At 42.1% G+C, this 60,948-nt stretch overlaps 1 protein-coding gene across 1 annotated transcript; it reads left to right on the forward strand.

Moving 5' to 3' along the window:
- Positions 1-33,357: 33,357 nt before the first annotated feature.
- HDDC2 (HD domain containing 2) lies at positions 33,358-60,196 on the forward strand. The gene is made up of 6 exons (XM_082729998.1): positions 33,358-33,529; positions 36,181-36,302; positions 38,263-38,365; positions 43,216-43,284; positions 55,626-55,764; positions 59,841-60,196. Exons 1-6 carry the CDS (start codon positions 33,446-33,448, stop codon positions 59,936-59,938), a joined length of 615 nt encoding a protein of 204 aa, XP_082586124.1. The 5' UTR covers positions 33,358-33,445; the 3' UTR covers positions 59,939-60,196.
- The last annotated feature ends 752 nt before the right edge of the window (positions 60,197-60,948 follow it).

The following is a 60,948-nucleotide window of genomic DNA, read 5'->3' on the forward strand; positions in this document are numbered from 1 at the left end:
CGTTTTATACAAGTGATTGATGTTAGTTTCCTGCGGTTGTCATAACAAAACAGCACAAACTGGTGGCTTAAAACCACCGAAATTTATTGTCTCACACTTACAGAGGCCAGAAGCCTGAACTCGAGATGTTGGCAAGGCCACACTCCCTCCTACCACCACCCTACCCCCTCCAAAGGGTTCTTGTTTACTTCTCATAGCCGCAAGGGCTTGTGGCAGGATAACTGTAATCTCTGCCTTTATCAGCACCTGACCGTCTTCCCTTTGTGTCTGCTTGTCCCTGGGTCTTCACAGGACGTTTTCATCCCTGAGTCTCCTTCTCTTCCCTAATCCACTCATCTTAACTTATTACATTCACAAAGAGCCTATTTCCAAATAAGTTCACATTCATAGGTATCAGGAGCTAAGACTTCACTTTGTCTTTTAGGGAGCACAGCATTCAAACCATAGCACGAACTAGGTGAGCTAGGGAAAATGCGTGTACAAATGCACAAGTGAGGGCTGTGTGTGTGTGTGTGTGTGTGTGTGAGTATGCATGAACGCAGTAAAGAACTATAACCAAGTAACCAGTTCGTTGATCTCTATCCTGCTTCCGGGTTCTTGCTTTCACTGGTTCCTTGGATAGCTTTTATGCTGTCCCATGACTCCATTCACAATGAGTAATGGATTGTTTCCGGGCTCTCGCTCCCACTTTTAATGAATACCAACACTAATTAACTGACAGTAACATGTAGCTGCTCTTGGCTGCGTGTGTCTCTCACTGAGGTCATAACGACTGTTGGTAATGTAATTTATTACTCTGTAAGACACACTCTGGGACTCTCAATGTGAAGACCATTTTGGCAAGTGCCAGAGCAGTATAAGGCAGGCCTTTCTTGGTAAGGTAATATGTTCCATAGCTCCTGGGCCTTGGCGGAGTGACGCATCAAAGGCATAATGGTTCCACTGGAATGCTGTAAAGATTTCCAACCACAGTACCATCTGCCGGGAGGGACAGAGGACTACTGTTTGAACAAGGGCCACTGCTTATATGCTCATATCGGGATCAGCAACAGAACCCCCTAAATTATCAGAACACAGTATATTTTACTATTATTAGTATTGTTAGCCTAAGAGTTGTTCTGGGGATGAGTGACAAAATGGCATCTCAGGAAGAAACAACACTATACAAGCAATATCAAGGATTTCTGATTAGGAGAATGGCAGGCACCCAAGCCCTTGTGTGCCCTGCATCGAGGTCACCAGGGCTGCCTGCTGGGTGACCAAACTCTGTACTCCACATGAACTCCACCAAATTAGCTTTACATGAGGAAGCCGTCTTGCTTCTCTAGAGGACCAAAGTAGCTGGACCCAATCCCAGGGCTGTGCAGATAACCAGGTCACAGGATACGTTTGCACCCTGTTCTGCACCTAGTACACCATGCTGCAGATTCCTCTGTATTTCCCAGTTTATGTCCATAGAGGGAACTTGGGTTCACATGCTTCCTTCTATTATCTGCACTAATCTGGTAACCTGAGATCATTTATGTACCCTCCACTCTTGTTACAATGCTTCTGGAACTGTGTTACTTTTTTTTCTCCTGTATGGGGCTACTGTTCCCAATGAAGTACTTTTATCCTTCCTATAATAACCTTTGTAATAGTAACAGCACCTCCTTGTAACACTTAAAATGCTTGTCTCACAAGGGCAGCATGATAAGGGAAAATATGCCAATATGATTTTTTAAATGACATCTGAAAAGTGAAAAATCACAAGACTGTCTACCCAAAGTAATAAATGACAGTCGAAAAAGATGTATTAATATAATGAATAAAACTAATACAATGAACAAAGAATCGAAGAGAAGAATGTACGTTAGAATGAATTTTAGCTGTTCCATGGTGGGTGTATTGGTCACTGTGCCACACTTGGATGCATTCTCCTTTTTCTGCTGTTCAATTCACATATAGAAAGACCACTCTCTACATACCACCCTACATACAAATACATAAAAATGTGACTGTAAAGTTTTGGGACTGACTTTTTTAAAAAAATGCCAGAACTTAAATATCTAAATTATTATTTTCCTTAGTCCTGGAAGCATATTTTTGTTTGAACACTTCTGTATTTACCTAAAAGTCTTATGGAATTTTTTTTTTTTTTTTAGAAACACTTTTGAATTTAGTTTGTGAAAACTAAACAAGAAGTATATTCATAACGTTGTAGTTACATTTTAACTTTTTTATTGAGATATAGTTAATATACATTACATTCATTTCAGGTGTACAATGTAATGATTCAGCTTTTGTATACACTATGAAATGATCACCACAACAAATCTAGCCACCAACCATCATCTTAAAAATTTACAAGAGATGTTTTTCTTCTTGTGATGAAACTTTTCAAGATCCACTCTTTTGCAAACTTTGAATAGGCACTACGCTACCACTGACTATAGCCACAATGCTACACTTCACATCCCCCATTCATTTCACAACTGGAAGCTTGTACCTTTTTATCTGTTTCAACCACCAACCAACCTCCTCCCTCCCGGTGACCACTACTCTGTTATGCTACCCATGAGTGTTCTTTTGTTTTGTTTGTTTGTTTTTTAGATTCCGCATGTAAGTGAGATCATATCACCTTTCTCAGTCTAACTTATTTCACTTAGCATAATACCTTCAAAGTCTATTCATGTTGCTGCAAATGGCAAGATTTCATTCCTTTTTATGGCTGCGTAGAATCCCATTATATATAACACATCTTCTTTAACCATTCATCTGTCAATGAACATTTAGAACATTTTCATATTTTGTTATTGTAATTATGATGCAATGAACACAGGGGTGCTTATTCCTTTTCAAATTAGTGTTCTTGTTTTCATTGACTAAACACCATGAAGTAGAATTACAAGATCATATTGGAGTTCTACTTTTAATTTTTTGAAAAATCTCCATACTGTTTTCCATAGTAAGAAGGATACTCTCACCACTTTTATTCAACACGGTATTGAAAATACTAACTAGTGCTATTAGGTAAGAAAAAGAAATAAAACATCCAAACTGGAAAGGCAGAAGTAAAAGGGTCACTGTTTGCAGACAACATGATTTTATGTATAGAAAATCCTAAAGACTCCATCAAAAAGTTATTTGAACTAATAAACAAATTCAGTCAAGTTATAGAGTACAAAAGCAACCTATAAAAACCTGTTGCATTTCTATATATTAATAACAAATCATCAGACAGAAATTAAGAAAACAATCCCACTTATAACTACATAAAAAAGAACAAAACACCTAGGAATAAATTTAACCAAGAAGGTGAAAGACCTGTACACTGAAAACCATAAAATGTTGATGAAAGAAACCAAGGACACAAATAAGTGGAAGGATGCTCCTTTCTCATGACCGGAAGACTTACTATGGTTAGAATGTCCATATAATCCAAAGCAATCTGCAGATTCAATGCAATCCCTAATGCAAATCCCAATGGCATTTTTCACAGAAATAGAACAAATAATCCTAAATTTTGTATGGAACCACACAAGACCCTAAAAGCCAAAGCTTTCTTTTAAGAAAGAAAATAACTGGGGCACCTGGGTGGCTCAATGGGTTAAGCCTCTGCCTTCAGCTTGGGTCATGATCTCAGGATCCTGGGATCGAGCCCTGCATTGGGCTCTCTGCTCAGCTTCCCTCTCCCCCTCTCTCTCTCTCTCTCTCCCCCCGCCTGCCTCTCTGCCTACTTATGATCTCTGTCCGTCAAAATGTAAATAAATTTTTTAAAAAAAGAAAGAAAGAAAATAACTGGGTTTTCTTCTTCCTGATTTCAAACTGTATTACAAAGCTATAGTAATCAAAACAGTATGGTATTGACTTAAAAACAAATATATAAGCCAATGGAAGAGAATAGAGAACCCAGGAATAAACACACTCATGTATGGTCAATTAATTTATGACAAAGAAGCCAAGAATATACAATGGGGGTAGGAGGACTATCTCTTCAATAAATGGTGTTGGGAAAACGGAGGACCACTGGAAAAAGAATAAAACTAGACCACCACCTTGAACCACACACAAAAATTAACTCAAAATGGAGTAATGACTTGAATGTAAAACCTAAAACCATAAAACTCATAGGAGAAGACATAGGTAATAAGCTCCATGACATCAGTCTTGGGGATTTTTGAGGGGTCTGACTCCAAAAGAAAAAGTCATATACTAAAATTATCATCAAACTATTTAATCATCTTGAATACTCATTATATTCAGAGAATTAGTTCTAAAAATCTGTCTTTAAACCAGCCTCCTTGAATGAACATTTACTATCACATTTTGAACTTTATATTCTTTTTTTTTTAAAGATTTTATTTATTTATTTGACAGACAGAGATCACAAGTAGGTAGAGAGGCAGGCAGAGAGAGAGAGGAGGAAGCAGGCTCCCCGCGGAGCAGAGAGCCTGATGTGGGGCTTGATCCCAGGACCCTGGGATCATGACCTGAGCCAAAGGCAGAGGCTTTAACCCACTGAGCCACCCTGGTGCCCCTGAACTTTATATTCTTAACAACGAAAGTGATACATGCTCATTATAAGAAATCAAAAAGATATAAAATAAATAATAGTAATCCCCATTCTCTTCTCTCCTTTAATCTCATCTTCACGAGCTAATAATATATAGCACATCCATACTGTCGAATAACAAACAGCTGTATGCAGTAACTGAAGGGATGCCCAAGTTATATATTATTTAAAAAGAAAAAGAAGGATATATATAATTTGGCCCTATTGTTATTTTAATTTTGTCTATAAATGTATAGATCTATAGTGTGGATGTACCATATTTTGTACAAACATTGCCCTAAGGATGGACAGTCATGATGTTTGCAGTTTGCTATGACTACAAGCAATATTCCAAGAGACTTCCTTAACCACAAGCCATTATAGAGAGGCATCCTTATATTGGTAAAATAAGTTCCCTAAGATAGAATATCTGGGTCAAAATGTATGTATCACATTTTTCATTATTTCTGGGAGGAGGAAAATATTCATAGAATTGGTAAGTGTCATTGAAAATGCAAGAAAAATTAAAAGCCCAGTCTGTTTCCCTAGCTGGTGGCTAGATAAAAGTAGCCAGATCTGTTTGGATATTTGGTCGGAACATGGTCATACTGCACAACAAATCCATCACAGTCATAGGCAGCTATGTTTGTTAAAGTTGTCATATTTGAATTATTTCTCATTCTTCAAGTATTTAAAGCCAAGTTTCAAAATGAAAATGTTACAGACATAAACAAATACCATAGTTATACTATTAGATATATCCTAACAACAACAAAAAAATCTAGGAAAGTAGATGTGAATTTCATCATCCCATTTTATGACAGTTGGGAATACAATAATCCAAGACCAACATCTCATTAACCCATTGTAAACTCTGCCTAAAAACAAGCAACAATTTCACCATTTGTGACTTTTTCTGGAGTCATGCGATAGATACCTACCATAGCAATGTCTGTGTTTTCCTGCTGAGTCATCCTTCTAGCCCTATCACCTTCCTGATGTCATCACAGTGACTTGTCAGTACAGAAGATGCACGCTGATGAGAAACGCTGCATGCCAGGTTACAAAGAGTACCTTGTATGAAGACATTCACGTAATGTGTCCACCAAGAGTCACGAGACATTTTCTTTTGTCTGTATATTTTTATTATAATTTAGTGTCTTCACTGTTCATGACATTTTAGAGTTCAAGAAAGAGGGAATACTCTTCATAATGTGTAAAATAATGAGAATCATGGTCATGAATGAAAAGTTCTAGAGTGCTCCATAAAGTTTAAACTTTATTTCACTTGGCAAATATTTATCGAGTGCCTCCACTCTGCCAGAAATAGTCCTAGGCATAAGAGACTTAGAAATGGGCACAGACAAACCAGTAACCACATTTACATGGTGTGAGAGAGGCCGTGATGGAGATATAAGCAGCTTGCACTGGCAACCCAGATATCGGCCACATATCCTACATAAGATTCTCTTAGATACTTGTAGAATCACCCCATGTGACAAGGAAACACATACAGCTGAATATTAGGTTTGCTAAATAGTAGCAAAAGCTCAATAATTATTAAGTCAAGTGGAAAGAGAATTGGGCAATAAATTCTATAATAACTGAAAATCGACAGGGTTTATACTTAAGCTCTTCATTTTGAAAAACTCAAAGACAGACTCACATATATTTATAGTGGAACTTTAAGATAATGCTCATTGTGAACAGGAAGAAACAAACTTTCTAATTTACGAAATAAATTTATCCAAAAAACCCTCTTCTTTGGTCACCAGGGTATCCAAATCCATGTAAGAAAAAGCCATTACCCAATGAGGTTTGACTGTATTTATATAATCCTAATAAACAAAAGTCATTGAAAATAAAAATCTTATCTTTTGATTTAATGTTTGTTGACAGGGAACAGAGTTCTGTGTGACACAGCAATTACAGCCTAATTCAGCTTCAAAGATGCGCTATAAAACAAAAGAATACCAGGGAATCTATAAAACAAAAGAATCCCAGGAAAGTTTTTTAAATTGAAGATGTGTTAGCTTTAAGAACATCTGCATAATCCACTTAAAACGAAATAGTAAACTTCATAAAATATTTCCATCAATGCTTACTTTTAATCTAAAACCATGATAGTCTATAAAAGCACAGTTTTAAAACTTGAGGTTTTCTTTAAAAAAAAAATCTTGTTTTCATAGTTTTCCCCCACAACAGAGGAGTATTTGCTGATTTTGCATTTGTTTGTATAACGTAAGCATTCTTAAATGGTTGGCTTAAATGAAATACTGCTACCTTCATTTAGTGTTTGCCTACAAAGGAATAAAAAATAAGCTCTTAATTTTTTCCTTAAGGGCACTTTGCAAAGACTCCAGGTTATCACCACGCAGCACTCTTCTACATACCAGTGAAAACCAGTTCCTTCTCTCCTTCCTTCCTTCCTTTCATCCTTGGTCTCTCTTTTTCTTCAGCAGTATTGACCAATATAACTACAAGCTGATCGTGGCACTATCTACACAGATTCCAAAAGCAACTTTACAATTATGTTGCAACTATTCCATTAAAGGGTTTCATAAAACCGTGTAGTATTAAATTACAAATGTACATGTTAGGTTTAGAAAACTGAACACTTCGATTCAGCACTGTTCAGTAACTTCATCAGTAGGATCCTCTGATTGATTATTTGGATATAAGCCTGGGTATCAATTCCCTAGGGCCAAAACTGTTGTTTACTGCCTTTGAGAATATGTTCTGAATTCCAAGTGATCATGGTAAATTGGGAATGTGTTCAGATGGACACTGATTGAAATCATAGAGAAAAATTGCCTGCTAATTTAGAGGTAGAAAAAAATTATACAAATAAAATTATTGAGAATGACTTTTTATGTGAAAGAAGGTGGAAAAATATCACCCAGTCTTGGACTCAGAGTGAATGCAAAATGACTGTTCTAGCAGTGGGGGATGGTTACTTCTCAAAGTATGCATAATAAGCTCTAGGAAGTTAATTCTTGCTTGACACTCCATATTGCCAAAGTACACTACTCAGTTGGGATACACCCACTGAAGGAATCATTGACACTAATAGCAAAATTCACAGATATATCTGTATTTGTGATATTAAGATTGTTAAGTCTCCTAGAAAAGACTGACAAGTAGACCCTGAATCTATTCACAGCCTCACCCCAAACCACCGTCCTTCACTTCCAATGAGGATAGACTCAAGGACACATGGGTGAGGAAAGCAGATGAATGAAGGAAGAGCCAAGAAATGAAAGCTGCCTCTCTGGTTTGAGATCATATCAAAGTCTCATATTCTGGAAATATTGACAGTGTTGTCCTTCCTAGAAACAGTGAGGAGCAAAAACTTCTGTTTTTGAAGAGCTAACTAATAAGCAAGCATCCTCTCAGAAATTGTAAAAGGGGAACTACATTTCTTTTTCCTTGTCTTTTTTTTTTTTTTTTGAAGATTTTATTTATCCATTTGAGAGAGGCAGTGTGAAAGCATGAGAGGGAGAAGGTCAGAGGGAGAAGCCGATTCCCAGGGGAGCTGGGAGCCTGATGTGGGCTCATGACCTGATCATGACCTGAGCCAAAGGCAGTTGCCCAACCAACTGAGCCACCCAGGCACCCTATACTTCTTTTTTGACTAGAGTATATCTGTATTTATGAATTACTTACATGTAACATAGAAGCTAATAAAGTATACAAAGAACTTTACATGTTATTTATTCATTTGCTTCTTTTATAACCTGCCTCACATCAGAAAGGACTGTAAGTGGCTCACAGTGATTCTGGGAAGATGGCAGTTGGGGAGGCCTGGTACTTAAATATTCTTGAATACCCTCATAAAGAACCAGAAGAACAACTATGGGAAACCGATGTGTAACCTGTGCAGCAAGCTAGGTAATAAGAGAGCCCCCAGGGACCACAGACTAGGAGGAGCCAGAGCTCCCACAGCTTCAAGACCCACGTGGGAGCATCCTTGTTGCAGGAAGAAGCAAAGGAAAGTCAGCAAGACATCTGACCCACCCTGAGAATGAAAGAACCCCAAGAAGGTCTCGCTGAAGGCCCCACAGCAGGCTGAGAGAGCGGCTCAGTGGCTCTCATATTTAGAAGTGATAGAAATGAAATGAACAAAATGATAGAAGATAAAAGAATAACAAATTAGAATTAAGAAAAACTCAAAAATGAAATGACTAGAGAAAAGGAAAGTTTGAAAAGAAAGGTGACAGAAGTTGTAAAAGAACAAGACAAAATAAAAATGCTATAATTTAAGACTAAGCAAGCAGGAATGCAGGTGCAAGTAAACAGAACAGATAATATCTTTGACAAATCAGATAATTCAGCAAACTAGAAATAGAAGAAAACTTCCTCAACCTAATGAAGGGGATCTGAAAACTCACAGCTAAGATCATACTTAATGGTGAAATACTGAGTGGTTTTCCTCTAAAATGAGAAACAAGAGAAGGATTTCTGCTCTCACCACCTCTATTCAAGATTGTTTTTCAGGGTCCAGCCATGGCAAGTAGGTAAGAAAATGAACTAAATGGCATCTGGATAGGAAAGGTAGTAACACTACCTCTATTTGCAGATGGAATGAACTTATATACAGAAAAACCCAAAGAGATCCATTTAAAAACCATTAAAACTGAAAAAACAAGTTCACCAAAGTTGCATGATATAAATCAATACACAAAAATCAATAGTATTTCTACACATTTGCAAGAGACGATCTTAAAATGGAATTAAGAAAACAATTCGAATTACAATATTAAAAGAATTAAATACCTAAGAATAAATTTAACAAAAGAAGTCCAAATTCTATACTCTGAAAGCTACAAAACATTGATGAAAAAAATCAAGGAATACAGAAATCAAAATCAAAACCTGGCTTCTTTGCAGAAATTGACAAGCTGATTCTAAACTCAGAATGGAAACAAGAAAAACAAAACCAAAAACAAAAAAAACCAACAACAACAAAATAAAAACAAAATAAAAAACCTTGAAAAAGAACATATATGGAAGACGCATACTTTCTGATTCAAAACTTTTTAGAATGCTGGGGCGCCTGGGTGGCTCAGTGGGCTAAAGCCTCTGCCTTCGGCTCAGGTGGAGATCCCAGGATCCTGGGATCAAGCCCCGCATGGGGCTCTCTGCTCAGCGGGGAGCCTGCTTCCTCCTCTCTCTCTCTTTCTCTCTCTCTCTGCCTGCCTCTCTGCCTACTTGTGATCTCTATCTGTCAAAATAAATAAATAAAATCTTAAAAACAAATAAATAAATAAATAAAAAGCTTTCTAGAATGCTACAATAATTATAGCAGCATGAAAATGGCATAAGAATATATAGAGAATCATACTACAGAGCAATAGAACAGAATGAAGAGTTGAGAAATAAACCCTACCAAGCTGAATAAGTCAATCAGAGAAAGAAAATTATCATATGATCTCACTCACATGTGGAATTTAAGAAACAAAACAGAGGATCATAGAGGAAGAGAGGAAAAAAATAAAACAAGACGAAATCGGAGAGGGAGACAAACCATAAGAGTTTCTTAAACATAGGAAACAAACTGAGGGCGGCCGAAGGGGAGGGGTTGGGGGGATGGGGTAATTGGTAACGTAATGAGCATTGGGTATTATATAAGACTGATGAATCACTGACCTCTGCTTTGAAACTAATAATACATTATATGTTAATTAATTGAATTTAAATTTTAAAAAATTTTTTAAAAGAAATAAACCCTGCCATTCACAGTCAATTGATTTTCAATAGGTACCAAGACAGTTCAATGGTGGAAAGAACAGGTTTTGCAACAAGGGATATTGGGACAGCTAGATATCTATACTGTAAAAGAATAAAGTTGGACACCTTCGTCACCTAATATAAAAAATTAACTCAAAATTGATCAGAGATCTATGTAAGAGCCAATATTATAAAATTCTTAGAAGAAAACATAGGCATAAATCTCGAAGACCCTGGATTAGGCAATGGTTTCTTAGATATGATGTCAAAGACACAAACATCAAAAGAAAAACAGATAACTTCAACTTCCTTAAAATTAAAACCTTTTGTGCTTCAAAGGACATGACTGAGAAAGTGAAAAGACAACCCACAGAATAAAAGGTAATTTGCAAATCGTATATCTGATAAGGGACTTGTATGAAGAATATATAAAGAATTTTTCCAACTCAACACAAAAAGACAAACAATAAAAAATGAGCAAAGGATCTGAATATGCATTTTTCTAAAGAAGACATACAAATAACAACAACAACAATAAAAAAAAAACAGGAAAAGATGCTCAAAATCATGAGCAACCAGGGAAATGAAAATCAAAAGCACAATGACAATACAACTTTATAACCTACAAGGACTGTTATAATCACAAAGATAATAAAAGTGTAAATGTAGATGTAGGGAAATTGGAATCCTCATGCACTACAGGTGGGAATGTAAGTGGTGCAGTTACTTTGGAATACAGTTGGACAATCTCTCCAAAGGTTTTAGAAATTGACCATATGACCCAGCAATTCTATTCCTAGGTTTATATGCCAGAATAACAATACTACATGTCTATACAAAAACTACTACACAAAATGGAGTCAACACAAATGTTCATCAACCGATGAATGAATGGATCAATAAGAGGTGGTATGTCCATAGAATGGAATGTTGTTCAGCAATAAAAACAACTGAATAACTGATACACTTTACAACACAGAAGAACCTTGAAAATATTATGCTAAGTGAAAGAAGCAAATGTCAAAACACTATATATTTTATGATTCTGTTTACATGTTATGTCCATACTAAGCAAATCTATAGAAACAAGAGAGTAGACTAGTGGTTGCCTAGGAGCTGGGTGGGTTGGGGGGGCTTGAGGAAATTGGGGGGTGAATGCTAATGTGCATGGGGTTTCTTTTTGGGTGATGAAATATTCCAAAATTGATTGTGATGATGATGGCACAACTCCATAGATGTATTTTAAAACCATTGCATTTATACTTTAAACAGGTAAATTGTATGGTATAAGAACTATATGTCAATAAAACCATTATAAAATGTATCTTTAAGAGAATTAGATTTTAAAAAGTATTTTAAAATTCAAAAATAAGTGATGGGATAAAAAAGACTTGTGAAAATATAATAGATATGGAAGACAGGCAGATAGAAGCCCCCAAGGGCGGGGGGAAGCTCAAGTAATGGGATAGGACAAATGCTGAAATTTATAATTGATGATGGGCTTCCTAAGAAAAACAAACTTGAATCTTTATATTTAATCATCAGTATTGATAATTACTATTATTTAAAGAAAAAAATATCCAAATGGAGATTATGGATGGGGATGGTGTTGAAAATGGATGAGATTCAGGAGGAACGTCAAGGGCCTCCCTGAAAGTGAGTAATATTGTCTCTAAAGCTCGGTCACAGAGACACAGAACTTTGTGTTGTTGTTCATCTTTATACCTCTCCAACACGCTAGAAATATTCTATTGTATGTTCAATATTTATTAAAAGCAACTAAATTGACTAGTACCGTAAGGTGGGATCTAATAAGTGTCTCATAAAGAACATAGAAAAAATGAGGGAGAATTACCATGCAATGAAGGTTTGAGCTTTTAGGTCAAGTCTAGCAGCATCAACTGTGGAGCTCTTATATACAATAGGCATGATTTAGATTCACTTATTAATGTGATCCTATGAACTACCCTCAAAGATAGGCATTATTACTTCCCCATTTGGCAGATAAGGAACCTAAGGTATAAATTCAGTAACTTGTTTAAAGGTTGCACAATGAGTTAGTTGGTGGCAGAGCTGGTATTTGAACCCAGGCAGCCTGGCTTCAGGGTCCATACCCTTCATTTACAGGGCTCTACTCTCTGTGAGTCTGCTTTGGCAGCGGTGGCGGTGATGGTTTAAGATAGTTGGGAGTCACACTAGCTATTCACAAGGACAAGAGGGGGAAGAGCAGACAACTTTTTGAGATGAGTCAGAAGGCTACCTTGGGGTAGATCCAGATCCAGAAATACCTTGAATGCCATGCAAATTGTGTTATCTGATGTCTGGTCTTTACCTTTAATCAGTGGCAGGTATTAAACATTTTTGAGCAAGCAAATAAGAAGCTGAAGGTCACATTTAAGAAATAATAAACGAGACTGGAAAGTTGAAGAAAGAACCAAATGAAGACAGAAGATCTATTTGGGGACTGGATGGATTTAAAGGGGATGACTTTGAGCCAGGAACCAGAAGCCTCAAGTACTATTTTTGACCACAGTGCTGAGGCATTCCCAAGGGAAATTATGTGCAGGGGACCAAGCCCAACACAAGCATGTCCTTTAATATTTTGGAGTCTTGACTCTTAAATGATGTCTCCCACTTGAAGCCTGGTGGACAGATTCTGTGGAGAACTCTGTAGCTCTGACTAGGGACAGGACAAGAGCTTATATCAGAAAATGCTGAGAAGTCCCATAATTTTTAGCTCTCAACAGCCCACTGTCCTGATGGTGAGGGCAAGAGTCATCTGAGAGGGGCAGCACAGAGGTGAGAGCAGGAGGGCAAAGAGCATTTCTTGAGATGCGTTTACCACACGCGCTCACACTACAATTCCACCCCTCCAACTGCTCCTCACACCTCACAGGAATGGGGAGAGAAGGGCTTCCAGAGGCTTCCACAGGCAGCAAGTACTCCTGTGACCGGCAAGTAGAAGTGATCTGAACCCCAGCTGTAGTGGTGGATATGGGAGTGGAAAGAAAGTTCGGCCGTGAGATCACAACTGACAGGTTATGAGATAAGGGGATGGAACCATTAAACATGAGAGTTTTGAGCCAAAGCAGTGACAACAGTGGTACTGAGAGAACTAGGGGAACCAGAAAGAGATGCTTGCTCAGAATAGACAATTATTCTCCCTCTCTTTCTGAAGTATCACAGAATAGCAAAACTCATGAAATTTTACATTCCCCCTGCTCTGTCCTGAAGGCTTTAATAAAGGCTAAAAACTCAGTATGTAAGTTCTCCTTCAGGTTTATGGTTTCTTTTTATTTAGAGAGAGACTTTTTTTTTTTTTAAGGGAATGTACATACATATTCCTTTCTGTGAAGTGTAACAGATATGATACGGGTTTCTTAATAAAAATAAGTTTTGGGGCATCTGGGTTGCTCAGTCTGTTGAGTGTCTGACTTCATCTCAGGATTCTGGGATCGAGTCCCACATTTGGCTTCCCTGCTCAGCAGAGAGTCTGCTTGTCCATCTTCCTCGCTCCTCATGTGCGTATGCGTGCTCTCTCTCTCAAACGAATATATAAAATCTTTTTAAAAAAAATAAAAATGAGTTTCTTGAGTACTAATTTTGTTCCAGGTATTATGCTAAGCATTTTATACATGTTGCAGTAATAAATCTTCACAATAGCACTAAGAAGACTAAATCATCATCATTTTGCTGGTTAGGAAATTTAGGCACCAAGGAGTTTCAGAAGTTAAGAAATTTATTCCAAAGTACATGGTTAGCAAATGGTCAATCCAAGTTTCCCAGACGGGAGTCTAACTTCAGCATGTCTCATCCATGGTTATATACGGTGTTCGCATTGGCTCTGACTTCATTTTTCTAGCATCTAGCATTCTCTTGCCACAAGCTTTCCCTGGGGAGTGGGGGGGGGGTGCTACAAAATTAACAGGTGTTCTTTGAACTCGATCCTAATTCACTGGTATTTCACTGAATTGCTACTTGGTTTACTCAGCACCCCCAATTCCTTCTTTATTAGCTAAAGCTTGATGTTGACTGAACACCTCCCATAGGCCAAGCCCGTCAATCTCCCCGACAAATTGAACACAGAAACTCTCCTTCCGTTTCCATAGTTCATCATCTGTGGAGAGACACGTCTTGATAAATAAGGTACAGCATTCTAGAATCTTGCAGAACGTCCTTACACAGAACACCCGTTAGTCTGGGACCAGAGTAAAGAATTCTATTCCAGAGTCACCTATTTGAGTCCAGTTTGGAGAAAGGCTCTACCTAGTATGCAAAATAATAGTAATACCCAGGATGATAATCCAATGTAAATTATTTCCACCACCAATCTTTCCAAGGAGACTAAGGCAATAACTTCAAAAACTCTCAAACACCAGAAAGAGTTGCTTGGTTGTATCTACCTCAGTAGATACAAGCCAAAAGACAAAGAATTGAGATCATTTTTCAGAATCAGTCAGACAAAACAGTTATTTTTCATTGAATCATTCAGATGCTTCCCTTTCCCAAGGTTATCTGGGCCTGAGCAAGTGGTTCACGGCTTCAATGATCTGTTTTGCTTTAGCAGTGGAGACTTAGATAGAGAAAAACATTTCAGACTGAATGGGAAGAGAGTAAAGCCAGAAGAGAAACATCCCTGAACCTGGGTTCACTCAGCCTGAAACCAGGACAGTAACTCAGCAAGTCCTCAAGGGCAGGAGAGACTGATGACCTTCCTTCTCCCTGCACACAGAGCCGGGCCTGGCCACATCACAGTGCCTCGCACACTGGGGCCACACAAAGTCTTGGGGTATGAACTCCTGATTCACAACAACAAGGTCCCTTCCCAACAAGTACAATGCAGGGAAAGACAACTCTGTTAGTGAGAATTGTCTCTTGCTTGAAGTCTAAAAACCAAGCACAGGTTACCCCCCACTATCTGTGAGTAGAGAGTCCCTATAAAAACTTTTGCAAGTTGAAATGGCATAAAGTGAAAAGGCCATTGCCACTAAGTAATATGGAAAATTTTTAAAGTGTTCTCAGACCCATCAATAACCTTAGACTTTCCTGATGCCTTTGGATGCATCTTGCGAATGGATGCACAAAGTAAATCAATTTAAAACCCAGATGCTCACAGGCACAAGTCAGAGCTCTGGCTGCTCTATGCTCAGGTGCTGATGTAGTTCCCGGGGAAGGAGCTGGGGGGGAGGGGCGGGGCCCCTCTCACCACTGGGGCTGTGTAGCTTCTGTAACAACGCACTGCAAAACAAACACTGAATGCTATTTTTGCTTTTCTTTTTTTTTTTTCTTCTTAAATGTGAAAACCCTCTTCAGATTTCCTTCAGTTATCGAAAATAGGTACTAAAGTAGTTTTTTTTGTGAAAGTAAAGTGGCAAACTGCAGACTTTTGATTCATGGCAGGGTGGAGGGGATACCTATATTTAGAATAGTTTAGATTTAGGGATGATGTTTCTTGGGACAGTTCTCGAAGGGAAGCTTGTTGTGCTCTCAGCCGCGCCTTGAGTCCTAAACTGCTGGTCCTCATGAAAATGTGCCACTCGGATTTAGCCACCCCCACCTGGTCGACACTCTGTGATCTCAAGAGATGAAACTCACCTTCCTGAATCAGACACCAAAAAAGGATTTTAGAACTAAGTGATGTTAAACTCAGAGCAAAGGAAAGAGGATAGTGACTTCCTAATGAACCTCAGTGTTTTTGTGTCTAGTTTTAACAGCTTTGTCTTAAAAATCACATCTCTTAATTAATTCAGAATGAAAGTCAGAACCCTGGGTTAGCCCTTTCAGGAATGCTCACGCCTCTGGCATTAAAAAAGTCAAAGTGACAAGTAAATGACTTGCTTATGAATACAAGGACTTAGAGATGGACTCCACAGCTCACATCTGCTTAGTCTCAACCCAAATAATGCCTTAAAAACTCTCCGCATGGTGGGGCACCTGGGTGGCTCAGATGGCTAAGCATCTGCCTTCGGCTCAGGTGATGATCTCAGGGTCCATCGGGCTCCCTGCTCAGCAGGGAGCCTGCTTCCCCCTCTCTCCCTGCCTGCCTTTCTGACTACTTATGATCTCTCTCTGCCTGTCAAATAAATAAATAGAATCTTTCCAAAAAAAAAAACCTCTCCGCATATTAAGTCACTGGGACAAGGCATCTTGTGACAGCGCTCCATTTAATAGGGAATCTATCTTTATTCAGATTCATCATCGAATGAAACTCACGTCTCACTGTAATAAGTCCCAATGCAGCCCTCAGCGTAGTGACACAGAGAAATACAGTATGTATTGAAATACAACCATTTTTTGCCTGTGTGGTAGAATACAGAAGCTATTTTGTTTCACAAGTATAACATGATGGTTTTTATGGGGGAAGTGAAGAATAATTTATCCAGTGGGGGAGGAATGTAATTAGCTTGAATACAGAGTTTTGGAATTGGGCCAGGATAACAGCCAAGTTACTGATAAAAAGAAAAAAAAATTCCATTTTGTATACCAAAAATTAAAATAGTATTCTCCTTTAGAAGCTTGTATTCTCATGGTTGTTTTTTCTTTCTTTCTCTCTTTCAAAACAGAAAATATTACCTAATAAGATACTAAGAGAATACATCAGAAATAACATTCACTAAGCATTCACTGCATAGTAGGCACTGTGTTAAGCATTTTTCATTTTCGCAAGGACTCTGTGCTAGTCTGAAGGCCACACTTCTTGCACACACTGCCCAAAAGTGTGTCCTTTGACCCCCTCTGAGCCTACAAGTGATCCCCCGCCTCCACTGGTATAATGCACTTTCGGAGAAACAGACCTGGCAAGAAACCTGAGCAGACTGGAATTGGGCTTGGGCTGTTGGATAGAAAACTCTAAGGTCCCTGGAACCTGGATGAAGGCATAAAAGGCAGGATGGATACAAGGATCACAGGCTCCACAGAAATGTGCCCTTTGACCCTGTTTAGTCCTCATTGCTGGTGTCAGCATCCAGAACGGGTACAGGCATCCTGGTTCAGATCCCCACATACTGTTCCACCTCCTGCCTTGGCCTAAGGTTAGAGCTATGGAACTGGGTCCAGCTCCAAAGCTGATGCTCTTGACCACCGGGCTCCATGGCTTCAGAAAACACAAGTGTTCTTGTTTGAAAATTCCTAGCTGAATGAATGATTGCACGAGACACCTGGTACCTGCCTTCTTGGAGTTTAGTAGAAAAAGACTTGTATATTAGCTATGAAACAAAATTGAAAAAATCTTGGGCTATAAAATAAAAAAGCACCGTGACCATCACGAGTTTTCAAACCTGTGACATTTGGTGAGAATTTCCATGAGGGACATCGCGTGGCTTGGCTGTTGCTAAGGGAGTTATTCCCCCGGGGCACAGGTTCTGGCGTGCTGGATATTCTGGATTGTTCTATCACCGTGCAGGACTCAGCATTCTCTCCACAATACGCCAACTCAGACAAGCCCAGAGGCAATACTGGGGTCACAGGAGAAGAATAGCCCCAAGTTATGTTGCTTTACCTATTTTACATTTTCAGGGGTGGCTCAAGAAGAAAATAAAGGAAGGGAAAGTCAATCTAATCTGCATCAGAATTTGTCTCAGCAGGACTTCCTGGTAACATGTCAAGGTATCGATTCTCATTCATATTGTGTTTAAGTAAATAACCCTTAAGCATAAGGGAGATGGACATTTAGAAGTTTTAGTAGTCTTTTTGCAGTAGAAGAAAGGTGGTCTTTTTTTTTAAATACAATTTTTTAATGATTATGAAATATGGCATATGTTCTTTGGTAATAATTTTGAAAATATGGAAATGTACAGGGAAACACCAACCATAATCTTGCCAAACAAGACAATTGACCATTAGTGTGTTATTGTGCTTTTGTATGCTTAGATCGTGACCAATTACTCAATTACAGCTTCTCTTTTCACCTAATATTCCTACCCGCATTCTCCCATATTATTAAGAATCTTTGGAAACATCAATTTTAATAGCGACATAGTATCTTCTCCTGTACCTTTACTTAGAGCTAATAATTTACTTATGAAGCAACTCTATTGTTCTCATTTTGTTTGGGGACTTTGTTTTTACCTGTTCTTTGTTTTTGCTCTGATGAATAATACTATATTTCTTTTCTTACTTTGCCTTTAGTATAATATTATCATATGTCTATTTAATACATAAACACATAAATATATATATATATTTGTTAACACATAAATCTATTTTAAGAAGTAGGATAACTGAATCAAAGGGACAGAGTATTACTAAGTTTTTCCTAAATTGCTTTCTAAAACTGTGGATCCGGTTTAAACACTATATTTTCATTTCACCTATGCTATCAGCATGAAGCACTGTCATTTGAATATTTGATAACTGATAAGTAAACATGGCATCCCATCACTGTAATCTGCACTTATTTAAAAAAGACAATTTAAATAAAGAAAATTATGCTCCATTTACTGTTGAAATGTATTAAAAAATCATCTCATCTGATTGTTAAAAAACTTCCTGACTTTCAGTAACAAGTACACGATAAGTATCTCTGAATTTACACTGTTCTTAAATATTTTACTTTACTTACTGCAATTTTTAAAATCAGAGTTGGAGATGTCCTTGGCTTGGTGTACAGAAAGGGCAGCTTTGGGATGCATATTCAGAATGTTAAAATGAGTCAAAATGATTCCATTTCTACCTGAAAACCATATTCTGATACTCCCGAATTTAATTTCTTAAGAATCATAGTGGCTCCTACCACTAGCTTCTTAACTTAGAAGCTTATCTCAGTTTACCTTTTTTACATTTATGATATTTTATTTTTATCACACTTCCCATTCTCCATATTACTGTACTCCATATGCTTTATTTTTCAAAACTCAAAACCTAATTTTTTTGGGTAGGCATCAGTGAGGACTATGCATTACCACTCAAGCTAACTATATTTAAAAACAAACAAACAAAACAGAAAAAGGAAACAGGTATGAAGATTACCAGCCTGGAGGGAGTCTCACTTGCTAGAAAAGCATCTACACACCAACTTCAGCAGGATGTGGGATTTTTGCCACTGACTTTTTTCCATTCATGGTCTCACTTGGGAACAGTAGAAGCGAAGGGAGCTGGTTGGTGGTCTGCGCCTGTCCAGTCAATGCTGGGAAACTGTCAGGATTACAATGCTCCTTTGTTGGCTGGCTTGGCAGCAATGCCAAGAGCTGAATGGGCCACATAGTCTGAACTAGTTATGACGACTGCTTGGTCCTCTCAAATGACCAGAGGCCCTCCCACCTCTTTGCCTGGCCACCCTGGCATGACAGCATGGGTGTGGAGATGCTCTGATTCCTCCCACCGATACTGTGCTGCAAGTTGGCTAGTGGAAAATTCTGACTTTCTGACGATCGATCTCTACATCAGTGAGAGTTCCAACCTCACTTGAAACTCACAAAAAGAAAAGCAGATGAACAAAATAGAAGGTAAAACATGAAAATGGCATTGTGTGATGAATGATGCACTTATGTCTCTCACTGAGACTGAGTGGTGATTGCTGGCCATGGAGAGTAAAGGATAAAAAAAATAAACTCAAAGCAAAACCAAAAAAGAAGCTCCCCAGGATGATATTCATGGGAAAAAATCTGATCTGACCAATTTAGGTCATCATGGTTTTTTCATGTTTATTTTTGTCATATCAAACTTCCCAGGACCCCAATGTTCAGATTTAGGGGCAACACCCTAATAAAACGAAGAAGAAAATTGAAGATTGTGAAGCCAGTAGGACAAAGAGATTACTAAAGGAAAAGTGAGCTATTTTTTAACAGCTTCCTGCTAACCCAGACTCCTGGTTTTATTTAAGACGCCCACTGCCTTTGAAAACACACAGGGTCTTTTCAATAGCAGAAGATCAAATGATGTTAATCAGGCAGTGGGGTCTAACCCTTAATGCAGCTGTCTCTTTACATTATAAGCATTCCAGCTACATAAGCTGGAACGATTTTTATCTTAGCTTGTATTTCCTTCCTCTTCTTCCTCTTCCCTCCTCTCTCTCTGTCTTTCCCTGCTTCTCTCTATCTCTCTGTCTCTAAATCTGAACTTTGCCACAGTACAGAGTATGCTTTCTTCCACCTGGTTTCTAACCCCCATCAAGGAACAATCTTAGGACGAAGGAAGACAAGAAGGTAGGGGAGTTAGGTACACTTACCTCTCCTCTTCTCCATGTCCCCCACACTTTTGGCTGGTCACTGCAGACTATGTTCTCTTGGAAAGACCACATCTATAAGGAGCTCCACAAAGCTCAGGTCTCTCCCTGCTCATCACCTCTATTCCTCCTCAGCTGTTGGTTTGGCCTGATGGATTCAGTTCCAGTTTGCACAGATGTGGATGCCTTTACAGCTGCTCTCGATGGCTTTCTTTGAGCCAGTCTTTTCTTCAAGAATACAGTAATCATAGTTTGAATTCTGTGATGCGTTTAGCCGGAAGAAATGATAATGGTGGGAAGAAAGATATATGACAGTTTTCTTCAGATATTTGATCTGACATCGTGTTGATGTAGGACTGGACCTCTATAGGAATATAGAACCATCAGAGCAGTGATTCTTAAATGGGGGTGTGGTGGTAAGTAGAGTCACTTAGGGACCTCTTCAGGTTATGGTCCCTTTCTCTGCTGAGATGTTGAGGATTACCAGCCTGGAGGGAGACTCACTTGCTAGAAAAGCATCTACACACCAAATTCAGCAGGTGTTGATTCTGTACAGTGCCACTGTTGTCCACAGGACTATGACCTATTTCTTGGGAATATTAGGATAGAGAAAATTGAGATCCATCAAACTGGACTAGATATCCCACAAGATCAGCTAAACTATATGTATTCTTCTCATCTTTTTTTTTTTTTTTAAGATTTTATTAATTTTTTGACAGAGAGAGAGATCACAAGTAGGCAGAGAGAGAGGGAAGCAGGCTCCCTGCTGAGCAGAGAGCCCGATGCAGGGCTCGATCCCAGGACCCTGAGATCATGACCTAAGTCAAAGGCAGAGGCTTAACCCACTGAGCCTCCCAGGTGCCCCTCTTCTCATCATTTTATTCCTAAGGCCTAACAAGTGGCAGATGCTCCAAATGTTCTCCAAAGTATTGTTTTGTTTTATCAATTAAAAAAATAACCTCTGCTAAGCAGATTTCATTTTAGTGTAAATAGAATGACCTAATAAGAAGCACTGTCCAAGGTGGGCCATCATGAGAGACAGTGAGTTCTCCATCTTTGGAGGAATTCAAGCATGACCTGAAGATACTTGTACACAGGCTAAATAGTTCACCAGGCCTGGGATGCTAACAGAGTGGGAGCCAGCTTGGCTGCAAGGCCAAGGAAAAATCCCAACCCTTAGTTCATTACCTGAAAGTTATAAAAGGATGCACCCTGTCATGCCATCAGTTCAAACCAGGGAACCAGAGCCATGTGCCTTGTTTTCTGGGAGTTGTGTTAAATTTGAGCCACAGTTTATTAAATTCTAAGGTTTTAATTTCTATTTACAGTACTATTTACAGTACTACATTTTTTTTTTTAAACTAAGAATATCACTTTGACCTTTGAAAGTCTCCAAGACTTTGGTCTTCTTCTCTAAAGCACTCCACAAATGCTAATACCTAGAAGCCCAAAGCTGTGGCTATCCGATCCTAAAAAACCCAATCGCTTCTACCTGCGGAATCAAAAGCTAAGCCAGCCTCGCCTCTTTGTCACACTAATCCAGAACCCCAATATTTCCAGTTAGCTTAAGGCTGGCCCCCAAGGGAATACAAACATTCTGGAAACACTGGAAGTTTCTGCAGATTTCTCTCTCTTCCCTTACTCTTGTCCTTCTTCCTCCTCTTCTTTTTTTTTTTTTTCTTCCTCCTTCTTCTTCCTCCTCTTCTTCTCCTCTTCCTTCTTCTTCCCTTTTTCTTCTTTTAATGCCGAAGGAAGTTTGCCATCCAAGGGAATGTGATGCCTTGACAATCACTTTTAGGATATCCATGCATTCCACGTTTGTTTATACGGCACATCTGCAGCCCATTAGAGGGATGTAATGAAGTGGCAAGCCTCCTGCCCGGCCCGCGGCTTACCTGGGTGATCTGCTGGTGAAGAGCGCCACCTCTCACCAGTAGCAGGTGTGGCCGCTCGGTGAGCCCGCGACCGAGGAACCATCAAGTGCGGGGGGGACTCTGTGTGTCCCTGAGCATTTCCTTTTTAGCAGTGTTCGATCACTTTTTCTGCCACCAGTGGCAAAGAACCTGACCCTGAGCATCCATCCTGCCTGCTTTAGCGGAAGCACAGGGCAGGTAGGTGCTCTGAAAATAAAACCTGGGTTTTCTATGTTCATGTGGTTTCTCAGCATCTATGAATTCACATTTAAAGAAGGGTCCTGGGTGCTCACCTCGGCAGCACATATACCCAAACCAGAATGATACATCGTCCCCCTGCAAGGATGATACCCAAACTCGTGAAGCATTCTGTATTTTTATAAAGTGCCTGGAATCTTTCGATTAAAAGAATACATTCTCTGGGTTCTGCTGTAGTGCAGACAATGTTAACTTCTTTTTTCTATTGTGGGTTTTGATTCCCCTCTCCCCCCAGAAATTGGTTTTATTTGATATAGTCAAGTCTTAAGTTTCTCAATAAAGAAAAAAATTCTCCATTAAAAAAATAGATGAAAAATAATAAAGAGTAATGGAAAAGTTTGTAATCTACTTCTCAGTCGGGACCATTCTTAAAAATTCTGGCTTTTCTGCTGAGTAAAACAAATCTCCAAATGTTACCCAGATGAAGAAATCTTGCTTGGTATTATAGTGATCTTAGAGGTCTTCTGGTGCTCCTGTTACCGGTGAGGAGCCAGGGTCCAGAGTGGTACAGTGACTATGTCATATCCTTCCCCTGTTCACTCCACACCCAATGTCGACTACCCTCAGGCCCTTTCCTTTGGGCCACTCTCCCCTGACCTGAGGTCCCAGAACTTTGCAGCTTAGAGGGTACCGGGAAGATTGGGACTTTATAAACACTCAGTGCGATCTTTTAGGCTGTATGTGACTAGAGTTCTTATCTTTATGCCTCTATTGTGTTCTGTTGGTGTTAATAAAGCACAAGTCTCTATATGACACACAAAAAACACAGATGTTGACTCTAAATAGTTACATGAATCACTGCATATGTCTCTCAAATCATTCATGTAAAATATTTGAAAATGCATTTTAGATTCTTTGTCCTTTGTAGGGAGTTTTAAAATATATCTTTATGTATTATTTGATGTTCATACAGTTTTTCTTAAATAGCATGCTTGACTTTAAGCAAAAGTTCTTGGACATAATGTATTCTGAATGCCAATGGCAGAACTTTTACCTAAAAATGCATTATTTACTATAAAGGTGTATTGCTATTGCAGGAGAAAGGCGATGGGCTAAGGATGAGAACTTTGGGTTTGAGTCCGGGTCTGCCACTGAGTAGCTCTGTGACTTAATCCGGGTTTACTAAACTCGGTTGGAGGCATGTGTGTCAGCAGGAGGAGGAAGGGGAGTGGGAGGGAAAGGCATGGTAAGAAAATCTAAGCCGCCTTTCTCACTGGATTGTTGCTAGCCTCAAATCCAATAATATACTTGCAAGTTCTTTGAAACTTATAAATCAAATTTAAGTTAGGATTACCATGGCCAGAGCATTTGCTCACTGCCATGTAGCACGTTAAATGGAAGCAGTGTATTTAAAGGTTAAAAGCTGGGTTCTTTGATCTGCCAATTTGGATGGAATCCCAGCTTCACCACTTGCTAGCTGGGGGCTTTCTGGTGAATTACACAACCTGCCTAAGCTTGACATCCTGGGGAAATACTAATTTAATGCACATCTTATGGGGCTGTGTTAAGATTAAACTCAGTGATATATGCAAGGTCCCAGGTGGGATGCCCAGCCTCCCACCGAGAAACATTCACTTAGATTAGTATTATGAGATTCCTGGCTCTTGCTGCTCTCATGGTTCTATAGGATAAATAACCTGGAATATTTGGATTTCTTAACCCTCAAAACATTTAACTTAGGTCTCCTTCACCTGTGTAGAGAGCTTTCGCTGAGACACCACCTCTGAGGACATAGAGCAAATTCGACTGTCCTGAAAAAAAACAAAATGAAACAAAAAACATTAACAATAAGGATTCATGAGTTTGAGAGTCAAATCCAAGAATAACTGGTCTCCATCCTGCCCTTATCACTCCTGTCTTCAGAACTGTCCCCTACAGGAATATTCTACTCCAAGAGAAGAATCAACTTCAGGCTGTCTTCTTGACTTTGATACCTGATAAGTGTTCCTGGTAATCTCACTACCTTTTATAAATTTATGGTCTTATAAATGCCATATATATATGGCATACACACACACACACACACACACACATATATATATAGTATATATATGTGTATGTGTGTTACAAATAATTTGCTCAATTTCACTTATTTTTACTTTTATCACCCCTTTATTTTTACTATATATCCTCTTTTAGATTATGAATTTCACAAATACTGGACTCCTGGTTTTTTTTTCTTCATGTACCCAATATTCAAGTTTTGTGAATGGTCCAGAGATCAGTAATGCCCTGACATTACTTAAACTTGGATTCATGCTGTGCCTCTTTACCTCCTTGTTGGGTATCCTGGGGAAAGAGGCTTCAGTTCTCTGAACCTTACTTCTTTGTTCATAAAATGAAGACAAGCCTACAGAGTTGCTGAGAGTCTCGTAAATAATACCTGGGAAGCCCTTATCACATAATAAGCCTTCAATAAAAGGTCACTATCTGTTTCTCGACTTTTAAGTTTTCTGTTACGATTATCAGCACCATGGGGCCATCAACGTACCTGTCCTTAGGTATTGACTCAGATTCCCAAGAATCAAAGAAAAACACGAGAAACAAGAAAGGTAGGCAAATCCAGGGAAGTGTGGAGGGAGCAGAAAGCTTTCTCTAAGTCAAAATTAGCAAACACAGAACAGTAAAAGTATTCCAAGATCCAGAAAGGCCCTACCCACCAGCTTCCGCCTGCTGATGAAAAAGAACGCTGGTGAAATGGTGTCACCTAGTGGTCATTTTCTAATACCACAGGTGGTGACGATGTAAATAGTGGGGAAATTATTGCCAAAGGAGCCTCCAAGAAGACTTTATTCCTGTTTGTCTTTACTGAGAAGGTGGGGAACGCGTTGCCTGTTCCCGCACCTTTCTCTCTCACCCATCCTGAATATGGCAGTGGACAGTCTCCACAGATCTATGCAACAGCACTTGACTGTTTTGCTTGTGACTTCTACATTAATAGATCCTCTCTGTGCTCATAAATTAGCTCAACAGCAAACTGTAAGCAATTAACTAACATTAATCACCAAGTAACAAAGGATGATGCGTCAGCTTTTGACACTTGCCAGTTAAACTGAGACCTTGATCTCCATTCAGAATTGTTTTCCCCACCTCAAAAGAAGAAGAAAATGTTCATCGTTGATGAAAGTCTGAAGAAAAAATACCCGATAGTGCAGTCTGCAACTATGTATCCATGATTATTATCTTCTAAATATAATGATATTGAGGAGTCCTACAGTGCTCTGCAGACATTCCGTCCTGAATCCCTAGGACAGAAGAGAAAAGCAGATTCAGTGATCCCATTTTCATTCATTCACTTGTTTATAGTAGAATCTAGGAAGACAAGCTAATTCCGCTCATAGAAGAGCCTGTGTACAAAGCAGCATATCCTTCAGCCTTGAGGAAATGGTGCTTCATAGCTTAGAATTTTAGAAGAAGGCAGTCCAGCTCCCTCTTTTATAAATGACTTCCTCTTTATCTGGCTCCTATTGGGTGATCTTCTGTTTTTGCTGTGATTGCTGTGTTAGGTTCTATTAACATGTGGAGCTGTAAAACACCTTCTACACTGTGTCATTTATTGGGGGAGAGTGGGCCTGGGAAAGAATTGCAAACAGCTGAAGGCGCACACGGGCCCACTGCTGCTCCCGTTTGAAAGGGGGGTTACACACTCCTCTTAAGAGAGAGGATGAAGCTGCAGAAAGAGCAGAACAGATGTGCTGCCCTGGAGGGCTCTGGTGGTCAACGAACCATAGTGTCGGAGACAGGAAGCACCTCCTGGCAGTCTGACCGCTCGCCCTCCAGCTCCCGGCCTCCCCTGCTTCCCCTAGGCGCGGGAGAAGAGGGGCATAGGTGTTTTCCAATCCTGAATCCTCTTGCTTTAGGCAAAAACTGGAGCCCTTGGACCAACGGCATCCCTTTTGCTAGAAGTTGAGATCCATCTTCCAGAGAGATTGGTTTTGTTCCTCGAGTTGATATTTTAAGCTCCTGGTTTTGTCACTCTATTAACACCTTTGGGCAAGATGATGCTAGCCCCAAATGGGTCTCTCTTCTCCACCTCCTCCCACCACCTTTTCCTCATCACCATGTCTAGGGGGACGTCATGCTAGGTTTTAGGTTCTGAGGAGAAGAAATGGACCAGACAGTGTCTACCCCAAAGAATCTTCCTGTCCTGTATCACCATCATGATAAAACTAACTGAGAAATATGCCATGAGCTCAGATATGTACTTCTTAAGTTAAAGAATTTTTAAAAAAATATTTTATTTATTTATTTGACAGAGAGATAGCACAAGTAGGCAGAGCTGCAGGCAGAGGGAGAAGGAAAAGCAGGTTCTCCACTGAGCAGGGAGCCCAATGTGGGGCTAGATCCCAGGACTCTGGGATCATGTCCTGAGCGGAAGGCAGAGGCTTAACCAACTGAGCCACCCAGATGCCCCAAGTCAAAGAATTTTTAAGTTGGAGTCTGTTCCATAGGATTAGGACAGGGTGATAGGGCAGCTGAAGATTCCTGTCCAATTATGAAAACATTTAGTCACGGGAGATGGACATCTGTGGAGAAGATCTGAGGGCTTACTAGAAAACCAATGTAAGGAATTATTTACTCAAATAATGTTGAACAAAATAAAACAGGAATGTTGTCTTTCTCCCTGTAGAAATCCCCCACTCTGTAATCCAGATGGCACAGGTAAGATAAGGGGCAAAATAGAAAAAAACCCCAATCTCTGTCTTGAAAAAACATTCCCTTTGTAACGTTCCTTCCCTCCCAGACTTACTCTTCCACATTAATAGTCTGTGAGCTGAGTTGCTCTGTTTTCGCTGGGTTATACAAATGATCAAAACCTTCCTCTAACTCCCCTTATCTGTCTAGAGACTCTGTCAGGGCCCAGCTCTGGAGTTTTGCTACGCCACTGAAAACAAGAGGGGTTACATGTGAAACTTGGTTATTTTATGTCCTAATTCATTTTAATATAAACATAACACAGGTTTTCCGTCACTGATACTTTATCAACAACATAAGGGATGTAATTGCCAGCATTTTCTTTTTGTCCATAGAGACTGTGGCTTCTTTGCTTCAGCACTAGTGACACTTCGTGCCAGATAATTCTTTGATGCGGGAGGCTATCTTGTGCTTGTAGGAATTTTAGCAGCAGTCCTGGCCTCTGCCCACTACCTGTGACCCCCCACTTTATGACAACCAAAAATATCTCCAAACATTGCCAAGTGTTCCCTTGGGACAAAAATCACCCCAAGATTAAGAGCCACTGATACAGATCGACTATGAACTTTTTTTTTTTTTTAAAGATTTTATTTATTTATTTGACAGAGAGAAATCACAAGTAGCCGGAGAGGCAGGCAGAGAGAGAGAGAGGGAAGCAGGCTCCCTGCTGATCAGAGAGCCTGATGCGGGACTCGATCCCAGGACCCTGAGATCATGACCTGAGCTGAAGGCAGCGGCTTAACCCACTGAGCCACCCAGGCGCCCCGACTATGAACTTTTTTTAATCTGTAAAGATATAGCAGGCAGAAGCAGGATTTCTTCCTTGAATAGCTTAAGGGGGGAAAAAAAAAAAGAACTTGGATTTTGGTGTCTCTACTCTTTTCAGTCTGTTCCTAAAGCATACTTACAATTGTTTTCAGGGAAAATTTTCTCCACTGATCTATTGTTACCTATACTCTTCCCCAATTCTTTACCTAAATAACAGTTTACAAACTCTATTCCAGGTACAGAATCTCATTTACTATTCGCAATGATAGGAAGCAGATACTAACAGCCAGCTGTCCGGGGAACAGCAGGATGTCCCAGGAAGAAAGCTCTGGAGGTGGACACAATTCTGGAACCATGGTTTGCTGGCTACAAATGCTGGCTACCATGGTTTGCTGGCTACAAAAAACAATGAGGCCAGTTTTTCGTCTTCTGTTTCGTGTGGTTTCCTCATCTGAAATGCAGGATTAGTACTATCATGAGGGAGGTTGGGAAGATTAAGACGAGGTGTGCTCTGTGACAATCAAGTCACTAGCAAAGGAGACCCACTGCCAAGTTTTTTTACTGCAACACCAAGACCAGAGAGCATCACATACCGCACTGCAGCTGCTCACCCGAGCAACTTTCTTATTCTGGTCGCAGATTTCTTTAAGGATCTGATCGACAGAAAAATCCTCAGAAGTAACCCAATCTGCAGACAACTTCAGGATAGTCACAGGTTCACCTGAAGTGCATAGTGAGCCCAAGGGAAGAGTCCTTCTGGCGAAAGCTGCTAATTTAATCTTTTCTTCTAATGGGCTCGAGTCAATGCTGCCAAAAAGTTCTCCCTGCCCAATGCTTAAAATGGGCAACCCTTCTGTAGTGACAAATTGGTTCCTATTTCCCCCAATGCTACTGACTGGCCAACACAGATCCTTGAAGTAAGTCATTGGTTTGGTAGAGTAAAAACAGCCTTGCCAATTTCCCTTCTTCAGGGGGGAAAAAAGTGCAAAAGGGTAATTGGTAAAAAGGGGTCAAGGTCATCCAATATGATTAGTCACTCTACTAGTTTCCTATTGCTGCATAACACATTGCCACACTTAGAACACTCTTGATCCAACACAAATGTATTATCTAACAGCTCTGGAGGTCCGAAGTCCAAAGCAGGTCTCATGGGGCTAAGATAAAGGTGTTGGCCAGGCTGCATTCCCTTCTGGAGGTCTGAGAGGAAAACCCAATTTTCCTGCCTTTTCTACCTTGTAGAGACTGTCCTTGTTCCTTGGCTCATAACCTCCTTCAATCTCCAATGCCAGCAATGGCCAGCTGAATCTTTTCTCATATGACATAACTCTCATACTTAATCTTCTGTCTTCCTCTTCCACATTCAGGGACCCTTGTGATTACATTTGTCCTATCTAGATAATCCAATAAGATCTCCCTATTTTATTTTGTTTTTAAAGATTTTATTTATTTGACAGACAGATATCACAAGTAGGCAGAGAGGCAGGCAGAGAGAGGGAAGCAGGCTCCCTGCTGAGCAGAGAGCCCGATGCGGGGCTCAATCCCAGGACCCTGTGATCATGACCCGCGCTGAAGGCAGAGGCTTGAACCCACTGAGCCACCCATGCCCCCCAGATCTCCCTATTTTAAATCCAGATGATTAGCAAACTAAATTCCACATGTTGCATTCCCCTTTGCCGCATTATATAACATATTCACAGGCTCTGGAGATTAGCAGGCAGATATCCTTGGGAGGCCATTAGTCACTTTCTTCTTGGTATTTTTGATGACAAGCAAGGAACAAGCCCTGTTACAAGTCCTGATCCATCTTTGGAATTTGGAAAAGCAACAAGTTGACAGTACTTTTTTGAATTGTCCTAACAATTTATTTTTGGATAATAAAACCCCTTCAAAAACCCATTATCATCTTTACAATAGGGCCTCTCAGAAACTACATCTATGCAATTCATAATTTCTCATCAACTTAATGTCTTCTAACTCCTGATTACTTAGGCAACTGGAGAAATTCTTTACAGCTCACTACACAAAGGAAAGAGAACTTACATGTGGTTTGTAGAGCAAGTGACAAATACAAGTGGAGCTACCCACGAAGACTAAATAAAGCCTGCATAAATGAGGAAATCAAGGCACTGTTGGCAAAAGAAGAGGAAAAGTCCACTCAGAAAGAAACACTACAGGTTGGACCTCACATCTACCATCTGGCTTGCAGTCCCATCTCTAGAATGTTCCTCATTATATCCTTCTGCACATCAAACATTGTCATCTTTCTTTTTCCACTGGACCTTTTGTTGGTTTTTGTTTTCCTCTAGGGAATCTGACTACTGGGTCTCCGATCCCTCCTCCTCTTAGCACCATCTAGCACTATAAAAATAGCTTCGAGTCCATCTTCCTAACCCTTTCTAATACATGCCCCACTGTCCTTGGCATTCTTTTGGTGTTTAGTCATACTTAGTCCTGTTGTCCCACTCTCCAAAACAATTTACTTTATGCTTCCACTCTCCATAACCAGCCAGTGCCTCCTCCTCCATACACAGATACCCTGGCTTCCTTTCCTTCAAGAAGCATGGTAAGATTACATTCCAGAGCCCCACTTTAAAGTTAGATATGGTGGTGTTTCTTCTTCTGGCCAATGACATGGAGAAGGGTCTGTCACTTCCAAGGACATACTTTAAGAGGTAAATGGCACTCAATACCCCCCCACCGCATCGTCCCCCCCCCCCCCCCCCCCCCCCGTCTGAACCACAGAGGAGCACAGCGTGCCCCCTAGCTTCCTGGATGAGTTAAAGTAGCCTCCTGGGGCTCATCGCACTAGACATTATCTAGAGACAAGGCTTCACTATGATAAAGGGCTACAATACAGAGGCTGCTTGTTACTACAACATAATCTAGTCTAGACTTTGCTTCCTATTTCAGTGAGAAAATAGAAGCAATCAGAAGAGAACCCTACAATCCCCCATGATCACATCTGCCATTAATTAGTACCTACAGACTTTCTTTCCTCCTGTACTCTGGGTGAATTCTCCACAGTTCTAGGATTAATCTTTCAACTTGTACACTGAATTGCATCCTCTCTTATCTGCTCAAGGCCATCATTCCAGCGTTTGTCTCTCTTCTCTCTTACATCATTAATTTTTCACTCGCTACTAGATTACTGCTATTGGTAAATAAACATACCATAATATCTTCTTTCTTAAAAATAAAAACAGCAACAAAAAGCCTCTTCTCTAGTAGACCCACTGCATTTGAAATGAGTTGTAATACCCACTCCTGTTTTCTCTGAAACGATCCCCAGTTAGGACTCTGCTCACCCATTTACACTGAAACTGCCCCATCACCACCACGAATGACACTGAATTCGCTAAATCTGGTAATCAAATCTCAATCTGATCCAAGTAACGTTGACTTGGTTGATCACTGCTTTTGGGGGGAGGCAAATTAATCCTCAGAGTTGAGTCTGTCTGTGCTATTTATTTATCACAGGCTCACTGCAGGAATTTCAAAAATCAATACATACAGGATAACGTCTCTTAATAACCCAATAAAGAAATAACATACTCCAAACCAATGATAGATTAATCACACTATTGTTCCAGACCAGGGAAGATGAAGGCAATAAAGCGCAAATTTAGCGGAAGGGTACCTTTATACCAGTTGATACTCAGGTGAGCTGCGTTAGCCAACCAAACGCTGATGTCCCCTGTTACTAGAGCATGTTACTAGGGAATGATGGTGACCCTGTTGATGGGCAAGAAGATCTCCTTGGCCTGCCACTGCTTCGGGTTTGCTACTGAATGGCTTTTGCCACTGAGGGTCAGATCTGTGTTCAAAGCAGCAGGAGCTAATTGCCACCAAGGTCTTTTAAAAGCTATTGAGATCAGCAAAGAGAATCACCTTGCTCAGACCAAACACTGTCCCATAGTCCTTCAAACTCTCGGTATTTATAGTCTAAAATGTCTACTTGCCTTAGCTGCTGCTTCGTATGTTTTTACTTACAAGCTCCTAGGGCAGCCCCTCAGCAGCTAAGCTCCCGAGTTCTTATAAACAATAGAGGAGATGACAATATCCTTACTTCATGATTTCACTCATTCACGCTTACTTCATTCTTCATCAAAACAACTTAACTCTTAAAAACAATTTCATTTTTGTCATCAACAAGCTGATTTGAACATCATAACTAACACACAAGAGTCACATGTCATCCTTCTCGAGGTATTTTCATTGGCTCCTAGAATCCAACTATCTCTTAGTCCTCTTCCTACTTCACTGACTGCTTCTCCGACTGTTGGGTGACCTCAGTTACCAAAGATCTGAGTCCCCACAACTTAATCTTCTTACAGCTTTCTCCAGCTCCCTACACAGCAACTCCATCCTTCCAGTAAGGCCAAATTTTGTGGAGCCATCCTTCTCTTTGTCTCATGCTCCATGCGCACTTGTCACAAATTTAGTAGTTCTACCTTCAAGTTGTACACAAAATTAACGACCTGCACTTCTACCACACTGGACCAAACCCAAATCATCTCCCCAAGGAGTTATTTCAATAGTCTTCAAAATGATCTCCCTACTTCCTCCCTGCCCCATAGAGTCTATTCTCAATATTTCCATCTCTCCTTGAGTTCTGTATGTATGTCCACTAAATGCCTTTAACAAAGGGTACCGTTGGTTGTGGATTTAATTAAGACGGATGGTTGAGACAGACCCTGCCCAGATCTGGAGTAAGGGAAATCTTCAGTGCTTGAGATGTTACGGAGGCACGATTTCACGATGGGATTGCTTTCACTCCGGAGCCCTTTATGGCTAGTCCCCCATTCTCCCAGGGCTTTTGTCTGTCCTAATTTACTTCCCTTGTGCCTCTGTTAAAAGGTTCATAGCCTGCCCACCTACAAGTAGCGGTCTTTATCCCCCCCACCCCCACCCCCCGCAGTCAGATGCCGAGCGCCTAAAAGGCAAGATTTCGGGGCACTCTTGCACGGTCCTTCCCCCTCCTCCAGAGGCGCACCACCCTCCGCCTCTCCCCCCTACCCAACTGCAATCCCAGTAAAAGTTCGAGGGCGTTCTGTCCAGTGGCGATTAGCAAACAGGTAAGGAGCGACTCGAACGCGCCGAGCACTAGGTCGGCTCCGGGTTGATGCAGTCCCTGGGGGCAGCCCCGAGGCCAGGAAGGTGGGAAACACGTCTTTTCCATAAGGGTCTGGGAAAACCCGGTGAGGAAATGCATCGGGAAGGGATCGGGAGGGAAAGAGAGGGATGGGGAGGGAGGAGAAGGAGAGGGGAAGAGTGGGAGGGAGGAGGCGGAGGAGCTGGCGCAGGGGTAGGACGGAGGCGGAGGAGGGGGAGGAGCTCCGGGCGGCGGCCACGCGGCCTGCTCCGACCTGCGGGGCCCGCGGCCGCATGGCGTCTGCCTCCGCCGCGGCCCTTTCGGGCGGGGGGACCCGGAACCTGCTCCGGTTCCTGCGGCTGGTGGGGCAGCTCAAGGTGAGCAGGCGCCGGGCGGGGCCGTTTGGGGCCCGGCGAGCGGCGCGCGGGGAGAGGCCGGTGTGGCCCCCGCGTCCCGAGCTGCGGCCGGCGGGGCCTGGGGCCTTCGCCCTCCTCGCGCCCTCCCTGCCTCGCCAGGGTGGGCCCCGAAGCTCCCCTGGGCGCCTGGGCGCGCCTGCACAGTGGGCGGAGGAAGCGCGGCGGCTGGGCTCACCGCAGGCCCAGTGAAGTCTGAGCCGGGGGAATCCTGTGTGGGGAGATGAGCCTGGTGCAAATCCGGGAGGCCTGCGCTGCCCTCGGTGAGGGTTCTGGAGAGCAGCTGGCGCGGTGATGTGTGGGACCCTCCCTGCCCGTCGGCTTCAGCCCAGAACACATGTGGGGCTCACGACCCCTCTGCTGGGCCTCCGAGCAGCCGCTGGTGGGAAGAGCAGAATCCATCAATCCGGCAGATGTTAAGTGGGTGCTTTAAATCCTCTAGAAGTCTAGAGACTTTTGAAAAAAGATATATAATGTATTATTTGTTTCAGGGGTACAGGTCTGTGATTCATCAGTTTTACGCAATTCACAGCACTCACCGTAGCACATACCCTCCTCAATGTCCATCACCCAGCCACCCATCCCTGCCACCCTCTTACCCAACAGTAATCCTTAGTTTGTTTCCTGAGATGAAGAGTCTCTTATGGTTTGTCTCCCTCTCTGGTTTCATTTTGTTTCATCTCCCCCCCCCCCCCCCCATCCCCTACGATCCTGGATCCTCTCTCTGTGTTGTTTCTCAAATTCCTCGTATCAGATCATACAATAATTGTCTTTCTCTGACTTATTTCACGTAGCATAATATCTTCCAGTTCCATCCACGTCATTGCAAATGGGAAGATTTTGTGGTTTTTGACGGCTGCATAATACTCCATTATAGATCTATATCACCTCTGCTTTATCGATTCGTCTGTTGATGGATATCTAGGCTCTTTCCATAGTTTGGCTGTTGTGGACATTGGTGCTGTAAATATTGGGGTGCATGTATACCTTCATGTTACTGCATTTGTATCTTTAGGTTATATACCCAGTAGTACAGTTGCTGAGTCGTAGGGTAGCTCTATTTTCACCTTTCTGTGGAACCTCCATACTGTTTTCCAGAGTGGCTGCACCAGCTTGAATTCCCACCAACAGTGTAGGAGGGTTCCCCTTTCTTTGCGTGGTTGCCAACATATATCATTTCCTGACTTATTTTTAGCCATTCTGACTGGTGTGAGGTGGTATTTTATTGTGGTTTTGGTTTGTATTTCCCTGATGCTGAGTGATGTGGAGCACTATTTCATGTGTCTGTTTGGATGTCTTCTTTGCAGAAATGTCTGTTCATGTCCGCTGCCCATTTCTTGATTGGATTATTTGTTCTTTGGGTGTTTGGATATTTGTTCTTTGGGTGTTGAGTTTGGTAAGTTCTTCACAGATTTTGGATACAATAGCCCTTTATCTGATATGTCATTTGCAAATATCTTCTTTCATTTTGTCAGTTGTCTTTTGGTTTTGTAGACTGTTTCCTTTGCTGTACAAAAGCTTTCTATCTTGATGAAGTCCCAGTAGTTCATTTTTGCCCTTGCTTCCCTTGCTTTTGGCGATGTTTCTGGGAAGAAGTTGCTGCGGCTGAGTTCAGAGAGGTTGCTTCCTGTGTTCTCAAGGATTTTGGTGGATTCTTGTCTCACATTGACGTCTTTTATCCATTTTGAGTCTGTTTTCGTGTGGGTGTACGGAAATGGTCCACTTTCATTTTTCTGCACGTGGCTGTCCAATTTTCCCAACACCATTTGTTGAAGAGACTGGCTTTTTTCCATTGGACATTCTTTTCCTGCTTTTTGAAGAATAGTTGCCCATAGAGTTAAGGGTCCATTTCTGGGCTCTCTATTCTGTTCCATTGACTTTTTTTTTTTTTTTAACAGAATATTTTATGTAGTGCACACTGGAGTTGTATTCTGTGTGGTCTCCCTTTCCATTTTATCCTCCTCTACCCATAACTGGAGATTTTGCAGAATTTCTACAAGTTAAAAGCAGATTATCTGTATTCTGCCGCTCTTGCTACTGTATATACAATTCTTCAGAAATGTTGACTCCTGGGGAGAAAATGCAGTCTCACAAGATCGCATCCTGATCTGAACAGAAGGCAGAATCATGACTGGGGTAGCAGGAGCAATTAGAAAGGACTTTCTCCTTTCTGCTTCCAGACCGGGACGTCTGTTACTCACTTTTTCAAGTTCAGAGCTTTCACCAGTGTTTTCTACATGTGTTGAATGGGGTTGTTTGAAGGCAAGAGTCTCAACTCTTATAGCTAAGAAAACACAATATTTTATAGTTTTATTTTTATGTCTAAAGGACCCATGTATGTTCCATAATTTATGCCTTAGTAATGCAGAGTAACTCGACCTTTTGGACCCTTGCACTGTATACTTGTGAATTATTTCTCCCTCTCCTCCTTCTTATTCCCCAACCCCACTGGTTTGATTCCAGATGTTGATCATTTGGTTAGTTAAACATTCTTCCACACTTCCTGAGAAACTATGACCCTGCTTCTATACCCTATTCTTTGGGCTTCTCTTAAAGAGCATAGCAGATTAAATCCTCATTTTTATAAGCTTCTCTCTCTTCTTCCTTCTCATCAGAGAGTCCCACGGACTGGCTGGGTATACAGAAATGTTGAGAAGCCAGAGAGCGTGTCAGATCACATGTACAGGATGGCAGTTATGGCTCTGGTGACCAAAGATGAGCATCTTAACAAAGACAGGTAAGCCAACGTGAACTCTGATGTTTGTTAGAATCTCTGGTCTGTGGGTATGTGCCACTTCTTGTGACTGACGCCTTTATCTAATTCTTGAGAGTTTTTAGTTGATCTGTCAAGAGAAATTACTTGAGGCAAGCCATATAGGTTCAGGCTGTAGGAAGGGGAATTATGTGTGTTGGTTGCTTCAGCTGTAAAGTGTGTTCTGGGTTTTTTCTTGGCAAGTGATAGAGCCTGCCGTGATCTCAAGAAGACAGAAGTGTGATAATACGATTTCCAGGGCCTTGACAGTGAGTGTGCTGTGTCTAAAATTCTGTCATTGTAATAGTATGCTGTAGCCCTTTCATGAATACTAGCACCCATTGGTGGGGTGACTTTTTGGAGGAGTATGTGCAAGAGGTAGCTGAGAAAAGGATATTCTCTACTTCAGTCAGCAGGTGTCTACGATGCTTTTTGAGCACAGGACACAGTTTCCTAACAAAGTAAGACAGAAGTTAATCTCCTGGGAATGACATAGGTCCGAACTGGCTTCTATAAAAAGCCCCAAATTAGTTATGTTCAAAATTAGTTATGTTCAAATTAGTTAGGTTCAAAAATTAGTAAGCTTGGGGGTGCCTGGCTGGCTTAGTCAGTAGAACACATGACTTTGGATCTTGGGGTCATGAGTTTGAGCCCTACACTGGGCTTAGGGATTACTTTAAAAAATAGATAAATACATAAAAATTTTAAGAAAAAAAAAACTGGGGTCCCTGGGTGGCTCAGTGGGTTAAGCCTCTGCCTTCACTCAGGTCATGATCTCAGGGTCCTGGGATCAAGCCCCACGTCAGGCTCTCTGCTCAGCAGGGAGCCTGCTTCCCCCTCTCTCTCTATGCCTGTCTCTCTGCCCATCTATGATCTCTGTCTGTCAAATAAATTAAAAAAAAAAAAACAAAAACTAGCAAGATATTCTAATAGAAGAGGTGACATGTGCTTGGGTGATCTTAATAGAGGGGGCGGAATGGATCAGAGGTGATCTCTGAAGAGCTGACCAGGTAGGGAAGTAGAAGGCACAGCGTGCAGAGAGGAGGGCATAACAACGGAAGCTCCCCAAATTAAGGGTCTGTTTTGGAAATGATAAGTAAATCAGTTTGATTGTAGCAAAGTTCCATTAGAGAGCTGAGGAGCCCTGTTACTCTATAGGTGGTAGAGAGGTGGGATTTGGGGCAAAAAGCACAAGATGAACATGCTGTGGAATAGAGCTAACAAACCCAAGAGTAGTTGGAGATTTAAACTGGTGACGGAGACCGGCTGCAGTTGGTACACCATGGGGAGGTTGTTAGGCCTAATCTTTATTACTGATCATCATAGCCATTGGCCTAATGATCAACATGTGCCAGGAACACACAGGATCCCATTTAGTTCTTATACCAACCTTATGATGTACTACTGCCCCTTTTTTACAGATGATAAAATGAAGGATGACAGAACCGAACATTTAAAGAAATTAAGTCACTTGGCAGAAGTCACACGGCTAGTAAATGGTTGCTGGATTCGGACCCAGATCTGTCCTGCTCTGCCCTGCTCTGCCCATGTCTCTCTAAAGAGCCTCATCTTGACATCTAACTAGTATATTGGGGAAATGATTAGTTCTGAGTTTTGTATCAGGAAGTAAATGCCATAACCAGATCATCCCCTCCTGGCTTTGTCATCTGAAGTTGTCCACCTTTTAAAGTGATAGCCATTAAAACAATAACAAAAAAATTCATGTGAAACAGTTTCCCCTGCATTCATGTTTTATCGTGTTGCATATTAACTAGCACTTTCAAATCAGAATTTTTGGTTAGTAGAAGAGAATTACTTTAGAACATACTTCATTAAAATACCCTGTAAGGGTGGAGGGGAAAAAAATGCATCTTCACGATAGTCTAGAGAAGGAACTTGTAGTGAATCTAACTGTGTCCTCATTCATCATTTCTCATCTGGTCAGATGTGTGCGCCTAGCCCTCGTTCATGATATGGCCGAATGCATCGTTGGGGACATAGCGCCAGCAGATAACGTCCCCAAAGAAGAAAAACATAGGCGAGAAGAGGTCAGTGTTAACTCTTGACTCCACCGGAGACCACCAGAGACCACTGTTGCTGAAGCAAAGCTAAGTTCGTTGGACCCGTGGCAGTAAGACAGAGCACAGAGTCTGAGCAGTGTCTCGGGGTGGAGGTGGCAATCAGGAGCTGGTATTTGTAGGGTTTGAGGGTCTGGGCTGGAGGATGGTCAGATGGATCTTAGGAGACGGGCCACTAGTTAGATTGCACAGAGTGTAAGACAAAATAGCGTTGGATTGGAAGCAAGGATTTCTAGAAGTAGCGCACTGGTGTTGGTTGTTCTCAACCTTGTTTAACACAAGATCAGGAAAGTATGCCTGCTCTCGGCCTTGTCTAACACAGGGACAGGAAACTGTTGGGTTTCTATTCTCATGAGTAGGTGGACATAGATAGTGGACATAGATAGTATGGCTTTCATTAGCAGAAGGGAAGTAGCTAGAACTGGAAGGAATTCTCCATCCTGGTTAAGCTCTTTGGAGGAAAATGCTGAAAATCACAAGTCTAATCATTATTATAATTACTTGTGAATTTTCAATTAGTCTTTGATTTATTGGTTAGAAGTAATGAAAAGTATTTGTAATAGTAAGAAAGGAACATCAGAAAAATATTAAATCAGTATCAATTTGGACTCTAAATCCAGAGCCCAGGGCCAAAGAGGAAGACATATTTGAGGCAGAGGTCAGAAGATCCAGGAAGGTTTTTTGTTGTTGTTGCTGTTTTGTTTTTTGATGTTGAATGGCTGGTTCTCAATTCAGGGTTATTGTGAGCTACTTTTATTACAGGAGATTGGTCCTGTACTGCTCAGTGGATAGAACCTTCATTGAAATGCTTCAGCAGGGCAGGGGGGCTTGACTAGCTGTTCTCAGAGCTGGGGGAGTCTGGAGTTAAGTAACCTGCACTATTTTTATCCCCTGAGAGGCAAGAAGGTCCACAAGGAATGCTAGTTTAGGAATTCTGACATTATGGGAACAGGAGAACTCGTGTAAGGAAAGCGTTCTTCCTGCCAAAATACAGATCCAGAATCTAGGCTCAGTATCATGACAGCCTATACAGAGGGAGAAGGCCGAGGCACTGTTTCTCTGTAGGAGTCTAGACTGACGTGAATAGAGTTCCTGGACTGACTGGCAGAATTACTACGAAAAGAAACCAATGAGTTCAAGATACCGAGCGGCAGAAAGGAGTTCGCTCTGAACCAGAGGATGTGAGCGATGGCATGCTGAAGACGAAAGGAATGGGGAAAAAGACTCCCTAATTATACAGCTCATTTCAGGATGCAGGCTAGTTTTAGTCAAGGGTCAGTCCAGACATCGTGGAGGAGAAATGGTATATCCAAGTACCGGAGGGTCCTCAGAGACTGTGCAGGGACACAGAGCAAGGAGGAGAGACAAACCGTTCCCATGAAGGTAGATCATGAAGTTGAGGTTTCCTCCCCAGCGGAGCAGGTCAGAGTCTTTAGGAGAAAAACAGCATCCCTGGGCAGGCTCTCCACTCCCTGGAGATGGGAGAAGACCAGCCACTGTTTTGACAGTGGGGAGGCCTGGCCAGTGACACCTCGTGGAGGGGCCTCCTGGGGCATGAGCAGAGAGAGAGTGCTTCTGCCCTATTGGGCTTCCTATCCTGCTAATGATGGGACTCTTTCCAGCCTCATTATACCTCCTGGCCGCTGCCCACGCCTGCGTTTCCCAGAGGCCGTTATCTGGAGAGACAGGGGAAGCATCTTGAACCACAGGTTCTAGACAAGAAACAGAAGGCTTGGAAGACGGCCGAGAGTCCATTGCCTCTTTCTGCCGCTTCTTAGGATTTGGGAACAGAGAGAAAGATCTGGAAGGTGAATAATTCTTTATGCAGATGGTGTTTATGAACAAGATTTGGATGTCTGAACCATGCATTAAGATAATTAAATGAGGATTTCTTGGCTCAGGGTGGAATGCACATAATGAGAATCGGGCAGCATGATTTGCCCACGGGCTAGCCAACTGCATCAGGAAGGCTTAAACTGAAGTAGGAGGGAAGGAAAACACTTGGTGAACTTGGAAGGCTGATTGTTTTGGAGGAGAGTATATGGTATTAAGATGAAAGGGAAAATGAGGGCACGGAAGAGAAAGTTTAGGGCCAAAAGCAATACTGTCTGACCCCCTCCCTAAACAAGATAAAACAGACTTTGTATTATAACGCGAGCTGGTGAATGACGCTTTGTAGGGACCATCTGGCACCCTTGGGGTGGAACTCAGGGTGGGAATACAGCGATAGCAGGTCATTTTGCTTTTTGAAGACAAAAACATGAAGTCAGAATGCAGAATCATCGTAGGTATGTATCTGCCAGGGTTCAAGTTGCTGAAAGTTGCTGAAGAACCAAGAGGTTAGAAGGAGGAGAACCAAGCTTTATTATGGGAGTGAATGTGGCAAAATAGAGAAACTGAAAAATATAGTGAACATTTTAGAGAGTGGTCATCATGTGCCAGACACCACAAGCTTTGTGTTACCTGTTTCATCCTCACGACAGCCCCCCCTCGGTAGATGCATGCCATTATTAGCCCCATTTTACAGATGCGAAACCAGAAGGACAAAGAGGTGAAGTACCTTGCCCAGGGTTCCACAGCCAGTCATAGGCAAGTCAGGCCCCAAACCCCAGTTGAATCTTTTGCAGCGAACTCCTATCCTGCTCAGCCCCACAAGTGATGTCTGAAGGATGCGGGATGCTTTCTGGGTGCCTGACGCAGAACTGACCCAGGATGTTTGCTGAAAGCTTAGGCAGGTCAGGACTTCTGGCAAATCCCTGGCACGCTTTGCTAATGGGAGGAAGCTAGGAAAATTATCACCCTAAATCAGTGTGTGGACCAGGTAAAACTCCATATAGAAGTGAGGGTAGCGGGGCTCACATGGGGAGGGCAAGTCTGACGTACGCAGCCAGGTACCCCAGGGTTTAGCGAAGTCATTTTCGGAGGGTTCATTTAAAAAGGTGGGCACAGTTCTGTGGCATGTGTTACCAAATAAGGAGCATCGGCTACGTCCGAGGTCTCCAAACGCAGTCGGATTGTATGATAACAAATGATATCAGTGAGTAGAGATCCAGAAAATCATTTTTCAGTTTTCAAGAAGAGAACAACAACATGTTTGTTATCTGTTTTGGTTTTTCAAAGCACATGATGGTTTTATTCAACAGGAGGTTTATCAGTAAGTCAGTAACTGGATGTGATCTCCAAAAAGCTGATTTCAGTCTTAGGCTGCCTTTGTAGAACTAGAGTATCTGGCACAACAGAGGCGTGATTCCATTCTTTCCACTATGGTCAGAGCACACATCAGTCATTGTTTGGTGCTGGAGTAAAATACTCTAAAAGCTTGGGTTTTTACATACCTATAAATACATATTATTTAGTTTATTCTTTTCAAACAAAAGCAATGGACAGACTTGTGTTTTTGGAATAATGTAGAGAAAGGCCATCTGTTTATAAAGACGCCCTTAATTTTTGAGAATGCAAAGATTTTCTCAACCATTTTACTAGAATTTATGAAAAAGAAACAAGGGAGAACGCAGACACAACCTACCGTAAATTTGATACCACTGAGGGAGGCATGGTGCTACAGATCGTTTGAGATGGTGAAGTTACTTAAGGCTGATCCATGACACTACAAATACAGTTTGCTCTGGGAGTAGTGGTATTCTGTATTCTGTATTTTCTGTATTCTGTATTTTCTCTCTAGCCTCTGCTGGACAAATCATGCACATGTCCCTCAAGTGGCTGGTTTGAGTTATGTGGTCCTCCCGTGGACCAGTCATTGTGGCTTCCAGATTCTGGTCCAGCTGGGTCACTTGACCTTGTGTTTGTGTGTGAGGAAGGGATGCTGGAGGGTTGGAGGTAGGCATAGTGGTAGACCTTCATGGACAGTTTTCACCTTGATATAAGAAAGTATTTTCTGTCAGAGCTGCCTAAAGCCCATTTGGGCAACCTCCTGAGGTGCTAGATTCCCACGCCGGGACATGTTTACAGAAGGAGAATAAGAAGTGATCAGGGATGCTCTTGAATGGTTCCTGGATGATGTAGCTACTTATCTTTTTTTTTTTTTTAAATTTTTAAATTTATTTGTCAGAAAGAGAGAGCACAAGCGGAGGGAGCTGGAGGCAGAGGGAGAGAGAGAAGTAGGCTGCCCACTGAGCAGGGCGCCTGATGTGGAACTCAATCCCAGGATCCTGGGATCTTGACCTGAGTTCAAGGCAGACACTTAACCAACTGAGTCTCCCTGGTGTCCCGCTAATTGTCTTTTAATATCATATCCCCTTTCGACCCGTGTGTCTGTGAGCCCGCAAAATACTCTCGTGTTATTTCCTTTATGTTAATGACGGTAACTGCCCATTTGTATGGTGCTTTATGTTATGCAATAAAAACATTAAGAATAGAAAATGAATACAGTAATATACAAACAGTTTTGAGCTTTGTAATTCAGTGTTACTTTCCTGTTCTTGTTCTCAGGTTTGTTTTGAACTTTAGTATGTTTCTGTTTGGAAATTTACACAGGCATCTTGCCATTCGTCCATAAGATGTAAAATCCCTGGCCTCACTTCTGATATTTCTGTAATCATCTCACACCCTCCTCCTTCCTTGTCCTTTTTTTGGTGTCTAGTGTGGTGCAGACCACAAAACATATGCTCAGCGAAGCCCACGTGAATAAATACACACGTTTCTTTAATGTGCACAACTGCCCTCCTTGTAAGCCATAAATATTGTCCGAGATTCTGCCCTTTGGGGAGCCATTTGCAAGAGTTTGAGCCCATGATTTGGCTTTTGTAGTTGAGTTGTTCACTAGATAAATGTGATCATGATTAAAATAACTGTTATTTCAGGAAGCCATGAAGCAGCTGACCCAGCTCCTCCCAGAGGATCTCAGGAAGGAACTTTATGAACTTTGGGAAGTAAGTATATATGATAGGTTGCATTTTAATGTATTGTGATTGAATTTATAGGGCTCCTCAGTGTTTTAGTTGACTTAGATTGTCATCACAGCTGTCTCTAACTTACTGCTTTCTGATTTGTGTCTGTTTCTCACCTCCTGGCTGCTGCAGGAATTTCTCCTGGCTCATAGAAATTTTTCTTCCGTCCAGTTTCCCCATTTCCCTTGACACCATAATGCCTGGCATAGATCCTGACTCACAGTCCCCTGGATTTCCTGTTGCGTTGCCTTTGCCACCTTCGCTACGTCATCCCTACCCATTTCTGGTCCTTGGAAACAACGTGGACCCTCACCACTGGCTCTGACCTTGGACACATTCCCCTCTCTGAGCCTGTTGCCCATCTGTGAGACCTGGAAGGGTGGTCCAGGGCTGAGTCGGGTCCACGTGAAGTGCTGCCAGGATGCCCCTGGGGGACAGAGGGGGGGCCCTGTGGGTGTTCACTCCCCACCCAGAGCTTGCTGGCAAGGTGGGGAGGCGTTTGGCTGGAGGGAAAGGGAGGAAGAGTGGAAAGAGCCAAGAAAGCCATTGTGTTCCCATTGCTCCTCACTCTTAGTGCTGGTTTTCATTTGTGAAGGGAAAACAACAGCAAACAGACCCTCGTCTACCGCAGTTTCTCACTTCCTTCCAGTCTACACTGGTCCTTCCTTGCTGGAGCCCCTGGTGCCCCTCCTTATCCTCCAACATTGCTACCTCACACTCTCACTTCTCCCGGGTCCTTCAAAGCCCTGCTCCCTGCTCCTGCCTTCAGAGGCTGACTTTCCACCTTTTCTTTCACATCCTCCGCCCTCCGCCCCGCCTTCTCTCCCCTGAGCCGCAAAGCTGGCAGAGTTCCCTTCCTATTGCCCAGCGTGCCATGCCGGGTCAGCTCTTCCCTTGATTTGGGAAGCCTGGGGGACAGGTTGAGAAAGCGTCAGTGTTGAACGCTGAATAGATGTGTCTCCTAAAAAATGCCATTTTACTCAGTGGTCTGGTTCTGTGGCATGCTGTCATTTCTGTGGTTTAGCTGGATTGGGGGTGACTTAAGCATCCTTTTCTTGTGAGGCAGCAGGCTCTGATGCAGAGGGCAGGGCTGGGCTCCAGAGAGACCTGGATTTGAACCCCACTTCTCTTGAGGTGAGGGGCTTGGCTCTGGCCGGCCTGTTTCTCCTAGAACGTGGGAATACAGCTCCACAGGCCCTTAGCTGCAGTTAGGAAATCTACACAGTTCAGGGAGCCATTTAAAAACAAAAACAAAAACAAAACAAAACCTGATGTAACTTGATCTCACACAGTAAAATCTTACCTGAATCACTATGAGGTTGTTTAGAGTCCACCTGCCCTGACCCACCTCCCTTAGTGTGAAATCAATATTCTTTAATGTAGAAATACTCAATCTGTTTGGCAACCGAGCCTGCCCTGGACCCCACTAGGGGTTTTCTATAACACGTACCTGTATGTCCCATATTTTCTAAATTAAAAATATGCTGAAAACTGAAACGGTTTTTAGGTAAAAGACTGGGCCATTAATGCCTGCCTTGCCAAATAATTGTGAAAATTAAATCTAGCAAAATATGCATGTCCTTTAGCCGGAGGCTGGCTCAGGTGGCGTCTGTTACTAGTTATAACGGGGTTGCTTCAGGGATAAGAGTCCCTTGTGCCAAAGTATATACTCGCAAGTGAACTTCTGGAACACTATGAGGATTGAGGATAATGGAGTGGAGTTGGGCTGCATTTCATACACAGGAAGAAAAAAAATGGCAGTGAGTTTATGAAACTAATCCCATGTCTCTAAGAAGGAAAGACTCCCAGAATTTGAAAGCATTTTATAAGAATTGGCACCCTTGTGTCCCCTAATTATTGTGAACACAGTGGCAGTATCTGTTAAATTATTTTCTCAGTTAGCAATCAGCAACTGGCTCAAAAAAACTTACTGCAAAATTTACTTTAATTACAAAAATTAACTTACTTTCAATTTACTGCAAAATCTCCTTAAATTAAGTAGCTTCCAAGTGAAAACATGACAAAAAGACTTTGGATTTAAAAAAATATATATAAAATTCAGAGCATTAAGTGACTTGATAGCCCCCCAAACAAGTGATAGTTTTATGATCTTGTAAAAGTCATTGGTTGAGTTAATTAAGCTTGTTAAGGAAGATTTCAGGCCGGGTACACAGTTGGCCACTTGGAATGTGACGATTCTCAGTTTCTTTCTTTCTTTCTTTCTTTCTTTCTTTCTTTCTTTCTTTCTTTCTTTCTTAGAGATTTTGTTTATTTGTTTGACAGAGAGAGAAATCACAAGTAGGCAAAGAGGCAGGCAGAGAGAGAGGGGAAGCAGGTTTCCCGCTGGGCAGAGAGCTGGATGCGGGACTCGATCCCAGGACTCTGAGATAACGACCTGAGCTGAAGGCAGATGCTTAACCCACTGAGCCACCCAGGCGCCCGACAGTTCTCAATTTCTTGAGAATTGTTGCTGGGCCAGCCAAGAGCTTAAAAGAAAATAGCAAGGAATTAAATAACTTCATTGGTAAGACTGTGGGATGTTGATTGGTGTGGAGGAGAAAAATTGCGAGCTTTTTGCTTTCTGGCATGAACATCACGTTTGCATACTCTAGGAGGTTTGGGAGTTTGTTTTTCTATGAAGAGCCAGAGTGGGGGAAATGAAGACCATATAAATAAGCTCAGTGGGTTAAGCCGCTGCCTTCGGCTCAGGTCATGATCTCAGGATCCTGGGATCGAGTCCCGCATCGGGCTCTCTGCTCAGCGGGGAGCCTGCTTCCCTCTCTCTCTCTCTGCCTGCCTCTCCGACTACTTGTGATTTCTCTCTGTCAAATAAATAAATAAAATCTTTAAAAAAAAATAAGCAGCAACACATTTTTCAGATAGAATTATAGAGATTTATTCACCAAGAATAGTATTCATGGCTCTTAAACTTTCCTTAAGCAATTCATACATCCCTATGAATGAAGTAAGGTCAAGAAGGTAAGGTCACTAGGGCCCAGAGGTACAGACTGAATCTACAAATAAGTCCCAGTGTTTACTCTCCACGGAAGAATGTGCATACGTACGTGGGTGCCGACGCTGGCGGGCACATGTGTATTTAAGTTTATTTAGAAATCAGGAAAATGGACATCCCTAACATCTAATATTATTTTGTAGAGAGAGTGTTAAACATTAGAATTGTCTCATTTCTTGGACCATTTCTTCCCATTCTGTGCCTATTAAAGCCTGTATTTCAAGAACTGGACTATCACTCTCCATAATACATGTTTCTCAAAGCCCATAGACTCTTCTGACAAAAAAGCCTAGCTCTAGGCAGTACCTCAGAAGAAGATAATCCTCTCCCCTCTTCTGATATGGATTGAGTTGTGTCCCCCTAAAATTCACATGTACCTCCGAATAAGACCTTATTTCTTATTTGAAGATAAGATTTTTTTTTCTTTTCCATTCAATAGTTTATTCTCAATACCTAGTAAAATATAATACATGATGTAGGCAATCAGTATATGTTGAATGAATTGACAGGGCTTTTTCTTGATACTGTGAAGGAGTTTTTTTTAAAATAATTATATTTCAAATTTTTATTGTTCACCTTGAAATATAACTATATTATTTCAAGTATTCTCCAAAGAGGAAATTATAACTGTGGAGATTTTTTTTTTGAGATAGGATTAAAAAAATTGGGGGGGGAGGAGATTGAATTGTTACAGAGGTAATCAAGTTGAAATGGGATCATTAGGGTGGGTCCTAATCCAATATGATGGTGTCCTTATAAAAAGGGGAACTTGGACACAGAGACATATATTGGGGGAGCACCATGTGAATATGAGGGAGGCCTTCTGTAAGCCAAGGGGAAGGACCCGAAACAGATCTTCCACTCCACCCTTGGAAAGAACCAATCCTGCCAACACCTTGATTTCAACTTTTACCTCCAGAGTTATGAGACAATAAATTTCTGTTGCTTAAGCCTCAGGATGTGGTTCTTTTTATAGCAGCCCTTGAAAACTAATTCATTCTCATCCTCTCTCTGTCTTTTTCCTCTCTCTCTCATACCTTTGGTACTATGTAATGGCTACTTTCATATTCTTAGCTATTTTTTAATTACCTCTGTATTCTGTCTCTTTAGTTCTTTACTGTGTCTGTTAGAATTTTGTAAATTTGAAACTAGAAGAACACCTGTGTCCTAGGGTCTCTTTGGTAGCAGGTGACAAAGCCTGCCTCCTTGTTCAACATTTTCCTTCTCTCACAATGCAGTGTGGTGGTTAACTGAACAAGCACTTACAGGTTTAGCATATTGACACCATATCACTACCTTATTTGTAGTAAGAGACTCTCTTAGTGTTCTAGCACTGCTGGTAAATTTCAATTACCAGAAATCTGGATGGCTTTAAACAAGAGAAATTTATTGTCTCATGGTCCTGGAGACTAGAAGTCCCAAATCCTCTGCTGGGCTTCTCATAGATGCCTCTTCCATTTTCCTTTCTTTCTTTCTTTCTGTCTACCTGTCTACTTATCTATCTACCTATTTATTTATTTTAAAAGAGAGAGTGTGTGTGAGTGGGATGGGGAGGGGCAGGGGAGAGAAAATCTTAAATAGGGTCCACACTCAGTGAGGAGCCCAGTTTGGGACTTGATTTAATGACCCATGAGATCATGACCTGAGCTGAAATCAAGAGTTGGACGCTTAACTCACTGAGCCACCCGGGCACCCCCTGAGAGATCCCTCTTCTGGCTTTGGCATTCCTTTCCTTACAGACACATCGCTCCAATCTGGGCCTCCATAGTCAGGTGGTGGTCGCTCCGTGTCTATATCCACACCCAAATGTCTCTCTACTTATAAGGACACCAGTCATTGGATTAGTACCCATCCTAATCCAGTATGACTTTATCTTAATTTGATTACATCTGCAAAGATCTTATAAGATCACATCCATAGAATCCAGGTAGACATGAAATTTTGGAAAACACTATTCATCCCAGTATACAGACTCTCATATTAACTTCAGCATTTTTATAATTTTGTCCATCGTTAGTACTTGGACTTCAGTATCCAGTTTCCAGGGTTCAGATACTCTGTTTACTACCAGTATGGTCTTGGACAACTTACTCAATGTCCTCATTTATAAAACGGCAATAGCACTAGTATACCTATTTTACAGACTGTATGGCAATCAAATTAATTAATATATGAAAGGACTTGGAATGTTGCCTGATGCATGGTAAGCTCTATCTTTCCTCCGTCTCCAGTCTGTATGTTCTGATTTTGGTTTAAGAAAGTATGGTCATTCTGTATCCGGGGAACTTAGAATAGTACAACTTACATAGAAAATGCCAGTTGATTGATTTATGAAATCTTAATCATAGCTCTTCGCCACCATAAATAACTGTCAGCACAGAGGGTCATGTCTGTTTAATGCAGTTAAACGTCCTTGATTATAAATTTTCTTGGTCATAGAAGGGTGAAATCAAATTTCAGCAAGTCAAGAGAAAACACTGTCATTTTTCTCTGAGTATCACAGAAAGTTGTTCCCCCACCACCTGCCTTTCCCTTTAAAGAAGTATCCTTGTGAGTCCCCAGACAGAGCAGGAGCTGCTCCTCAGGCAGGATGCTTGGCGTACCCACCTGCCCCCAATTTTCTCACCCTGTTGCCCCAAGTTCAGTCAGTTGGAGATACTGTGGGTCTACAGGTACCCTTTAAAAAAGTCTCCATACCAAGGACTTCCTGGTTCAGGTGCAGTACTTTATTGGGGAGTTTGATGCAGAGCGCCATGAGGATCCTAGGTCCCTGAGGGAGAGTCACTAGGAGGTGGTGGAGTGGAAGACGCAAGAGAGAAACTTCTTCTAACGCTTCCGCCCACCGGCCTGTCTCCAGGGGAGAGGGAGGAGACTTCTGGCCTCCCTGCCCCTTCCTTCCCTTCTCTTCCCTTTTAGGACCCAGACTGTATCTCTTTTCTGCTTGAACTCCTTGTTCTACTGTTGCTTCTCAGAACTCCAGTCCGAGTCCTTTGGATCATTTGGCTCCCGAGTCCCAGCCAGAGGCTGCAGAATGCTGATGCAGCCTGTCCCTGCCTTAGGGACTGGCGTCCCTCACTTCCCACACAGCAGGCTCTGCTGAGCCTTCTCAGGTGCCAGAAGCCACCATGCAGCCTCTCCATCTCTGGCCCCACATCAGCTGCCCACCCCTCTCTTCCTCCACCTGCTTTGTCACTCTTTCCCCATGCTGATAACAAATAAGCTTGCCTCCTTCAGTGAGAAAAGAAAAGCTTCCAGATGGAACTTTTTCAGCTTTTTGTAAGCCTCGTAAGTAATGTTTCTGTACCCTATTTTGAAATAAACTTCCCTGGACAGCACATTTCCCTCCTTCGCTTCACCACCACATAGGGCCTTGTCTCCATGGCCTGCAGGACGCCCTGTGACTTGGGCCCACCAGGCGCAGCTCTGGCTGCGGTCACGGACTGCCTTGTGTGGCTCCATCTGGGGGAGTCTTGCCAGTCGCCCAGGTGCCCCTGACGCCTGGGCCACCGGTGTTGGCTCGTTGCAGCTGTCTCATCCCTCAGGTCTCTGACGTTGCTGCCTCCAGATTTTCTTTGTACCTTCCGAGCTCTTTCTGAGTTTGTGCAGGTGTCCCTCTTTCTTGGCCAAGTTGGTCAGGGCCGACGTTCCCTTCCCAGGGCTGTGTCCTTGGCCTCCTGCTCTCTGCAAACTCCTCCCAGGCTTCCGGGGTCACATCCTGATAATTCTCTGTGTTCTCCTGAACATCTTCCTCCTCAGCTCCAGACTCACAAATCCAGCAGCTCCACCTAAATATCTTGCTCAGCTGGTTCCTGGCATCCTCATTTTCTTCAGCCATTTTTATTATTTTTAAAACCATTTTATTGAAAAGTAAAACACAGAAAAGGACACAAACACCTGTGTATAGCATAATGAGTTACTGGAAGGATAACATCCTTGTAACTACCGCCTACATCAGGATTTGGAATTGTCGCGGGGCACCTGGGTGGCTCACTCGGTTAAACATCTGCCTTCCACTGGGGTGGGGTCCTGGGATCGCGTCCTGCATCAGGCTTTGTGGGAAACTGGCTTCTGCCTCTGCCTGCAGCTCCCCAGCTTGTGCTCACTCTCTCTCTGTGAAATAAATCAATAAAATCTTAAAAATTTTTAAAAAAGATTTTATTTATTCATTTGACAGAGATCACAAGTAGGCAGAGAAGCAGGCAGAGAGAGAGGAGGAAGAGGCTCCCTGCTGAGCAGAGAGCCTGACTCGGGGCTCGATCCCAGGACCCTGGGATCATGACCTGAGCCAAAGGCAGAGGCTTTAACCCACTGAGCTACCCAGGTGCCCCCTAAATCAATAAAATCTTTAAAAAAAAAAGATCTGGAACTGTGCCACTGCCACAAGAAGCCCTTTCTTGTACCCTGACCAAGGCCAACCACTCCCTTCCTCCAAAAGTAACCACTGCCCTGATTTTCACAGGGATCACCTGAATTTCCTTATGGTTTTGTGACCCAAGTAGTCATCCTCTTACATTCTAGTTTAATCCTGTCCATTTTTAAAGTTTTTTTATTTTTATTTTTTATTATTTTTTAAGATTTTATTTATTTATTTTACAGAGAGAGAGAGCACAAGTAGGCAGAGAGGCAGGCAGAGAGAGAGGAGGAAGCAGGCTCCCCACTGAGCAGTGAGCCGGATGCGGGCCTTGATCCCAGGACCCCAGGATCATGACCTGAGCTGAAGGCAGAGGCTACAACCCACTGAGCCACCCAGGCGCCCCAGTCCTGTCCATTTTTTTAAAAGCTTGATGTATCTTTTAAATCTTTAATCTACAATTCCCCCTCCCTTCTGACCCCCAGCCCATCTCTTTCTCTTTCTTACAAATTATCTATGGAAGAATCCAGAGCATTTGGCTTAAAGAGTTTTCCATAGTCTGGGTTTTGCACACTCATGATGCAGTTCTGTTCCTCTGTTTTATTTTCTGCACATTGGCCTCTGAATCCAGAGCTGGATCAGACTCACATTGGATCTTTTTGGCAAAACTGTAGATGGTGTTGGAGTCTTCGATTGTGAGGTACATAATGTCTGGTTTTTCTTGATGCTTACATCCCTTCATCCCATTGAGAATTGTAATATACTATTTTTGTCCTGTTTTTATTTAGTAGCTGAAGTAGTTGTACCCGCAGAGGCTTCCTCTTCCTTCCTTCCTCCTCCTCCTCTCTTCTGTTGCAGTTCATCTAGGAAAAGTAGGGTATTGACTTTGGTCACTTCCTTTATAGCAGGCGGTGTAGTCCAGCCTCACTCATCTGCAACAGCCAGACAGTTTGTTTCAGTAGGCAGTGTAATTTCCAGACCACAATATGTGTAGTCGGGTGCTTGCTGCTCCTGGGTTGTCTATGGTTTTTATGCTTTTTAATGGACAGAGTTAGGGTACATGTGTGTATCTGCCTTGTGGGTTCATGATGATATTTCCAATTCAAATACAGTATTGCATGGTTTTTACTTAATCTCTTGTATGGTATGTCTTCACCTCCTCTACATTATCCTTTCTTCCACACAAGGAATCCTGATTATATGGGCTTTATCCTTTTCTACACATGTACCCATCTCAGAATAACAATTGTATATAGCACAATCATCAATTCCATTTACTGAAAACAGTTTAAAAACTGTTTTGCCTCTGCTATCTCTATTATTCCTGTGTTTTTTTGGTCATTGTACTCTACCGAGATCGTATTCTGTCTAGATTGTTACATTACCATTACATTACATTAACCATAACGTATTGTTTCTTACACCTCATTGAATCTTAGTTCTGCAAGTATCTGTTGATGCTCACTACCTGTCCTTACATCAGTTTGTCCTGGTCATTTTGGCTGTCTGAAACTTGTCCTCTTGTAGTTTCTTCAAAAAAGGCTCACAGGAACAATATGTTCTAAACTTGCCTCTGTGTTCTTTATACTGGAAGGTCAGTTTCACTTGATAAAAGAAAATCCTTGGCTCCCAGTTTCTTTGCTTGAATGTCTTAAAAACATCACTCCCATTCTCTTTGCTCATAAAGCAAAGTCTAATAATTTTATTTTTTTATATATGTCCAGTGCTTTTTCTGCATAGGTGTCTGAAGGATTTTTTTTTTTTCATATATATGGTAATTTTATTAGACTGTGTCTTGCTGTTGGTCCTTCTGGGTAAATATCCTTAGCTACTTAGTGTATGTGTTCAATATATACTTTCAGATTTAAAAAAAATTAATTTCAAGAAAAATTTTTGAATAGTTTTTCTTTTACTTTGGTTTCCTTTTTTCCTCCAAAATGCTGACATATCTGTATATTGGTTCTTCTTTGCCCATCTTTGATATTTGTCACCTTCCCTCAGATCCTTTACATCTCCTTCATATCTTTTTGGCTTCTAAACCTAACCTTTTCAATTTCTATTTCTTTTAAGGTATGTTTAAGTATCCCTGTGTTTCTGTTTGCTTAGCCTTCACTGCAAAATGACTTTTCTTTTATCTCTAATGTTTTCTATATGGTTCTTTCATGTCTTAACATTTTCTTAGCATCTTTTAGTTATTTTTGAAATAGTTTCTTATAGATTTGATCCTTTTAGCAAAAACTAAGGATGTCTTTCTGATGTGAATTGTCTGTAGAGATGTCATTTTGCTCCTTGCTTTCTTTAGTTTCTGGTAGGTTTGTATGGGACCTGATCTCTGTGCTTTCTGATCTTTGTTGCTCATTTTGATACACAACTAGTTTTCCCAGACTTGTGGAAGGAAACTTGGTTCAGATAACTTAAAAAAAAAATTATTTACTAGGTTGAGAGGGGAAAAAGGGGCAGAGGGAGAGGGAGAGAGAGAATCTCAAGCAGACTCCCCATTGAGTGCAGAGTCTGATGCAGGGCTTGATCCCACGACCCTGAGATCGTGACCTCAGCCGAAACCAAGAGCTGGACCTTTAACCAACTGAGCCACCCACTTGCCCCCAGATAACTTTTTGAACTTCACAGAACTTCCTTGCCTGCTTTGTTGTTTTTTCTTTTTCTTTTCTTTCATTCTTTTTTTTTTTTTAATGTACTGTTAAAGTATATGGTGGCCTGCGTTCAGAGATTCCCTGGCTTTGTTCTCTTTCCCCAGTTTTATCTGGACTTTTTCTTTTCTTCTTGTTATCCTGACCCCACTCAGTTTTGATTCCGCCCCCAGCAGTTTCTCTTTCTGTGGGGCCCTGTTCTGGAGAGAGCCCCCTGCAGGTCAGGCTGGCAAATTCACCAGGGCTGGGCTTGCGTCAGCGGCTGCTGGAGCTGAGGGTCTCCTATTTTCCGGTCCGTCCCATGCCATGTTGCTCCTGCTGATGGAAAGCAGGACTTATGGCTAGAGGTCATTTGTCCCCACTTCCCATATAATTTATGGTTCATGGTAACATTGTGTTCTGTAGTTTTGTTATAAATATTCATTAGGTTTTGGTTTTGCTCTTTCTTTGCTCTGTCAGTTTTTTGGGTCTCTTTTTCTCCCCTTTGCTCCCTCTTGAGTTACCCATGCCAGAAACAAGGAAGTCCTTTTCAGCCTTTCCTTCCATCCACGTTCATATTTTGGTTCACTTCTTTGTCCTTAGTGTCTCTCAAATCTGCCCACTTGTCCCATCTTCACTGCCATGAGATTAGACCAGACCAGATTCTCCTAGCTGCTCTGCTGGTGCTACCAAGTCTCAGAGCCCGATTTTTCTGCCTCCAATCTAGCAGATTTTCCCCACGGAAGGTAAGATGATCTTTCTAAGCACAGATCTGATCATGACCCTTCTGGCCTGAAACCTTCCAGTGACGTCCAGTCGCTGCCTGATAAGCTGAAAACCCCTTATCACAAACCACAGGGCCTTTCAGGAGCTGACCCTTCACCTGCCTTCAGCCTCTTCTTCCTACAATTAATTCTGCCTCCTGTCATGAGAAACTGCTTGGATTAAGCTCTCAAAGATGCCATGGTGTCTTCTTACTTCTAGAGCTTTCTTGGCCTCACTGTTTTCCTTGCCCTGCCTCATTGTTGGAAAATGAAATTGGAAAGTGCCTGTACCATTGCTTCTTGAGGAAAAACCCAACAATTTATATTTTTAAAAGAAACATGTAATTTCACCAGAATTTGTTATACAGTGTGTGGTCATTGCTTAATGGTCTTGAAATCTTTTTTTCTTACTTCCAATAAGAGAAAAATCCTGAACTGCTGTGCCTTGAGTACATTCCACTTCTTTTTTGTTGAATAAGGAACTTGAATTATTAAATATAAATACATGATTTTAAATGTGAATAAGTATTTAAATAAAGACAAGTATTTTTAAGGGCCTTTGAAGTTAAACAAAATGTATTTGGTATCATATTAAAACGATTTCCCTGTATACTTTTCAGCTCTATCAAAATCCACATAGCTGCGTTTGTAAGAATAAGACATCTAATAAAAATCGAGAAACCTTAAGTGATTCACATCACATCACCCTGCCAAGAAAGCATGACAGGCTCATTATCTGGACGCATCTGGGGTGGAATTACAAATGAGAACTTTGCAGGGAAACCAGTTGGGAACACTCTGGTCTTAATAGAAAAACGAATCTATATAGTATTAACTGGGACTTGTGGTTGTGTGACAGGTGTCCTGCTCTACGAAGCAGCCCTCCTGGAGCTTCTTGTGTCAGGTTTGCACTGAGGAGGGAGGGACCGGAGGGCAGAGGAAAGGCAAAAAAGCTGCTCCCGGTCCACTGCCTTTAGCACCACCATGTGACCAGGACACGGGCACACACACGCCGTTGCACAAAGAACCTGCCGGTCTTGCCTGTGTCCTCCAGAGTCATACCCCAGGGGGACCTGTTTGGAAAGCAAGGACAGAGGTTTCCATTGTAAAGGGGTCGCCAGAATTCAATGAGAAAGCTAGAAATTCACTAGAAATTCACAAGGAAGTCTGACAGTTTTTACATGGGGAGGGAAGTAATTTGAGAAGCATGTGATGAAATAGTAGCTGGAAGTTAAAAAAGACCACCACTCCGGTGGATGAAATGACGATCTCGAAGACAAGGTACCAGCTGAGAGGAAGAATGCTTGGAGTGTCGAAACGAACAGCTGGGGCTCTGGGGGCATCTGGCAGACTGTACAGAATGGCAAGCACATCCCTCTTGCACGGGGTGCTGAGAGTGAGCGGGGACGTCACAGAGGCAGTGTCTCTGCGACGGGCTTGTGGGTGCGGTGGCCAATACAGAATGTGTTTCTAGCTACGAGTTTGATTTCAATACTAGAATCAGAACTCACCTGGAGTACCCCGTCCCGCAGCTCTGACCATGCTGTGTTCGTGGTCTCTTTCCTTAGGAGTATGAGAGCCAGTCAAGTGCAGAAGCCAGGTTTGTGAAGCAGCTGGACCAATGTGAGATGATTCTGCAGGCATCCGAGTATGAAGACCTAGAGGACAGACCCGGGAGGCTGCAGGATTTCTATGATTCCACAGCAGGTACCCTGGGTTGTGTTCAGTAAACACTGTTGTAGCTGGCCTCACTCCTAGTGTAGTGACTGACGGCGCGTTAGTGGGATCCGCTGTCGTTACCTTCTAATGACACTTTCCTATGGAGCATCTGACTGGGACATGGTGGGCTTCCCAGGGAGGCGCAGCCTGGTGTGTGAGAGCACTGGCACCCTGGGCCCTGAGCCACAAGCCAGGTTCACATTCCCACCTGGCTCTGCACCCCTGGGCGGTGTCCTGGCCTCTCTGTATCCTCCCTGAAAAGTGGAAAGCATGGAGCTTACTTATTGGAGTCAAAGGTGGGTTTTGAGATTTAAGAGAGAATATCTATGAAAGTGCCTTATAATCTGGACGTGCTTGATAGAAGTAAAGTCATAGAAGATGGAGGTAGAAAAAGAGATGTTAAAAGTAGAAAACCCCAAACAGTTGAAGACACTGGTCATTATAGTGCTTCTTGGCGCAGACCTCGAGTTCAACTGGTTCTAGTTCTGCCTCTTGTAACACATGTAACCTCCAGCAAATTACTTAACCTGGCTCTGGGCCTTAGTTCCCATATTTTTAAAATAAGGATAATTATAGGGGAACTGGCCTGGCTGAGTTAGTAGAGCACGCAACTCTTGATCTCAGGGTTGTGAGTTTGAGGACCACGCTGGATATGGAGATTTTTTAAAAAAAAATTTTTTTTAAATAAGGATTATTATAGAATCTACTTTATAGGGTTATTTGAGGATCTAGTGCGAGGTGCTTAGAATAACACCGGGCAATAAGCCTTTGCTGTCTTCATTGTGATACAATTCCTGGCGAAGCTCTGTACCTGTAGGACTGCTGACTGTGTGGCTCCCTGGAGCATAGCTCCGTCCTTCCTCGTCTCCCCCACCTCAACTCCGGAGTCCCTCAGGCTCAGCTCGACCCCCATTTGCCCTCAGAGCGCTGCTAGAGTGCCCCTCTGAAACTTCGCAGGACTTCATGTCACTCCCGGCTCACAAGCGGGGCTTCAGGATATGACATGCTTCATCACGAGGTTGATTCGATTTTCCTTCCATCTTTTCCAGCCCCACTTCCTCTGCCTCAGACGAGGCCCTTGTTATTTCTGTATGGACTCTTGTCATCACCTGCTAACTCCGCCAGCCGGGCTCCCAGCTCTTCCTGCAGATCACAGTGTTTTCCTCCTCTGCAGACATAGTTATTATCATATCTTCATTTTTAAAACTTCTGTGCTCAAAAGCTCTCCCATCTGAGGCCACTCCTCTCCCTGGTCTCCTCTTGTGATCCTCCCCATCAGAATGAGGCGTTCCCTTCTTTTTGCTCAGTCTCCATTTGGTCTAGAGCTTTCCACAGTGTTGTGACAGTCTGACTTGTGTTCTCTTTAGTGATGTTTCTTGTTGGGTCTCTTCCCAGACCTCCAGTTGCTCATCCTACACCATAGTAAACTCTTTGAGGGCCAAGACCAGGTTTGTCCCATCTCTTTTTGATACAGGTGGTGCTCAAAAATATCTGACTTGAGTTAACTAGAGTAGCAGTCTAGACTAGGGATCTGCAGACCATGGGCTCATGGGCCAAGTTTGGACTGCTGCTTGTTCATATAAATAAAGTTTTATTGAAACAACCACACTCATTCTCTATGTATTGTCTTTATGTATTGTGGCTATGTCTATGTATTGTGGCTTTTACAGCCACAGCAGCAGAATTGAGTAGACTTGAGTAGCTGGCAACAGAGACCACATAGTTTACAAAGCCTAAAGTATTTACTGTCTTACTCTTTACAGAGGTTTGCCGACCCATTGTAAGCAATGATTAGGTTCCAAGGTAGCATATTTTGCCAATAATGTAACTAAAATACAAATCATGTCTGTGTAGTGCTTTGCATTTTAATGCTATCATTTTCTATTTTGATATATTCACAGTGAAAAATAGAAAATGAAACATGAAACTCCTAGAAGAATCAAAAAATGGGATGTAGGAGGGTCATCTGGTTTAAAGTGCACATTTTATTGAGGAAGAAACTTGAACTGAGAGTTTGATGGGTCCTCAGCTGAACTGAGGTTAAAATTCAATTTACTTTCCACTCTGGGGCACTACTCTATTAAAAAATTAATAATTAGGTGGTGCCTGGGTGGCTCAGTGGGTTGAGCCGCTGCCTTTGGCTCAGGTCGTGATCTCAGAGTCCTGGGATCGAGCTGCGCATCGGGCTCTCTGCTCAGCGGGGAGCCTGCTTCCTCCTCTCTCTCTGCCTGCCTCTCTGCCTGCTTGTGATCTCTCTCTATCAAATAAATAAAATCTTTAAAAAAAAATTAATAATTATAAGTAATGAAAACTGATGTAAGAATGGTTTCCTACTTATCCCAATAATGCTTGAAGAAAAAAAACAAGTTTAGTTAAGGAGAGATGAAGATGTACACTGTGACCCTTACGAGGATTTCTCTTTTTAGAAAACTGCACCATGTGAGCGTGGGGCTCGAACCCATGATCCTGAGATCAAGAGTCACATGCTATACTGACTGAGCCAGCCAGGTGCCCCCTTATGAGGATTTTGAAGGGAACATAAAAGCTTTTGTTTGATAAGACATTTTTAATTCTCTAATTTAGTCAGCACTTACGGCTTTTTCTCTTTTCTTTTTGAAACTCGGTATGTTGAGGAACAGCGTGGAGGCCAGTGTGGCTTGTGGGGGTGGATGAGAGGAGAGGGTTGCAGGTGAGGCTAGAGAAGTGGGCAGGGGCCCTCCAGCCAGTATAGGAGGTTGGCATGGACTCTGAGCAAGATGGGGACCCCTTGGAGAAGGTGGACTATAGGACAAGTGTGATCTGACCTGTGTTTTGAAATGGTCACTTGGGCTGGAAGTGGGGAGACTGACTGGGGCCATTGCAGTCTCCTAGTGGTTTGAGCCAGGTGGTGGTGGTAGAAAAAGGAAGGAGTGGTCAGAGTCTGGTTATATTCTGAATATAAAGGTTGACAAGATTTGTGTGGTGGTGTTTATGAGAGAAGTCCAAGGATTTTGGTCTGAGCAACGACAGAAGAATGGAGTTGCCACTAGATGGAGAAGATGGGGGAAAGATAGGTTTCAGATGAGAAAATCAGGGGTCCCAAAAGCAAAGGGAAGAAAGTGTTTCAGGAGGGTAAAGAGGAGCCTTCAGATTTAGCCACATGTAGCTAATTGGCATGTCCTCAATAAGAGCTATTTTGGTGGAATGGTGGTAATAGTCTGATGGCATGACCTTTCCACGTGTTGGTGCCGAGGATGGCCAGGAGGCAACTGGGAGCATAGAGGGCAGCCCCAGGCCCAGTAACAAGAGCCATGTGAGAGAGGAAATAGCCACTGTGTAACAAGGCTGCAGGGAAAGCCATAGCCTCAGGACAAGCCAGACATTAGGGCAAGAAGATGAAGGGAAGGTTCAAAGAAGAGGTTGGGAATAGGGATTAAATGGAACAGAGTTAAATGTGGAATGAACAGTAAACAATAAAAGTCACTGGCAAAAAAAACAAAAATAAAACAAAACCTCCAAAAAACAGAAAAACAGGGAGTGGATGGTGGGTGTAATATTCCCATGTGCCAGCTACATGGGAAGATAGCTTGCAGGCTGGTTGCTGCCCAGGACAGAAATCTGGGAGGGTTGAGGGCCAGGGAAGACTGCATAGATCAGTGGGTTTCAGTGTAGAAGTGTTTGCAGAGAGGCACGTTTGCATCCTGGGACAGCCTAGACCTTCTGTCTTCCTACTAGTCTTTCTGATGTTGGTGCTTTGTTCCCCTCCACTGCAGTTTCAGAAGGGACAGGGATTGCTCTCGGTTCTCTGAGTGCTGTCCTACCCGAGTTTCTTTGTAGTTCCTGGTAGATGCATTCAGAGGCAGCCTGGTGAGGTTTCTCTTAGCTCTGCCTAATGGGACATTCTCATCCCTAATGCTTGGAGGCATGCGGGTGACGGAGCGTGATCTTCAGAACCTGGAGTTGTGTTCTGCAGAGCCCCTGCATAGAGTGAAGCAGAGCCGAGCCCCTGACAAGCCTGGGATCAAGCTGGAGACACTGATGGATTCTCTTGTCAATTTATTTTTCCCTGTCTTCTTGCCTTGCAGGAAAATTCAGTCACCCTGAGATAGTCCAACTTGTTTCTGAACTTGAGGCAGAAAGAAACGCCAAGATAGCTGCTGCCCCTGGCACGCCGACCTCCTGACATGTCCTCTCTCCTGCTGCACTCCTGTGACAGACATTGTAGTTTTCATTTTCGTGGCGTTGTGTTTAGCACTGTTGCCGTGTGGATCTCCCAGATGTGAGTCTATTTTCCGTTGCCCGGACTCCAGTAAGAAACATGTGATGCAGCCCGGATAATAAAAGAAGCTGGGAAAGAGTGTGGTCCTGAAAATGTCCTGGAAAGGCTGGAGGCTGTGGGGGGGAAGCTTTGTAGGCACTAAATAAATATTTAAAACCTTAAGCTTTGGAATATTTATTGGAGATTTTAAATAACCTTATTCTAAACACCTCCAGCCCTGAAGGCCCAATTCATGAAATGATAGAAAATTAAGTCATGATGACTTTTGAGGACAGATTCTTCGGCTGACTTACTGATAAGCCTCCAAGGAAGAGAACGTATCACAACGCATTTACGAAATGCTGCTTTGTTCAGACGATCGCTCTGTGGAGCCACATTGTTCATTTCACTGTGACCCGCTCTAAGCCCTTGATCATAGACTTTTAAACCTGTTAACAGGTTCTGCTTCTCCCCCTAATTCATTGGGTCATTTGGGAGTAAATTCAGGCACACAATGTCAAATGCCACTTGTCTTCCTCTGTAATTTTTTTCCTGTTGTTTGATTTATAAATAGACCTTGATTTATAGGAACATTGATCACCAGGTAAGAAATCTGTAATCAGAAGAGTATTATTACTGGGGTCGCTGCCCCTCATGTAGGGAACACTGGCCTGGTTTCCTCCCCTCATTTCCTTTCTTTGGTTGAGTAACCTACCCTGCTGGCCTTTAAATGAAGACAACCCATGCGAATCCGCCCAGTATCTCGGTGTGAAGCGATGATGTCTGTCCCTTTAATTCAAATGTCAGTTTCCATGTGAAGGCCTGTGAGTCTGGTATGGCGAGAATATTCTAGGCGGCGTTTCTTTGGAAACTCTTTGCAGTATCCATGGATACCCAATCTGCCAGAAGCAAAGTGCATGATCTTTTCAGAAGCA

The sequence above is a fragment of the Mustela nivalis genome (genome assembly GCF_964662115.1).
Source record: "Mustela nivalis genome assembly, chromosome: 5".
Taxonomy (NCBI): domain Eukaryota; kingdom Metazoa; phylum Chordata; class Mammalia; order Carnivora; family Mustelidae; genus Mustela; species Mustela nivalis.

Bases quoted from the DNA above. Each gene is read 5' to 3' on its own strand.
- HDDC2 (XM_082729998.1), top strand. From the start codon at position 33,446: ATGGCGTCTGCCTCCGCCGCGGCCCTTTCGGGCGGGGGGACCCGGAAC. The intron at 38,366-43,215 runs GTCAGTGTTAAC...CTGTTATTTCAG, and splicing joins AAAAACATAGGCGAGAAGAG to GAAGCCATGAAGCAGCTGAC. The intron at 55,765-59,840 runs GTACCCTGGGTT...CTTGCCTTGCAG, and splicing joins TTTCTATGATTCCACAGCAG to GAAAATTCAGTCACCCTGAG.